Source organism: Trichechus manatus, unplaced genomic scaffold (assembly GCF_000243295.1).
Source record: "Trichechus manatus latirostris isolate Lorelei unplaced genomic scaffold, TriManLat1.0 scaffold00068, whole genome shotgun sequence".
NCBI lineage: Eukaryota > Metazoa > Chordata > Mammalia > Sirenia > Trichechidae > Trichechus > Trichechus manatus.
The window spans coordinates 13,704,093-13,764,719 of NW_004444004.1; the positions used below are offsets into that span (position 1 = coordinate 13,704,093).

The 60,627-nt window shown below is 42.2% G+C and overlaps 1 protein-coding gene across 1 annotated transcript; it reads right to left on the reverse strand.

Annotated features, from left to right (window-relative positions):
- Window positions 1–26,966: 26,966 nt before the first annotated feature.
- Window positions 26,967–54,306, reverse strand: STEEP1 (STING1 ER exit protein 1). Its single transcript, XM_004379814.3, has 7 exons — window positions 54,125–54,306; window positions 49,856–49,973; window positions 36,081–36,122; window positions 33,946–34,084; window positions 29,875–29,964; window positions 29,208–29,300; window positions 26,967–27,374 (listed from the first exon to the last, which is right to left on the reverse strand). The coding sequence occupies exons 1-7, from the start codon at window positions 54,246–54,248 to the stop codon at window positions 27,312–27,314; spliced, it is 669 nt and encodes a 222-aa protein (XP_004379871.1). The 5' UTR covers window positions 54,249–54,306; the 3' UTR covers window positions 26,967–27,311.
- Window positions 54,307–60,627: the final 6,321 nt, after the last annotated feature.

Genomic DNA, 60,627 nt, shown 5'->3' on the forward strand with positions numbered 1-60,627 from the left:
CTTAGAAGAGAGGATGGTGAAACTTCTTCTCATGTACTTTGGACATGTTATCAGGAGGCACCAGTCCTTGGAGAAAGGACATCATGCTTGGTAAAGTGGAGGGTCAGCGAAAAAGAGGAAGAGATGGATTGACACAGTGTCTGCAACAATGGGCTCAAACATAGCAACGACTGTGAGGATGGCACAGGACCGGGCAGTGTTTCGTTCTGTTGTACATAGGGTCTCTATGAGTCGGAATCAGCCCAATGACACATTGTGTTTGGAAGGAGCCCTGGTGGCACAGTGGTTAAACACTTGGCTGCTAACCAAAAGGTCGGTGGTTTGAACCCACCAGCAGCTATTAAGGAGAAAAGACCTGGGGATCTGCTCCAATAAAGATTATAGTGTAGAAAACCCTATGGGGCAGTTCTCCTCTGTCATATGGTGTTGCTATTAGTCAAAATCGGCTAGAAGGCACCCAACAACAACATTATGTTTGGGGACTACTTTGCAGTACAGACACAAAGATGAATAGAATAAGGCACGGTGGGTGGTCCCTGCCCAAGAAGTCTGGGGATGTGAATGTCCTGGAGGACAGGTGGGGTAGTGTCCTGGAGATGTCAGAGACATACTCCAGAGGGCTTGGACTTCAGCCTTGCCTTGCAGGACTGTGGAGTGTCTGGTGGGTGTTGTGGCTGTAGCCTGCTGTTTCTCCAGCTGGCCTAGAGGGTAGGGAGTGGGAAGAGTGACGTGTTTTCTTTTCTAAAGCCTTTACCGCAGAAGGGGACAAGCCTCCTTCAGACTCTGAGGAGGATCAGGACCCACCTACCCACCCAGAGGGGAAATATGGGGCTCATCCCTGGGTGGTGCAATGGTTAACACGCTTGACTGCTAAACCAAAAGGTTGGAGTTCGAGTCCACCCAGAGATGCCTCAGAAGAAAGGCCTAGCAATCTACTTCTGAAAAATCAGCCACTGAAAACTCTGTTGAGCACAGTGCTACTCTAACACACATAGGGTCACCATGAGCAGGAGTTAACTGTAAGGCAAGTGGTTTGGTTTGGTTTGGATCACCTCTTTGGGTCAGAGGTCTCGGGTGGGATAACGGGAACCATTTCTCCAGGCCCCCTCCCAAATTTCCTCTCCACAATTTCTACCTCCCTCCTGCAAGGAAGTCCTAGAGCGCATTCCATTATCTGAGAGATCTTAACACTCTCTGGGAAAATTCGATAGCTCTACCCCCAGAGAGACTCTGGAGGGAAGCCCAGTCACTACAGGAGCTAGCAGGCTGAGCCCTCTCCCTTCCTCAGGGTGATTCCTTCTTTAGGGTGGTGCTTCTTGGCCAGTTCATTCAGGACAGTTCATTCAGGACCCAGCCCACCCGTTTTCTGAAAGCATCTTCCCACAAATCTGTGAATCCTCTGGCTGGCCCTGCATACATGCACACTACCCTACTCTGGGCCTTCCCACGACTCCTCATTGGTGCCAAAGCGTCCTTTTCACTTCACATTTCTTCCTTTCTGCCAAGAAAATTCAATGTCAGTAGGGTAATCAGATAAGCTAGATTCTGCTCGAGAATGAGCGAGCTAATATGTTCCCAAAATGGACAGATATAAGGAAGGAGCCCAGGTGGCAGCGGTTAAAACGCTCGGCTGCTAACCGAAAGGTCGGCAGTTCGAACCCACCAGCTGCTCAGCAGGAGGAAGATGTGACAATCTGCTTCAGTAAAGATTTACAGCCTTGGAAACCCCATGGGGCAATTCTACTCTGTCCCATAGGGTCACTATGAGTCAGAATCGACTTGACGGCAATGGGTTTGGTTTGGGTGGTTTTAGGCACCTATAGGTTGGAGAGAAAGACATGTTTAGTCAGGCAGGCCTTCTTCCTGCTGCTGTGGGCACATCATTTGGGATTGGTTTATCATTTGGGGTTGAGAATGGATTGGGGATTGGGGTAGGGATGATGGGGGAGCTGGAGGCAAGAAAGCTCAATAGGTTATTGCAGCACTTCCAGAAGACAGTGGCGTGACCTAAAGTAGTGATAGTGGGCACAGGGCTAGGCTGATAAAGTGAAAATGTTAAGGATAGAACAGGCCTGACTGGGTGACCAGATGTGTGCAGGTGTGAGATGAGGGAGTGCCCGGGTTTCTGGCTTGGCCAAGTAGGTGAGTGGCAGTATCATTTATTGAGAAAGGAATCACGGGCAAGATAGACTGTGGGTCCGAGGGGGAAGGAAAGGATGAGTTTTGTTTGGGGATATTAAATTTGAGTTGCCTGTGGGACATCCGAGTAGGCTGTCCCGGAGGCACTTGGATGGGGGGCAGTTAGAGCACAGAAGCAAAGTGTGGCCTAGAAACAGAGAGTATTTATATTTTAAAACACACACGAAAACACCAGATCTTCCAATCTGGGCACACTCAGAAAGTCATTCAGCCCAGGACATGTTGACGGAGGAAGTGGATGTAATCCTTAGAGACACTCACCGAGATGCTCATGGAGTACACATCCTGTACAGTGGTTTTACAACGCTTCCTTCAGAACCATTATCCATAATCATAAGGACAATAGTAATAGCATTCCCAAAGACTTTTTACTACTGCAAATCCAGAGTCATGCCTCTCCCCAGTCCTCATAGTAGGCCCCCTCCCCCTCTTTTCAAACCCCTTATGAATGATGTAAGGAGCCCTGGTGGCGCAAAGGTTAAGGACTTGGCTGTTAACCAAAAGGTGGGCAGTTCAAACCCACCAGCCGCTCCATGGGAGAAAGATGTGACAGTCTGTTTCTGTAAAGATTACAGCCTTAGAAACCCTATGGGGCAGTTCTACTCTGTCCTATAGGGTCGCTATGAGTCAGAAACGACTCGATGGCAACGGGTTTGGTTTTGGTTTTTGTTTTTTTTGGGTTATAAATGGTGTTGTCAGAAAGCATTTGCTGGAAGATGTGTGTGAATGCTGGTGAGTGTATGTTGGGGGGGGACTTGGCAGGGAGTAGACACTTGTAATTCCGTTGAGGTTTGATCTCTTTACAGAGTGTGTCTGTGCCCTCACCCTTGGTCAATTCCCATCCCATGTGTTACAGGGAGGGCAGTCGCCCTCTCAGCTGCACAGGATGTTCTCAGGCTGAAGCCAAGAGCAATCACTCCCCGTCAGCACTTCTGCCAGCCTCGGTAGCGTGTGTGGGAGCAGGGGGAAGACATGACCTTTCCTCATAGGTTGGGAGAAAACACTTGGCGTCGGAGCTTCCTGATTACAGAACAGCTGGCCAGTAAGAACCTGTGTGTGTTGGAGAAGGAAGGTTGGTGAGGTACCCCTCCCGCCAAGTGTTAGCAATAATAAAGGACACTTTTTGTACACGATGGCAAGATGAGAGCTCCAGCACAGGACTTCACGCTGTGCTGTTTCACTAGGAAGAACTCTTGAATGTCAGCCAGGCTTCTACTCATTGATTCAGTCATTCACTGAGGGCTGGTCTTTGTACTAAATGCTGGGTGGGGTGGGGCCAGGGACTGTGAACATGGAGAGCTGCCAGCCTAGGTGCAAACAGAACATTCATTCATGCAGTGACATCAGAGCATATCCTTGAGTGCTACCTGCATCAGAGCAGGTGGACCTGATAAGTTACCCTTCATGTGGCCCAGAAGGAGACAGGGTTCCTATGTGGCCTGCACACAGTGGATGGCCCAGAATACTGGGCTGGCTTTCCACCAGGGATGGTCATATTCAGAGCCCAACAATCTCTCCCAAGACAGACAGTCAGCAAGAGTCCCAACCACAGAGCCAAATTCCCACTGCCACACTCTTCTTCAACACCAGCTGAAAAGGAAACAGGGTCCAAAATGTGTAGCATCTGGACCACCCTCAGGAGAAGTTTCCAAGGCTCTGGGTAACATCCTGGAGGCAAGAGAAAAGACTTTTGGCTCCTCTTCCCACCCTATAGTCTCCAGTGTCACCAGCCTTTCTGGAAAGCCTCCAACAATAAATTACAGAGAGCCAGAAGCCAGGCCAACTGGACAGAGGGCTGAGCCAGAGCACCCCTGCCCTCACTCTGCCATCCTTCCTCTTCCCCTCTGTCTTGAGTGGTTGCCAGCGTGCCTTCCAGAATCACTGGAAGTGTCCCTGGCTCTCCTCCACCCCTGCCCAGGCAGAAAGAGGCCACCCACCCATGGAAAGACCACTGTTGTCAATCTCACCCCTGGGCCCTTGTTCAAGGTGGCAGTAAGGCTTCCGTGCCAGCTAGGGTTAGCTCTAGAACCCACGGGTTCCCCATCATTGGGGATCCTGAATGAATGGCAATGGGGGAGGGAGGGGTGGGAGTAGGGATGAGGTCGCTCAGGACTTGGAAATATAGTTAGGCCCAAGAGTGTGCTGAAGCCGGCTCCTTCTGGCCCACAAGGGCTGTTGGTTATATTTTCAGAAATTTTGTGAGCCAGTTGTTAAACACAGCTATTATTTTTAAATATATAAACTTGCAATTAAATAAATTCGATTAAAAACTAAGGTAATAAATATCCAATACTCATAAATTCCTAATGATTTTTACTACATTTCACTACTATCTGTGCTCTTGAGGTTATTTATGTCTATCCTATCTGTATGGCGGAAATACTGTATAATGATGAGCTCCTATGCACTTCTTCTCGACATCACGTTGAAGTTGGCAGCTTGGAATCAACCATGGTGGGAGTATTTATAGCTTGGAAATCAGCACATGCTATAAAGTTGTTGATTATCTAACACACGCGAAGGAACATGATTATCTAACGTTGTGATGGAACACATGGTAACAGTGCAGATTAAACTTAAAAGTATGTCCATGTCTGTAGCTGTTACATTGTAAATAATACAAAAAAATGAGGAAATAGTCTTCCAGTATTTGAAAACCATCATCCTATTCAGCAAAGAAGTCACTCCCATCATTGACAAAGGAATGAAGCTCTGACGTATGGCTTTGTTGGCTCATACATGAACAAAAGCATCAACCAACATTCATGTCAGAACCACATTCATTCGTCAATTGCAACCACAAGCTGGCTACAGATAGAAGAGTTCAGCAAAAATCAATGAAAGCATTCTGTGAGAATCAGTTGGCTATCCAGAATTTACAAAAAATAATATTGTATAGTTTAGTACTATTTGTAATTTGTGTGCTATGCAACTTCATATCAATAAAAATTTATAATAAACTTATGTACATATATACATAGGTGGTGACAATGGTGGTTCATGGCGCAGGACTGGGCTGTGTTTCGTTCTGTTGTACACAGGGTCACTAGGAGTCAGAACTTACTTGACGGCATCTAACAACAACAATTGGTTCAATGGTAGAATTCTCACCTTCCATGAAAGAGACCTGGGTCCAATTCCCACAATGTACCTCATGTACAGCCACCACCCATCTGTCAGTGGAGGCTTGTGTGTTGCTATGATGCTGAATAAGTTTCAGTGGAGCTTCTAGACTAAGATGAGGAAGAAAGGCCTGGCAATCTACTTCTGAAAATCAGGCAATGAAAACCCTATGAATCACAACGTTCCAATCAGCAACCCATTATGGGGATGGCACAGGACCGGGCCAGAAGAGAATTAAAAGAAATGAGGGGCAGGGGTAAGGAGAGTGAAGGAGATAAGGAAAGTTCAGAAAAGCACAACCAAAATGGGAAGCCACTTGGCTTAAGGAAGAAAAGCATAGACCAGGCACCCTACCTAGAAACCTATGGAGCTTTCCAGTTCTACCTACCACTTAGTAGCTGTGTGTTTCATTCTGTTGTGCATGGGGTTGACTTAGCAGCTAGCAATAACAACGACAACACATATATAAATGCATACATGCCCCCCCCTCCGCAGAGAGCCGGTTGTTAAACATTTACCAACACACCACTGGTTAAGTCCAAGGTTTAGAACTACTTTGCCACCAGAAACATAAGATTCTAAGATGCGAAAAGTACTCCCACCTTGACTAAAACCTGGTAAGGGACAGAAATGTTACTAAAAAAAAAAATCTATATGCTAAAAAAAAAAAAAAAAAAAAAAAAACCCACAAAAGCCTTTGCTTGATCTCACTAGGCTGTAAATGCTATGAAGATAGGGACTTTGCCTCTCATTCATTGTGATATTCTTGGTACTCAGTCAGCGCCTGTCACGTAGGAGGTGCTCAATAAATACTTCTTGAAAAAGTGAATGGCTCTTCTATGCTGACTAACTTTAATCTAACTTTTTACTCACAATATCACCCAGAGATGGCTCTGACTGGAGACACAGGCCTGTACTCCATACCCTAGAAATTCCCCTCCACAGGTTCCTTGCTTCACCCTCAGCTCTGCTCTAGCATGTCTCGTTGGTGTCTGACAGGAAGGTCCACTGCTTTCCTTCCTGAACATTGGCATCCAATTCAAACCTGACTGGCTCTCCAGAAGTTGGCCTAGGTTAGCTTGGTGACTGTATCTCCTGCCCCTGGATCTGACAAACCACTTTGGTCTAGCTATCAACTGTGGTTGTGTGAACAGAATTAAAAGAAATGAGGGGCAGGGGTAAGGAGAGTGAAGGAGATAAGGAAAGTTCAGAAAAGCACACCGAAAATAGGAAGCCACTTGGCTTAAGGAAGAAAAGCATAGACCAGGCACCCTGACTAGAAATCTATGGAGCTTTCCAGTTCTACCTACCACTTGGTAGCTGTGAGACCTTGGACAAGTAAGTTTACCTCTCTGGTCTTCAGTTAGCTTATGTAGAAAATTAACCTAGAAGATCTTCCTTGGTTTCCTTCAGCTTCGCTGGTGTTGGGGGCTACTGCTGACACATATGCCTGCAATATGAGAGGAGGGACAGGGGATTGTGACACACCAGAAGAAGGATCACCTGAAGCTTGAAAGAGGTGTTTTAATAAAAGAATTTCTTTTTAGGAGGAAGCAAAAAATATGGGGAATAACGTCCAGTTGGAGTCCTGGTGGCACAGTGGCTGAGAGCTCAGCTGCTAACCAAAAGGTCAGCAGTTCAAATCCACCAGGCCCTCCTTGAAAACGCTACGGGGCAGTTACTCTGTCTTATAGGGTCGCTATGAGTTGGAATCAACTTGACGACAGTGGGTTTGGTTTTTGGAACGCGCAATTGGTGAGGCAAACTGAAAACAAATACTGCAGCTTCTGAAAGACTTAGAGAAATTCATGGCTGACAGTTTACTAAAGGAATCTAGGATGTTGTTTGGGTGTTCACAACCCATGGTGCCCTTGTCTGAGTCAAAGAATCAGGAGGCTCACCCACACCGTGGCATTTTTATGCTCTTGCGTTCTCATGTCCTTCAAACGTCCTGGCTCAAGTTCTCACTGCAAATGCATACCCACACTTTCCTCCCACATCCTGAAACCACTGCCCAAAGACAGGCAAGGTGATCCGCGAAATGAAAGCCCCTCAGCTTCCAGAAAGCAGACAGAAGGCTTCCCCTAAGCCCCTCTTCTCCCTTGCTACTTTGCAGGGGAGAGGCAGACTGTGGGGCCTGTGATTTTAGGAGCAGTCCCTATCCCCAAACGCAATGTGGGCATAACTCCTTGTTAGCCCTAGGCCTCTTGCTCTGCTTGTATTTTATGGTACACAGAACAACCCTGTGAAAATGGTAAGGCTGCATTTTTCCATCCTTGCCTCCATGCTGCAGATATGAGTGCAACCTTCCCTAATACAGTGTCTTCCTCCAGCTACTCCTCTTTCAGGAGGGGGCAGTGGTGGTCCAGTGGTAGAACTTCTTGCTTTCCATGTGGGAGACCCAGGTTCAATTCCCAGCCAATGCATCTCCTGCACAACTACCACCCATCTGTCAGGGCCAACTAGATGGCAGCTAACAACTCCTCTGTTCAGAATGCCTCCAATTGCCTACCATTTTGAGTCCAAAATCATGGCCTAATCTTCAAAGAGAAGCTATTGTTAACTAGGCACTTACTATGTGCCAGGCACTAAATTGAATTGTTACATCCCTTGCACCTAGTAGCAAGTCTAGAATAGGCACTCCGCTCTTTGTCAAATGAAGGAGTGAATAAGTTTCAAAACAACCCTGAAAAAGTAGGTACTACGATGCCTCATTCTACCAGTTAGGAGACTGAGGCTTAGGGAAGTTAACTAACTTGCCCGAGGTCACAGTCAGTAAGAAGAGGAAGAGTCAGGATTCAAACCAGGACTCTCCGATTCTAAATCCTGGGGATGCTGTACATACATCACTCTTCAAGCTTCCCCCCAACCTCCCTCATCCAGGATAGTTCTGGCCTAGCAGGGACAGTCAGGGTCAGCGTCACCTGAAGAAGAGCAGAGGATGAGGCAGGGAGCACTCAGGTATCTAGGATCAGCCCAGCCCTTCCAAGGACACTAACTCTACCTCCTGGCTTTTTCCATTTACCAAGAGTCAAAAGTCATTCCCTAGACATGAACCTGCTTCCAGAGTGGCCAGACTGCCTCCCTCAGAAAAGAATATGTAGCTTCTGGGGTCCATTCCCATGGGCAAGGGTATCCAGTTCAGAATTCCCTGACCTCCCCCACAGCCCACCCCCCAGCACGGGCACCCTAGTGACACTGGTACCTCATTGCTCTGCAACCGGTTCACTGTGGCCTCCTCCTCCCATTGCAGCTTTCCATCTGTGCAGGTGGAACAAAGAGCTCCAGCGCAACTCTGGGGCCCCTGCCCCCTGCCCCCTGCCCCCTGTCCCAGTCTCCTACCATTTCTCCTCCTACTGGAGCCACGGCCAGATTCAGAAGGCCCCTAAAAGAGCTGGCACACAAAGGGGCCCAGTGCACATTTACTCAACCAAATGGAAGAAGTAGGGTTTTAAACTGTCCCTATACTGTGGTCCCACACAAATCACGTAAGAGGCCACAGAGCAGCAAACTGAAACTGAGGCCAAGGGCAATGGCAGGGTCAGCCCAGAGCCAGAGAGAGTAAGTGGCAGAAGTAACTCTCACACTCTCCCACTCAACTCCAAACATCCATCCCCTGATAGTGCTGGGGAGAAGATCAAGGATAGGTAAGGCTCTTAGCTTGAAGGAAGCCAATGGGATCCTCAAGTCTCATGATCCAGAGCCTCTGAATCTGCTCTGACATGGTTCCAGGGTGCTAAATTTAGGTATAGCAGCTCTGGCCCTTGGTGGGCAGGGTGGAGGGAGGGCAAAGGCCTCAGGTGGGTGCAGGTGGAGGCCTCTGTCTTCCCCCTTCTCCGCCCCAGCTATTCCTGTGGAGATGGCTGCAGTCTTTCAGGCAGAGGGCACATATGCCAGCTGCCCAAGATTGCAGGCACTGCCCTCCACAAGTGGCTCATCATACCCTAAGGATTGGCAATATAATAAGATGGCTACTCCCAGGAGCATCCATAGCCTTCCCAGATAAGCTCACCATTGGCCAGCCACAACCTCTGGTACATCACTGGAGGAAGCACTTCCCGGAAGTTCTGGTGGTAGGAGGATTTCCTTTTAGGGAGTTGCTGTGTAGCTAGGAACCAGGGCTGCTCCTGCAGGGAACAGCTCCACCTTCCATTGGTGCCTCCTAGTCCCCCACTCTGCTGCAGTGGAACCTACTGACCTCTTGTGGGCAGACTGTAAATGCACTGTGGCTGGACGACCTTAGAGGGCTCGGGCTTCAGTCAGTTGCCCTTCCAAAAGCAGTGCTCCCACATCTTCCTGTTCACTGGAAGCCAGCTACCCCTACTGGGTTTGATTTGCCTCTGACAATGCTGTAGTGGGTAGGTCTCTTGACCCCTTTGCACTTCAGTTTCTTCACCCATAAAATGGGGGAATAGAAAGACACCTGCCATACTTTAAAAATAAGAAAAAGCTCCTAAACCTTAATCTAAAGTACCATAAAATAAATAAATAAATAAGAAAAAGCTTTAACTGGGGAAAATGTATAAGTAAATTCAAGATGTCAAGGCCGCAGGTGGGCACTCACAAAATACTTGGTACCTGACCAGAATTATTAGATATGATTTTTTATTGTTTTATTGTGATGAAAGTATATATAATAAAACATTTGCCAATTCAACATTTTTTACATGTACAATTCAGTGACATTAAGTATGTTTATCATGTCATGGAATCATCATCACTATCAGTTCTCAAATTTTTCCATCACCCTTAACAGAAGCTCAGTGCCCCCTAAGGAATGACTCCCCCTTTCCCCTCCCTCCCACCCCTGGTAACCACTAATAAACTTTGCCTAGTTCATATAAGTGGGATCATATAGTATTTGTCCTTTTGTGACTGGCTTATTTCACTCAGCAAAATGATTTCAAGGTTCATGCATGTCATAGCATGTATCAGGACTTCATTTCTCTGTTTTCTTTTAAAACATATATATCTTATTTTGTTGTTGTGGAGAATATACACAGCAGAACATACACCAATTCAACAAGTTTTGCATGTACAATTCAGCGACATTGATTACATTCTTCAAGTTGTGCAACCATTCTCACCCTCCTTTTCTGAACTGTTCCTCTCCCATTAACATAAACCCACTGCCCCCTAAGTTTCCTCTCTCATCTTTTGAGTAGGACTTCATTTCTCCTTAGAGTGGAGTGATATTCCATTGTATGGATATAGCACATTAGATATTATTTTACAGTGTAATCAACCTTTTTCATGTCACAGCACACACAGAAAATGTTATTTGTCCAGCACATTGAGATAGAAAGGAAGAAGCTTCTTGTGGCCAGAGTTACCCCCCAGGCTGAGGGCATCACCAGCTCAGCATTCCTGGTAGCCTTCTGCAGCACCTGGGGCGGGAAGCACCACTGTACATAAAAACCAAAACCAAACCTCTTGCCGTCGAGTTGATTCCGACTCATGCCCCACAGGGTTTCCAAGGAACAGCATGGTGGATTCAAACTGCTGATCATTTGGTTAGCAGCCGGAGCTGTTAACCACTGCGCCACCAGGGCTGTATATAAAAGTGCTGGCAAAAGCAGTGGTGAGCATTGTCGGGATGTTAACAACTTTCTTTTCTTTCTTTTCTTTCTTTTCATAGAAGTCAGCCAGCATAGGGTTTGGGTGGGCGGTCATGCCTGTTAAGAGACCCACAGTGCCCACAGACACAGGTGAGAATGGTCACTGAGCCCGGGGCAGGGGGTCTCATGTGCCCGGCCCTGGCCACAAGGCAGAGCTCCCCAGGCGCTGGTTCATTTGTGCTCCTTCCCTAATGCAGGAAGGTGAAGAGATGGCAGCCGCCCCACAGACATCTAGGCAAAAGCACAGTGCATTTCGGGATACTCTGGGCCTGTCAGAGACAGAGACAACGTGTTTAGCCAAAGCCAAATTGTGAGGTAGGGACATCTGTCTTCTGTCTGCTCTCACACTTTGTGTTCCTTGCCCCTCCTGGAAGCCACTCCCACCTCATTCCCTCATTCATCCAACAAGCACTTAATGAGTGGCAAACCCTGTGCCAGGTACTGGGATTACAGCATGGAACTGCTGGCTTCATGCAACTGTCTGGTAGAAAGAAAGGCACAGAAAGAGAGGCACTGGGTAGGGTGTGGTAAATCCAACGGATGTCTGTAAAGGAGGAGGGGAAGCATGAGGGCCTAAGTCAATCTCAGAGTGTCAGGACAGTTTGCAGACACTTGAAGAATAAATGAGGGGCGGGGGAGGGGAGAGTGACTGAGGAGGTAGCAAGGCAGCCTTCCAGAGAGAAGGAACAACATGTACAAAAGGAGGCACTGAGACACGGGAGAATGAGGCTTGTTCAAAGAACTTCAAGTAGTCCAGTTGCGCTAGAATAAAAAGTGCTAGATGGGGGTGGGGAGCCCTATTGGCGCAGTGATTAAGAGCTATGGTGTGCTAGGCTGCTAACAACCAAAAGGTCGGCAGTTTGAATCCACCAGTCGCTCCTTAGAAACCCTATGGGGCAGTTCTACTCTGTCCTATAGGGTCGCTATGAGTCGGAAGCAGCTCAACGGCAACAGGTTTCGGTTTGGGTTTTAGATGAGGCGGGGAGGTATGGGGAAATACTGGTGGCATAGTGGTTAAGAGTTCCGCTGCTAACCAAAAGGTCGGCAGTTCGAATCCACCAGGCACCCCTTGGAAGCTCTATGGGGCAGTTCTACTCTGTCCTATAGGGTCACTATGAGTCAGAATTGACTTGATGGCAATGGGTTTTATGGGGGAGGTATGGGAGGGTGATGAAGCCAGGCAGGCAGGAGCCAGATCAGAGAGGTGCCAATGAAAGGAGTTTTTACCTCATTCTAAAAACAATACAAGAAGCCCTGGTGGCTCAAACGGTTAAGTGCTCACGGCTGCTTACTGAAAGGTTGGTGGTTCGAACCTACCCAGCAGCTCCATGGGAGAAAGACTTGGTGATCTGCTCCCTTAAGGATTACAGCCAAGAAAACCCTATGCAGCAGTTCTATTCTGTAACACATGGGGTCACTATGAGTCAGAATCGACTCGACGGCAACGGGTTTGGTTTGGTGTTTAGTTGAGGCATTTTGAGCAGGAGGGCACCATGATCCAAATTACTTTTAAGCAGGGCTTCGAATCTGTCCGGTCCAGTTTGAACCCCTGCTGAGAATTTGCATTTCTCACAAGTTCCCTGCTGAGAGGCTACATTTCCACCCCAGGTATACTGAATCAAGATCTACGGTTTAACAAGATCCCCAGGTGATTCTTATGTATAACTTACTGGAAACTTGTTAGAAATGCAAATTCTCAGCAGGGGTTCGAACCAGAAGAACCCATTGGAAGCCTGCTTTTAAGAAGAGCTTGGCTGCTAACCAAAAGCTCAGCAATTCAAATCCACCATGCCGCTCCTTGGAAACCCTATGGGGCAATTCTACTCTGTCCTATAGGGTAGCTATGAGTCGAAATCGACTCAACGGCAACGGGTTTGGTTTTTGGGTTTTGTTCTAGCAGTAGAGAGAGGAGTAGGCTGTAGAGGCAGGGGGACTGCTGAGGAGGCTGTTGCAGTCAGTCAGGTTATATGGGTTCAAAGCCTAAACCAGGACATTGTCAACAAGGGTGTAAATGAGGGACTTGAGAACCCTTACATAAGCAAGGAGCCCTGGTGGTGCAGTGGTTAAGAGTTCGGCTGTTAACCAAAGGGTCGGCTGTTAACCAAAGGGTCGGCTGTTAACCAAAGGGTCGGCAGTTCGAATCCACCAGCTGTTCCCTGGAAACCCTATGGAGCAGTTCTACTCTGTCCTATAGGGTCGCTATGAGTTGGAATCAACAGCAACAGGTTTTTGGTTACATAAGCAAAATCAAGAGAACTTGGTGGTTGTTGGGAAGCAGGAGATAAGGGAGAGAAACAGTGCTAAGAGAAGCCCCAGTTTTCTGGTTTGACTAACTAGGTACATGGCAGTGCCATCCACTGAAACTGGGAACACAGGGAGGAGGAGGGCCAGGTTGGGGCAGGGGACAGAGACGAGAGCCACTGTGGATACGTTGGATTTGAGGGCTTATGGGACATGTAGGTGAGGATGGCTAATAGTCAGCTTGGATATAAAAGCATTTCAGTCCGCAGAGAGGTCTGGGCTAGAAATACGGATTTGGGCGTCTTCAGCATTTAGCGGGTAGCTGAAGGACTTGGTGCTCACAGCACACAGTCCCCAGTGAATGAGATGATGAATAAGAGAAGAGGGCTAAGGACAGAACCCTGGAGATCACAAGCATTCAAGGAATGTAAAGAAAGTGGGAGAACCACGCGTCCCAGAAATGAGGGAAAGAGGGAATGGCTTTCAGTGCAGATGCACCCGAACCAAGTTGATTCCAACTCACAGCAACCCTATCAGACAGTAGAACTGCCCCATAGCGTTTCCAAGGCTGTAATCTTTACGGGAGCAGACTGCCACATCTTTCTCCCGTGGAGCAGCTGGTGGGTTCGAACCTGACCTTTTGGTTAGAGTGCTTAACCAGCGCACCACCAGGGCTTTTTCTTGCAGATGCGCCAGACAAGTCAAAGTGCAATGGGCTGGTTCAAGATGCACAGGCTGTGAAGGGTAGGGAAAAACAGAAGCTAGAAGGGGGCTCTGTTTCAAGGGAGATTTTTGTTGAAGGTGTTTGTTCAGCTGTACATGCTGAGAGGAAGAGTGAATGGAGAGGAGAGGTTGGCGCTACAGGAAAGAGAGGAGGTAAGTGATGGAGCAGTCCAAGGGGAGATGAGAGGGACTAGACCTGAGCACAGGGGGAAGTGAGTGTTAGCCCTGGACAGGAGGAGGGAGTAGGAGGCAGGGGAGGAGGATGTTGCAGGTTGAGTTCCCTGGGAAGCAGACACTGAGACTGAGACGGAGATTAGCGTGCAGGAGGTTTATTAGGGAGTGTGCTTGGGATCACCACCTACGGAAGGGAAGGAATGGAAGCAGGATTGGGTGGAGGGAGACACTGGGCAGCAATGCAGTTTCAACAGAGGCCTCAGCCAGCCCCCTGGGAAGCTCTGAAGCTAGGAGTTGGGGTAAGGGGGCCGAGCCTTTATACCCCTGCATCAATCATTCATTGGATGCAGGCTGCTCTGGGAAGGGGGCATGCCCTTGGGCAAAATGGCTCGCTTCAACTGAGGCAATCCCAAAAAAGGTTTGCCAGCTCAGGGCTGTCTGCTTGTAAGCTAAACCCTTCAGTCCTGAAGGGGAATCAGGGAAGCACGCTGCAGTGTCCACTGCAGAAAGCAAGAGGGCGCTATTGCATTTGAGTTGAAGCTGTGGGACAACATGTGCAAGGCTGAGGGAGTTCACCTGTTAGCCTGAAGTTTGCTCTGTGAATGGAAACAGTCATCTGCTGAAAAGGGGACGAATGGTGGCTAGGGTGGTGACTGCTTCCGGACATTGAAAAGGAACTACCGGGGACATACGATAGGACTGACAAGTGGTGTTGGCAACTTAGCTGTAACTACAGAACAAGTCATTTTAGCAGGTCCAAACAGTGTTCCAATTTCAAGGCCCCATCATCCTTGGCCCCTTGGATCTGACCTCCATCCCTCGGATTTAGTTGGTTTGTACCAGGAAACGTCTATATTATTCAGAGAAAAACATTTTATGACACCATGTTTCTGAACTCCCAAACTTTGGTATGTATAATAGTTACTTTTCACCTAACTAGTTCCTGGACAAGACCTAAATTCAAAGATTTCACTATATAATTATTACCTTTGCTATGGCAATAGTGACTGTTGCAAATGGCAATGCTACTGCTAGTGGTGAATTAAGCTGTGTGGATATTAAACGTTATAAACTGACTAGAAAACTTACAGAGTTGGCAATAAAGAACATAAACACTTATCTACGAGCAGATGAGCAAGAATTAGAGGAGGCAGGGTTAAACCTAATTAGTAGGTTAGTATAGAATGTAGAACATTACAAAGAAAAACCAATTATGAAGCTACGAAGGAAAAAAATGCTGCAGTAACTATGGAATATAGAACAGGTGGTTCATCAGGTACTAGCATTACAATAGATAAGTACATCAACCAATTAAACAGGCTTTTTTTTTAAATCCATACAGAAATTATATGAACGTTTAAAAACAATGCCTCACTGTTCTGAGAAGAAAGGGTCCCCAGATGAGGGGGAGCAGTTATAATGAGAACTCACTGGGCTTAAAGCGTGGGCTAGGCAACCAACTGTGCCTTACTCACGAAACCAGCTTGTCATCCATGAGTAACCGAGTAGCAACAACTTTTGTACCTGGTAGTAGCAATATGATTCTTAGGGGAAAAAACGAATATCCAATTCAAGAACAAAGTCAACATTGGTGATGGGGCCTCATCCTGCCTCCCTGCACAGATTTGCCACCCATTTTAATGGAGCCCTGGTGGCACAGTGGTTAAGAGCTCAGCTGCTAACCAAAAGGTGGGCAGTTCAAATCCACCAGCCACTCTTTGGAAACCCTATGGGGTAGTTCTACTCTGTCCTGTAGGGTCTCAATGAGTTGGAATCGACTCAATGGCAACAGGTTTGGTTTTTGGTTATACATTTTAACAAAGGCCTTTGTTGCCCATGCTAATAGGGACTCTAACTGTAGATATTTTAGGACACAAAGAATGGCAGACCTATAGGGGAACTATTTAGGAGGAATTACCTCATTATACCCTAAAATCACTCTAAGTACAAGGGGAGTCAGTCCTATTTTCAGCCCTACCTCAGAGATGGAGATACCCACAGGCTCCAGGGCAGATCACTCCCGGCAAGTATAACCTTACAGTTCTTTTCTACCAGCCTGCCAGACCACAAGCACTAATTCCATAGGCTCCAACTACTGTTGCCCATATTGTACCCCTAATCTCATAAACACACACACTCAATTACACACACGTGCACACAGAAAAGCACAGGTGTTTCTTTTCCTTTAAAAAAAACTTCTATTGTGGTAAAATATGTAACACAAAATTTACCACTTTAACCATTTTTAAGAGTACAACTCAGTAACATTAATTACACTCACCATGCTGTGCAACCATCACCACTATTTCCAAAAGTTTTTCAACACCCCAAACAGAAACTCAGTACCCCTAAGCAACAACTCCCTGTTCCTCCGCCCCCTTCCCCACCTCTGGTAACTACTAGCAGTTTGTCTCTATGCATTTGCCTATTCAAGACATTTCATACAAGTGAGATCATACAATATTTGTCTTTTTGTGCCTGACTTATTTCACGTAGCATAATGTTTTCAAGATTCATCCATGTCATAAGCATGTGTCAGAACTTCATTTCTCTTTATTGCTGAATACTATTCCATTTTATGTATGTACCACTTTTTGTTTATCTATTCATCTATTGATGGACATTTAGGTTGTTTCTACCTTTTAACTACTGTGAAAGGTGCTGCAATGAACACTGGTGTACAGGTTTCTGTTTGTGTTCCTGCCTTCAGTTCTTCTGGGTGTATACCTAGGATCGGAATGCCTGGGTCATATGGTAATTCTATGTTCAACTTTTTGAGGAATCTCCAAACTGTTTTCCGCAGTGGATGCACCATTTTACATTCCTACCAGCAATGGATGAGGGTTCCAGTTTCTCCACAACCTCACCAATACTTGTTGTTTTCCATTTTTTTGATCATTGCCATTCTAATGGGGTGAGGTGATAACTCATTGTGGTTTTGATTTGTATCTCCCTAATGGCCCTGGTGGCTCAGTGGTTAAGAGCTACAGCTGCTAACCATGAAGGTCGGCAGTTCAAATCCCCCAGGTGCTCCTTGGAAACCCTATGCGGCAGTTCTACTCTGTCCTATAGGGTCGCTATGAGTCAGAATCGACTCAGTGGCAACGGGTTTGGTTTTTTGGTAATGGCTAATGCAGTGATTAAGCACTCAGTTGCTAACCAAAAGGTCGGTGGTTCAAACCCACCACCACTATGTGGAATAAAGATGTGGCAGTCTGCTTCCATAAAGATCACAGCCTTGGAAACCATATGAGGCAGTTCTACTCTGTCCTATAGGGTCACCATGAGTCAGAATTGACCAGAAGGCAACTGGTATGTATATATGCATATATACAAAAATATATGTATGTATATATGTGTGTATACACGAATATATATAATACACCAAATGAGATCACGCTACATACTGTTCTGTAACCTGTTTTTAGCCAACAATCTCCACATTTACATTTTAATAAATTTTCATCTCATCTAATATTCCATATTTATATTTTCCCAATTGATCCCAAAATGACACCTACAGCTGGTTTGTCCAAACCCTTACTCAATTCAGAACAAGGCATTGATGGCATCTGGTTGTTTTGAAAAGGAAAAATTTTCTAGTAATTATATCTGTCTTAAAATGGAAATGGCTGCTGTCTTAGGCTGGGTTCTCTAGAGAAGCAAAACCACTGAAGTGTGTGTGTGTGTGTGTGTGTGTGTGTGTGTGTGTGTATACAGAGAGAGAGAGAGAGAGTGAGAGAGATATTTATATCAAGGAAATAGCTCATGTGGTTGTAGAGGCTGTAAAGTCCCAAGTCCGTGAGTCATGAGTCAGGCTAGAGGTTTCTCCTATCTCAAGTAGCTGGAGGGGCTGATGTACCCAAGATTGGCAAGTAAGATAGCAGGCTGCTGGCTCATGTCCCAAGAACTAGGGGCCAGATGCTGAAGAGCCGGATGCAGGATCCAGAGAGAGCAAAAGCCAGTGAGCTTTGCCAGAAAGTCCATATGTAATGGATGCAGATCACACCCCCAAGGAAACTCTCTTTCAACGATTGGCTGCTCATAGCACATCTCATCATGGAGGTGATTACATTAGGTCAGATCTTATCATAGAAGTGATTACATTATGTCAGATCTCATCATGGAGGTAACTGCATCATTACATAAATGCCAAACTACATCATAACTGCCAAACCACCGAGAATCAAAGCCCAGCCAAGGTGACACACAAACTTAACCATCACAGCTGCTTTGGGAGTATAAGTTTACCATAACTGGAGACTTTCAAGCAAAGGCTGGACCAGTATGTGCCTGGGAGGCTACACAGGGAATTCCTGCATATGGGAGAAGGTTAGAGTGCATTATCTTTAAGGTCTTTTCCAAGCTTAAGTGATGATGATTCTGTGACCCTGAGTTTCTATAAATTCTATTCCTGTACCACTTCTGCATGAGATCCCATCCCCTCCAGTGGTTCTCCTCTCTCCCCCGCATTATCAACTTTTACTTCTCTCTTGGCTTTTTTCTCATCAGCATTCAAATATGCTGTTATTTCTCCCATCCTGAAAATACCTAGTGTCAATCTCACTACCCCCTCCACATGCCACCCCATTTCCCTCCTTCCCTTTTACAGCAAAACTCTCAAAGATGTCTATATTTGCTGCCTCCAATTCCTCTTCTCCCATTCTCTCCTCAACTCACTCCTGTCAGGCTTTTCTTCACACCACTCTGTTGAAACTGTTCTTGTCAAAGTCCCCAGTAACATCCATCTTCCTTTAAACATATGTTGGGCATTTGCCTATTTGCTCTCAGATCTTCTTCCCCTGGTCTGCTAAATAGAGCAGTCAACTACTTTTCCCAGACTCCCTTCCTCTCTGACTTCCTGATAGGTTTGGCCAATGGGAATCATTGGCAGACGACTGGAGAGCAGGAGGAGGGGAGAAGCCAGGGTATTTCTCTCCCTTTCTGTTTTGGGTGTCATCTCCTCTGTGGCTCCCACTGGATAGCCCCTCCCTCCATGGACCAAGCTCCTGCTGGGCTGGCCTTCCTGCTTCTGCTGGGTAGCTCCGACCCTGGACTGCGGTAACACCACCTTCTGCTTTTGTCCCTCCAGCTCTAGCAGCTTCCAGCTATTGCTAAATCTCTGGGTTAATTCACCATCTGCTCTTTGGCTTCTCAGATCTTTCATCATATGAGTAACCATTTCCCATGTTAAATTCTTTCTATTTAAAATTCTAAGTGTGGTTTCTGTTTTCTTGACTAGACTCATACAAAATTCTTGCATCTCTTAACTTCCAGGACACCTCACTGTTTTCCTCTGACCTACTGGCCACTTCTCACTCTTCTTTGCTGATTTCTCATCTCTTGACTGCTAAATGATGGAGAGCCCAGGCCTCAATCCTTGGGCCTCTTCTCTTTTGCCTTGCTACCTCCTTGGCAATCTCCTGTCGTGTGACTTTAAATAGCATCTATAAACAGAGCCCTGGTGGTGCAGTGGTTAAAAGCTCAGCTGCTAACCAAAAGGTCAGCAGTTCGAATCCATCAGCCGCTCCTTGGAAACCCTATGGAGCAGTTCTACTCTGTCCTATAGGGTCGCTATGAGTCGGAATCAACTCAACGGTAGCAGATTTTTTTTAATATACATATATACTGAAAACTTCCAAATTTATATTTCTAACTGAGCCTTCCCAATTGAGCTCCAGACTGCATATCCAAACTGCCTATCTGACATCTCTGCTTAGATAACCAATAGGCATTTTAAACAACATGTCCATAACAGAGCTCTTGACTTTCCCCATAAAGCTGTTCCTCCCCATCTCAGTACATGACACTTCAATTCACCCAGTTACTTAGGCTAAAAATTCTGGAGTTATCTTGGATACTCTCTCTCCCCCTCACCTCACACATCCAATCCATCAGCTAGCCCTGATAACAAAACCTCTAAAACATATCTCCAATCCATTCACTTTTCTCCAACTCTACCTTTACTACCTTGGTCCAACCACTATCCTCTCTCACCTGGACCACTGTAATAGTCTCCTAATTGGTCTCCTGCTTCAATTCTTGCTTCTCAACAACAAGCCATTCTCTACATAGCATCTGGAATGATTTTAAAACAGAAATCATACCATCTTACTTCTCTGCTTAAAAGCCTCCAATAATTTCCCACTGTATTTTTAATATCCAAAATCCTTATGCTGGCCTGCAAGGCCCTACATGACCTGACTTCTGTTCACTCCTCTGACCTTACCACTTGCCACTTGCCCGCTCACTCTCACTCACTACAATCTAGTTCCATTGGCCTTCTTTCTGTTCCTCCAACGTGCCAAGCTTATTCCCTCCTTAGGGCCTTTGTACTTTCTATTGCTGTCATCTGGAATGCTCTTCTCCCTGATCCTTGTGTGGCTGGCTCATTCTCATCCTTCAGGTCATGTTTGGCTTAAATGACCTCTCCTCAGAGCCCATCCCTGACTACATGTCATTCTCTATCACGTCACACTATTTTATTTTATTGTGGTAAAATAAACATAAAAGTTGCCATTTTCACCATTTTAACCTCACACTGTTTTAACTGACATTTTTCTTGTTTACCTGTTTGTCACCCCTGCCCCAAGAAATGTGAGCTGCTCTGTTTTCCACGATGTTCCCAGTTCCTAGCACAATGCCTGGCACATACGACATACTCAATTTATATGAGCTGAATGAATAAAAGGTAGTGGATTAACTTTGAAAGGAAGAGGGTAGCCTCTTCCCGTAGGACTGGAAAGAGAAAGGGATGGGAGCAGATGTCTTGCTGTCATAGGAGAGGGAAAACATCTGCTGAGAGATGGCTTACAGGGAGAGGTTTGGGGAAAGTGATGAAGGCTCTAACTAGTTCCTGAGGGAAACCGGAGAGATGCTGACCAAAAACACTAAACACATAGCAGAAGGATCGACTAGCTGTGGTGAGAACTCATCTGACATTAGAACCATAAATTAATTCATAGTGTCAAACATCCACCCACTTACATTTTCCTCATAGATACTCAACTCTTTGGGTGAAAGATCAGAAAAAGCAGATTACAGGACTGATTCTAAATTGAGAGTTTGCAGGGCAGATGCTATGGTATTAAAAGGAGGTTAAGATTTACAGCATTACCAGAAAAAATGAAGTACATAGGTATAAATTTAAACAAAATACATGCAGGATTTACATGCAAAAAACCATAAAATACTGATGAAAGAAAAAAAAGATCTAAATAAATGGAGAGATATACCATGTTCGCGGGTTGGAAGACTCAGTATCATTAAGATGTCAATTCTCTCCAATTTGATCTTTAGATTTTACACAATCCCAATCAAATCCCAGCAAGAACTTTGGAGACACCAACAAACTGACTCTAAAATTTATATGGACAGGCAAAGGAACTACAATAGCCAAAACAATTCTAAAAAAGAACAATTTGGAGGACTCACATTACTTCATTTCAAAACTTACTATAAAACTACAATAATCAAGACAGTGTGGTATTGGCAAGAGGACAGACATATAGATCAGTGGACAGAATAGAAAAAGTCCAGAAATACAGTCAACTGATTTCTGAAAAGGCACAAAGGCAATTCAATGGAGAAAGAGTCTTTTCAACCATGGTACTAGAGCAACTGGACATTCATATGCAAGAAAAAAAAGAACCTTTACATATACCTCACTCAAACCAAAAACCAAACCCACTGACAGTGGGCTGATTCCAACTCATAGAGACCCTATAGGACAGAGTAGAACTGCCCCATAGGGTTTCCAAGTCTGAAATCTTTACAGAAGCATACTGCCATCTCTTTCTCCCAGAGCAGCTAGTGGGTTTGAACTGCTGATTTTTTGGTTAGCAGATGAGCACTTAACCACTGTGCTCCAGCGCTCCTTACATACCTCCAACCTTACACAAAAATTAACTCAAAATAGATCACGAACATAAATGTAAGATATAAAACTTCTAGAAGAAAATCCACATGATCTTGGGTCAGGAAAGACACTATACCATTAAGAGAATGAAAAGACAAGACACAGACTGGGAAATGTTTCAAATCACCTATCTGATAAAGGACTTGTATCTCAACTATACAAAGAGCTCTTAAAACTCAGTAAGAAAACAAACAACCCAATTTTTAAAATGGGCAAAAGATCTGATTTTTGAAAAGGCACAAAGGCAATTCAATGGAGAAAGAGTCTTTTCAACCATGGTACTAGAGCAACTGGACATTCATATGCAAGAAAAAAAAGAAGTACACAGATGGAAAATTAGCATAGAAAAATGTATTTGCCATCAGATGGAAAATCAGCATATAAAAGTATATTCAACATCATTTGTCATGAAGGAAATGTAAATCAAAACCAGGAGATAACCACTGAGAAACTGCCACAGATTGAAGGAGACTAAGAAGACAATGTGGGATCCTGGAACAGAAAGAGGACATTAATGGAAAGACTGGTGAAATCCAAATAAAGTCTATAGTTTAATATTATTGTACCAATGTTAAATTCTTAGTTTTGACAAAATTTCCACTGTTATATAAGATGTTAACATTAGGGGAAGCTGAGTGAAGGGCATATGGGAACTCTCTTTGAAAATTCTATAAATCTAAAATTATTTGAAAATAAAAAGTTAAAAAAAAAGGAGGTAAGAAAGTTGAAGGTGCTAGTGAGAGTAATTCAGATACTGTATTTTCACAAATAACATGCCCATGTAAATAACGTGACCACATATATAACACGCAGAAATGATGCAATTAAGTAAAAACAGTTCTGGCATAGCACACCCATGCATATACTGCACATGTCTCACAACATTTCCAGAAGTGAATTTCCACTTCATTCACCCGTCCTCCCATATTACAGGTAAATCATATCGCTCTGTTCATTTTCATCTCCTGCTTATGTGTATAAAAATAGTCCAAAAATGTTACTTTTGATCGTAATTGTATAACAAAGGTATAAGCCACGGTCAAGAAGTCATGGATCGACTTTGGTAGTCCCCCAGTAACTGGAAAATAAACAACTGAAACTATGCATTTGTTTCTTATTTAAGTTGGTAATATAATGCATTAACAGTTGAATGTGAAAACCTTACCAAATTGCCTGAAGTGAAACCACTAGGTTATGTTAGGTCTGCTTATTTCATAGTTTAATTACGTCTTCTTAGCGTCTTAAACGATAATTGGTGACATCGGGAAGTGTAATTTTATTACAGTGGGAATATTTTACGTTTTAGTATTTTATCACAGTTGATAATCTGTACAAACAAAAAAATAAAAGAATAAGACTCTCCAAAATTTCAACATGACTCTTTATACTAACAATAAAACACTATATTTGCCATTAAAATACTACAAGTAAATTAAGAGAATAGAGAAACTGTCATGTTATTTTAATAACTATTTCAATATGAATAGAATAAAACAGAATGAAGAGCACATATACTTGTCTGGTGCTAATGACATAACATTTTGCAGTTTTGCAGATGAAGCAAAATGCATAATTTGAGCCAGAAATTGAAATAGTTTAGGATTAGTATCTAAGGACAAACATTTCAGAAAATATGTGCAAAGGTAAGCATGCATTCGCTACCGGGAGTCCTCTATGCAAGTGTCTTTACATCACATTTTACTTGGTTTCTCAAATCGAAACTGTGATCTGTTCTCAATAATACATAATTTTAAAATCCCACAAAAGAGGCAGTTCAGTAGAGTGGTTACGAGCTCAGGTTCTATAGTCAGATTTTTGGCTTTATCATTTACTGGCTATGGGATCTTAGGAAGCTTAAACTCTCTAGGCCTTAGAGTCCACATTTGTAAAGTGACAATGATAATAGTTAAATCTACTTCATAGGACTATCACATTGTTTAGATTAAGATAATCCCTGTAAAGTGCTTTCCACAGCACTTGACACACAGTAAATTCTCATTAAAAAGTAGTCAGTATTATTACTGATGTTATTACTACTACTATTTTTCATTACTACCAGTGAAATAGTCACTCTTGAAAATAAAAAACAAAACAAAAAAGGTCTAGTAGAAGTGACAGTACAAGAGAAGCAAAGATAGAAGATTGTGCTCAGAGAACAGAATATTGGATTTCAGAGGTAGTGTAGACAAAATCCAGGCTGTGGTTATGGGAGTTTTTGGCTAAAGCGGAGTGATGGGAAAGGTCATTGTTTGGAGCTGACGTTAAGAAATTGTGAGGAGGTTATGGTTGGTCATAAGGTTTTCACTGGCCAATTTTTTTTTGGAAGTAGATTGCTAGATCCTTCTTCCTAGTCTGTCTGTCAGTCTGAAAGCTCTGCTGAAACCTGTCCACCATGCGTGACCCTGCTGGTATTTGATATACCAGTGGCATAGCTTTCAGCATCACAGCAACACACAAGCCACCACAATATGACAAATTGACAGACACGTGGATTGACACAGTGGCTGCAACAATGGGCTTATACACAGCCGGGACTGAGAGGATGGTGCAGGACCGGGCAGTGTTTTGTTCTGTTGTACATAGGGTCACCTTGAGTTGGAACCAATTCGAAGGCACCTGTCTTAGTTATCTAGTGCTGCTATTAACAGAAATACCACAAGTGCATGGCTTTAACAAACAGAAATTTATTCTCTCACAGTCTAGGAGACTAGAAGTCCAAATTCAGGGCACCAGCTCCAAGAGAAGGCTTTCTCTCTCTGTCAGCTCTAGGGCAAGGTCCTTGTCATCAATCTTCCCCTAGTCTAGGAGCTTCTCAGCACAGGGACCCCGGGTCCAAAGGACACACTCCACTCCCAGCACTTTCTTGGTGGCACGAGGACCCTCTCCTCTCTGCTTGCTTCTCTCTTTTATATCTTGAAAGAGACTGACTCAAGATACAACCTAATCCTGCAGACTGTGTCCTGCCTCATTAACATAATAGACAGCTCACTCCCAAATCGGATCACAATCACAGGCATAGTGGCTAGGATTTACAACACACAGGATAATTATATCAGATCACAAAATGGAGGACAACCACATAATACAGGAATAATGGCCTAGCCAAGTTGACACACATTTTGGGGGGACACAATTCAATCCATAACAGCACCTAACAACAACAACAATGGTTGGTCATCCACATAATGGTCAATTATCTCTCAGAATGACAGGAAATGAGGTAAAGAGGAACCTTCAGGTACAAAGACCTCACTGCAGGAAGATAAGTGAGAAGATGGTGACATAGTCCCATCATGGGCCTTTCCAGGGCCCCCACCCTCCTTTTTCCCAGTTCTTGCTACCTTACACCTACTCCACTCTAACCACATTTCCTTTCAAATAAGGAAATCATAAAAATGCTGTACTGTTTCCCAGCAGCACCTCACAAACACGCACTGGGCACCTACTGTGTGCAAACCACTGTACATAATCCAAGGAGGTTGAATCACGCTTCCTGTCCCAACACCCTGTAATACAGGTGGACAGATAAAAACATGAATATAAACTACATCCTCATATCACTGACACAGAGTGACATAAAATAGTATTTATATATACAACACTCCTCCACAAATAGCAAACATGAAATAAAAGACTCCCAACAGATACTTCTGCTTATCCCAGTCTTATTTCTTAATCTATAATGCCTCCCTCCCATGTATCCACACATGGAAGCAGTACTCTTAGTTGCCAGACAGGAAGGTAGCTCCCTTGGGTTGCTTATTGAGACCCTATTTTCATCCAGAGTTGAGCTATCGTACCCTCACCCCCCTCCAATCTGGTTTTCCTAAGGTATGACAGGGGGTGGTTTACCTATAGCTTTAAAGTTCAAAATAAAGAAAGCTTTATGCAGATTCTGGATTTTTATGGATCTCCTCTGATAGCGGAAATATTCAATAAACCATAGCCAGTACTTGTCATACTAAGAACAAACATATATAGAGTCACTTAAAAGGATGACTTGCTGTAACTTTAAATATAATACATGCTGCTTTTCTCTGACACACCAGAATGTTCTTTTCAAAAATCTTTATTAACTTTAAAGAAGGAATAAAAACAGCCACTTTACTTTGGTGAAGGGTAAGACAGTACACAATACTGGGGAAGCCAGCACAACTTGTACAAGGAAAGGTCATGGAAGCTCCATAGACACATCCAAACTCTCTGAGGGACTGAATTGCTGGGCAGAGGGCTGTGGGGACCATGGTCTGGGGGAACATCTAGCTCAATTGGCATAACACAGTTTATAAAGGCAATGCTGTACATTCTACCTTGGTGAGTAGCATCTGGGGTCTTAAAAGCCTGTGAGCAGCCATCTAAGATACTCCACTGGTCTCACCCCTTCAGGAACAAGGGAGAATGAAGAGAACAAGATACAAGGAAAAGATTAGTCCAAAGGACTAATGGACCACAACTACCAAGGCCTCCACCAGACTGAGTCGAGTACCACTAGATGGTGCCCGGCTACCACCACTGACTGCTCTGACCAGGATCACAACAGAGGGTTCCAGACAGAGCTGGAAAAAAATGTAGAACAAAAGTCTAACTCAAAAAAAAAGACCAGACTTACTGGCCTGACAGAGACTGGAGAAACCCCGAGAGTATGGCCCCCGGATACCCTTTTAGCTCAGTAATGAAGTCACTCCTGAGGTTCACCCTTCAGCCAAAGATTAGACAGGCCCATAAAACAAAATGAGATTAATGGGCACAGCCCAGGGACAAGGACTAGAAGGCAGGAGGGGGACGGGAAAGCTGGTAATAGGGAATCCAAGGTTGAGAAGGGAGAGTGTTGACATGTCGTGGAGTTGTTAACCATTCTCATAAAACAATATGTGTACTAAGTGTTTAACGAGAAATTATTTGTTCTGCAAACCTTCATCTACAGTACAATTAAAAAATTAAAAATTAACGAAAAAACCAACCACTTTAGAAACTAGAAACACTCAAACAGTGATTTATTCATATAGTTTCTACATGGCTGAAGAAGTTTCAATCAAATGCCCAGCAGACAAACAACAGTACAGAAAACCTATATACAGAAAGATTTAGAAAAAGCCATCTGCTAGAATAGTACTCTTACCCACCCTCTCTAGCTGGAAGCAGGTTAAATGGACTCAGCTGAAGACCTCACGGAATGGAGAAGAATCAACAGGAAGCACTGTGAAGCCTTCGGCTGGGGCGTGAAGGTAGGAACCAGTCCATGTCGTCAAGAAAAAGCCCTTTTTCCTCCTGCCTGAAGTGCTTGCCTTCAGTATGAGCTTGGTGAAAGACCCTGGTCACTTGAACTGGTTGTCAATCAAGGTCCCCTTCATCTTAGCTTTCTTAGCTTCCAGTTCAGCCTGGAGAAGAAGAAAAGTTACAGGTTCAGATCCATAATACAAAATTCTTATTTTCCTTATTCTAATTGCCCCAAACACTATCCCTAATGTTCATTTAGCATATCAATGAGAATAGTGGTTCTAGAATCATTAGGAATCTCTAGCAACTGCTTTCTAACCTTTCTGATGTTACGGCATGCACAGAAAATGAAAATATTTGTATGCCAAAGTGGTGCTAAATATACAAGGCTGGGGCCAAAGGCAACTGGTGCAGGGATTCCAGCAGCCTCAAGGCCCCCCAAGGGCAAAGGAATCGATACTGTGGCATACACAGTATCCTACTCTTGGCAGAAGAGGAAGAAAAACACTGCCCTAGAACACTGTCACACAAAGTTGTCTGGTCTGCGAACTGCCACAAGTCTGTGAACTGTTTGTTGCTGGTCCATGCAAGACATGTACAAAATCTGGGTAAGCATTTACGAAAAAAAACAAAACAAACAGAATTTGACAGAGTAATAATAAAATAATCTAATAATAAAAATTGGGGCCAACTCATTTTTATTATATTTACAAATTATAAATCTGTTCATGACAGATAATTTAAAAAAAAAAGGCACTGGTCCCTCACCTCAGAAAGTTTCATAAGTATCGCTCTAGACCACAATGGCAAGGCAAAAAAGCTCCTGGGACCTACTACCTCTGTCACCAAAAAATCCTCTACAGTCATTAGAATAGATGGGTTGCCTTTTGATGAGGCATCAATGCAGGGATGTCTGGTTTTAATGAAATATCGTAATTATTATCCAAAACCAAAAATGTCAGCGACATCATATATAGATGTGAATCGTCTAAGATGAGCCCATGAACCAGTAATGAAGAAAACCACCGTCAGTGCTTTAGGCAGCACTGACCAGCCCCAATCCTGGTACTGCCAAAGTAGCACCATCGTATGCCATTATGTCCTGGGAGACAAGAGACAGAAAGGGCCACATAAACCAGAGACTGCATCAGCCTGAGACCAGAAGAACTAGATGGTGCCTGGCTACCATCACTGACCGCCCTGACAGGGAACACAACAGAGAGTCCCTGACAGAGCAGGAGAAAAGTGGGGTGTAGAACTCAAATTCTAGTAAAAAGACCTGACTTAATGGTCTGACTGAGACTGGAGGAACCCCGGAAAGCATGGCACCTGGATTCTCTATCAGCCCAGAACTAAAACAATTTCTGAGGCCAACTCTTCAGACAGGGATTGGGCTGGACTGTGGGACATAAAGTGATACTCGTGAGGAGTGTGCCTCTTAGCTCAAGTAGCTACAAGAGACTAAACGGGCAGCTTCTGTCCGGAGGTGAGATGGGAAGGCAGAGAGGGTTAGGAGCTGGTTGAATGGACATGGGGAATCATGGGTGGAATGCAGGAGTCTGCTGTCACAATATGCAGAGAGCAATTAGAGTCACATAACAATGTATGTATAAATTTTTGTATGACGGACTAACTTGAATTGTAAACTTTCACTTAAAGTACAATAATTTAAAAAAAATTATATCTCGGGAGAGCATGGATAAGTTTGACTGTTTACTCCTCTCCTTGGGTCACAAGTAGCAGATTAAAATATTATTCCAGTTATGGCTCTCTAACAAATATTCTAATTTACAGAGTAGACCTTATGGTTACTGCTACAGAGTGGGGTATACAGACTGTCACGTGGTCAAAGCCCAGAGAAAGAAATGTAGCAGCCAACTATACCAGTAACCCCCCATAGACTTTCTAGAGGATTTCCCTGCCTGTTGGAGGGGCTCTCAGACCAAGAAATCTAAATAATCAAACCCAGCCCCTTTCCACCCCATGCTACTCACCAGCTCTTGCAGCCGCCTCTTGCTCATGCCTTTGCGCTCCAGCTGCTTCTCAATCACTTTGGCATTCTGTGCATATGAGTCAGCAACTTCCCTCTGAGGGAAACAAGAAGCATCCTTCAATCAGCAGTCTCACCAATGAATAACAAAGAACATAAGAAGCAGTTTCTACTACTCAAATTATGAAATCACTATGGAAATGGCAGGACTCTGTTCTCTTCCAACTCTTTATCTTTTAAATAATCCAGAAGAGTTCAGGTTTCACCTGAAACCATTTTTAAAATAACAGAAAACACCTCTCCCTAAATATCATTATACTGAAGTACCATAAAGGTAGTTGCTACTGCTGCTAAGGATAGACTCACCCACCATCAGAGCTGGACCTAAAATCATTTAGTCCAATCGTTTTTAAACTGAAGAGGGAATGGGGCTATGTCCCCTAAAGTATGAAAATCACTGATCTAGTCCAACTCCTTCATTCTCAGTTTCCAGATATCCCTGAGATGAAGAGGAACAGAGACTAGCCCAGTGTTACACAGTTTCTTACTAGCACAGCAGGGTCTAAAAGCAAGGTCTCTAATTATACTGCTACTCAAATGCTCTACAGTCTCCTTTCCTTTCACCCCACCTCTCCTCCAATTCCAATTCCTATGAGGGCAGAAGCACTTACAGCCTCAATCTCCTCTTCCTCTTCATCAATGGTAGACACAGTGACAGAGCTGAACTTGCCCATGTCTTTAGTCCGTCTGGTCATCATCACCTGGAATATCAGGAAGAAGAATTAGTCAAGTTCACCACAAGAGGATCCATGAGCCGTGTGTGTGCGTGTGTGTGTGTGTATTTTGGAGGGGGTACAACTACTTTGGGACAAGCTAGCTGACTGAAAAGCTCCAATGTTTTTATTTACATAATATTTTTCGAACACTTGCCATCAAGAGTTTTTAAACTACATATAAAAATTAGCCTAGAAAATTGGCCTAATTCATTCCATTTTTAATTGTTCACATGGGACAAAAAAGACATTTGAAGGAAATAAATTTGAATTAAAAAACACAATTTCTGGAACAGGGGAGCCAAGATGGTGGCTTAGCCAGACTCACTATGCTGTCCCTTTATAGCAAAGGCCCTAGAAACCAAATGAAACAGATACAGTTGACAATCCTGGAACCCTGAGCATCAAATGAAAGGATAAAGAATTAGATCAAACACCAACTGGAAGAAGAAACTGAACAAAAACAGCAAACGAGGAGAGATACGGAGTGGAAGTGCCCTGCCAGCTGGTCTGGCACAGTGTGGCCATCTTGAGACAAAGCTAGCAGTGATCCCAGGTGAGGAGTACAGGAAAGCAACTTCCAGAATTCCCAACTAGAGACAGAGAAACTGTGCAGATATACACGGAGTGAAGCAAGGTGAGCAGGACATGAACCAGAACTAAAGAGGAAAAATACAGGAAGGTGGGCGAGAGCTCCAGGGACCCCAGCGTCCACAAAGCAGAGAGGGAGCCAGGATCCAGAGACAGGGCGACTTACCAGCAGTGGTCCCCGACCATTAGGGTGGGTGGCATGCACAGAGTAACAGATCCATAGAGTGTCAGCAGAAGGTCCCCTGCCCAACTGAACCCCAGGCAGCTCCCCCAACACGTGGTTGGGGCCAGGTCCCGATAGCTGGCTGCAGCCAACATGAAGTGCCCAGGCATCCTCATCTGGTGACCAGAGGAGCATGCTCCCCCTCCCCCACTCTATTCAAACTATTCCAGAAAACAGAAAAGGAAGCAATACTCCCTAACTCATTCTATGAAGCCAGCATAACCCTGATACCAAAGCTAGGCAAAGACACCACTAAAAAGGAAAATAACTGACTAATATCCCTCATGAATATAGCTGTAAAAATACTCAAAAAAATTCTAGCAAATAGAATTCAACAGCATATTAAAAAAAATACTTCACCATGACCAAGTGGGAATCATACCAGGGATGTAAGGATGGTTCAACATTAGAAAACCAATCAATGTAACTCACCACATAAATAAAACAAAGGAAAAAGATCACACAATCATCTCAGTCGATGCAGAAAAGGCATTTGATAAAATCCAACACCTTTCCTGATAAAAACTCTCAATAAAATAGGTATAGAAAGGAAATTCCTCAACATAATGAAGGGCATATATACAAAACCAACAGCTAACATTATTCTCAACAGAGAGAGATTGAAAGCAATCTCCTTGAGAACGGGAACTAGACAAGGATGCCCATAATATTTGTGCTGGAAGTCCTAGCCAGAGCAATAAGGCAAAAAAGAGAAATAAAGAGCATCCAAATTGTAAGGAAGAAGTAAAACTATCCCTATTCGCAGATGACATGATCCTATATATAGGAAATTCCAGAGACCCCACAAGAAAGTTACTGGAACTAATAGAAGGGTTCAGCAAAGTGGCAGGGTACAAGATCAACATACAAAATTAAGTTGGATTCCTCTACTCGAACAAGGAGAACTCTAAAAAAGAAATCAAGAAAACAATACCATTTACAATAGCCCCCCAAAGGATAAAATATCTAGGAATAAATCTAACCAGGGACATAAAAGACTTCATACAAAGAAAACTATAAAACACTACTGCAAAAAATCAAAAGAGACCTACATAAATGGAAAAACATACCATGCTCATGGACTGGAAGACTTAACCTTGTGAAAATGTCGGTACTACCCAATGCGATCCATAGATACAATGCAATCCTGATACAAATTCCAACAACACTCTTTAATGAAATGGAAAAACTAATCATTAACTTTATATGGAAAGGGAAGAAGCCCTGGATAAGTAAAGCACTATTGAAGAAGAAGAACAAAGTAGGAGGACTCGTACTACCTGACCTCAGAACCTACTGTACAGCTACTGTAGTCAAAACAGCCTGGTACTGGTACAATGACAGACATACAGACCAATGTAACAGAATTGAGAACCCAGAAGTAAAACCATCCTGCTATGGACAGCTGATCTTCAACAAATGGTCAAAGTCCATTCAATGGGGAAGAGACAGTCTCTTTGATAAATGGTGCTGACAAAACTGGATATCCATTTGTAGAAAAATGAAACAGGATCCATACCTCACACAATACACAAAAACTAACTCAAAATGGATCAAAGACCTAAACGTTAAACCTAAAACTATAAAGCTCCTGGAAGATAACATAGGAACAAAGCTAGGGGTCCTAGTTTATGGCATAGACTATCAAACATAACTAAAAATGCACAAACAACAGAAGATAAACTAGATAACTGGGACCTCCTAAAAATTAAATACTTAATTTTCATGAAAAGACTTCACCAAAAGAGTAAAAAGAGAACCTACAGACTGGGAAAAATATTTTGGTAATGACATATCAGACAAGGGTTTAATCTCTAAAATATATAGAAAACTTCAACACCTCAACAACAAAAAGATAAACAATCCATCAAACAATGGGCAAAGGACATGAACAAACACTTCACCAAAGAAGACATTCACGTGGCTAACAAACACATGAAGAGATGCTCGCAATCATTAGCCATTAACCAAAAAACCCATTGCCGTTGAGTCTATTCTGGCTCATAGAGACCCTATAGTTGTGGGTAATTGTATATACATATTTATATGTGCTGCCATGTATATTCATATATATAATAGAGCACGTAGGGGGCACAGTTACGGAAACTTCTTAGACATATCCAAACACCTCCTGGGACTGAGTTACTGGGCTTGAAGGCTAAGGACCATAGTCTCGGGGGATACCTAGCTCAACTGACATAACATAGTTCATAAAGATAACGTTCTACGTCCCAGTTTAGTGAGCAGCATCTGGGGTCTTAAAAGCTTGCCCACAGCCATCTAAGATACAACTACTGGTCTCTTCCCATCTGGAGCAAAGGGGAGTGAAGGAAACAAAAACTCAAGGAAGAAATTATTCCAAAAGACTAATGGCTTACACAAACCACGGCCGCCTCTAGCCTGAGACCAGAAGAACTAGATGGTGCCCGGCTACCACTACTGACAGCTCTGACCAGGGACACAATAGAGGGTCCTGGTTAGAATGGGAGAAAAATGTAGAACAAAACTCAAATTCATAAAAAAGACTAGACTTACTGGAATGAGAGAGACTGGAGGAACTCCCGAAACTATCGCTCTAAGACACCCTTTTAACCTGGAACTGGAGCCACTCTGGAGGTCACCTTTCAGCCAAATAATAGATTGGCCTATAAAATAAACAATAACACCCTCGAGGAATGTGCTCCTTAGAACAATCAACTAAATGAGACCAAATGGGCAACATTTGCCCAAAAGCAAAGATGAGAAGGCAAGGAGGGGCAGGGAAACTGGAGGGATGGAAACGGGGAAGGCAGGGTGGAAATGGGGAGAGTGCTGACATACTGCAGGGATAGCAACCAATGTCACAGAACAATTTGTATATGAATTGTTGAATGGAAAACAAATTTGCTGTGTCAACTTTCACCTAAAACACAATAAAATGTTAAAAACAACAACATACAATTTCTAACCTTACAGGGCAACTGTAGGAAAGAAAAGAGGACATGTAGTAGATGTTACGATTCTTTAACATCTGCTTATACACAAAAATAGCATTCTCTTAATAAAGAATGCATCCATAAAGGAGAGCTTCTCATGCACTATACAATCTTATTTTAAAATATAGGCCTAAATCTGTCGCTATATTAAACCAGCTGGTTTCCTTCGATGATAATTACCTTCTTGGGAGGCTCTTGTTTCTGAGTATATATATTCGTTTTCCCAAAACCCTGGCCAAACTTGACCACTGCTCCATCCACGATGAAGGTGACAGGAGCGTTCTTGGGCTGGGACTGGTAGAAGAGTGGTAATCCACACCTGCAAACGGCACAGTGAATCTCAGCATCCAAATCCGCAAAACAGTGACTCACAAAGTATTCTTGGACTCTGGGAATATTCTTGTTGATGATTAGCCCTTCCCAATGTTTCCCAAAACTACTTGATAAGAATCACTTACGGTGCTTGTTAAAGTTGCCCATCAGATGCCTAGGACCCTCCCCAGAAGATCCTGATTCAGCAAATCTGAGGGGTGAGGTCTGGGACTTGTCATTTTAATCAGCATCCCAGGTGATTCTTATCATTAGACAAGTTTGGGAAATACTGGCTCATGGTACTGATTGTTTTCCAGTCAAAACTGCTACCATTCTTCTCAGGCATCTGGGTAACTAGTTTGGGGGTTTTGTCTAGTTTTTTCTGTGTGTGTGTGTGTGCATATGTGTGCGTGTGTGTGCGTGCGCACGCGTTTTGTTTCTGCAGTGTCAAGAGGGAGTATAAAGGCTCCACTGCAGTGGTCTGCAAACTAATCCCTGTAGTAGTTTCCATACTACTTTCTTTGGCTGGCCCACATTATATTGTTTGAGCTAAATAAAGTAGACCTGCAAGATATGATGGAGTCTCTGAGTAGAGCAAACAGTTAACACTCTCGGCTGCTAACTGAAAAGTTAGAGGTTTGAGTCCACCCAGAGGTGCCTTGGAAGAAAGCCCTGGCAATCTACTTCAGAAAAATCAGCCACTGAATACCCTATGGAGCACAGCTCTACTCTGACATACATGAGGTTCCCATGAGTCAGAAATGACTCGACAGCAACTGTTGTTTTGAAAATAAGATATGATAAAATCAATTTAACCAACGCAGTATGGTTGTGAGCTAAATGGCTTCTCATCCATTTTCCTCTATTTAATTCTTCTAGTCCAAATCCTCTGATGTACCTGTGGAAAGACTGAACTACTATAGTTTAATATTCTCACCATTAATAGCATAAAGCTAGATATAATTTTTTTTGCTTTAAATATTATTCTCTAAATGAAGGTTCTTATATCTGTGATCCTATAACAGACTTTATTAATAGGTCTGGATTAATTACACTGTGTTACATTCACCGTATGACCCAGCAATCCCACTCCAAAAGAAAACATACATCCCCACCAATTTTTATACTTGAATGTTCATAGAAGCTTCACTCCTAATATCCCAAAATGGAAACAACCCAAATGTCCTTCAATGGGTGAGTGGTTAAACACACTGTGGTACAACCATACAATGGAATACTAATGAGCAGTAAAGAACACATTATTGACACATGCAACAACTTGGATAAATCCCAAACGCAATACACTAAGTGAAAGAACACAAGACTATGCATTGTACATCAAAAAACCCACTGCCATCACATCGACTCCAACTCATGGCTACCCTATAGGACAGAGTAGAACTGCCCCATAGGATTTCCAAGGCTTAGATCATTACAGAAGCTGACTGCCACAGCTTTCTCCCACTGAGTGGCTGGTGGGTTTGAACTGCCGACCTTTCAGTCAGTGGCTGTACACTTAACCACTGCACCACCAGGGTAGTAGAATACATATTGTAGAATTTACAGAAAATTTGATTTGAGAAAAGGCAAAACTATACAGATAGAAAGCAGAACAGTGGTTGTCAGAAGAGAGGGTGGGGGAGGGGAATGACTGCAAAGGGCACACGGGATGTTGGAAATGGTGGTATTACACGAGTGTATATTTTTGTCAAAACTCATACTGTACACTTAAAATTGGCAAATTTTACTATATGTAAATTACATCTCAATTTTTAAAAATTACACTACGTTAAAAATCCATTTTTGTGGCCAGCTGGTCAGGGATGAAACTCTGACTAGTCTCTTGGGGGAGCATATTGGCATTTGTATAGCTGAAATCTGAAGGCAGTTGAGATTATAAGGATGAAGACATTAACAGAATTGTATGCAAATAATTATTTTCCTAACATAGTATGCTTCTACTTGCTTATAAGCTTGGAGAAACCCACACTGTTAATACTTACTTTGCACACTTCTTCCTGTACTGTCGTTCAATGCCTTCAGGCCTGCATAGAAAATGGAAGTTTTTACAAAAAAAGATATAAACAAATCTCATTACCTACCAACCTCACCATCTCATTTCTTCAAATGTCAACAAGGCCTTTTGAAAGTTTTCATCCATCAGCTGGTTAGTTAAACATCTATTAATTTTAAAGTTCCAGCATTCCTTCCTTCCTTCCTTCAACAAACATTTACTAAGCCCCTAATATGGGCGAGGCATCTCCCTGACGGAGGAGGAGGAGGAGCAGTAATAGTAGTTGTTGTTGTTAGTTGCTGTGGAGTCGATTCCGACTCACTGTGACCCCGTGTGCAGAGTAGAACTGGTCCATAGGGTTTTCAAGGCTGTGACCTTTTGGAAGCAGAACACCAGGACTGACTTCCGAGGTACCTCTGGATGGTTTTGGACTGCCAACCTTTTGGCTAACAGTCAAAGTTGTAGTCATGATGGTTGTAATAGTAATGGTAGTATTTGTAGTAGTAATAATAGCAGCAGCCACTTACATGGCTTTTACTACGTGCCAGGAGCTATTCTAAAATGTACATGTATTAATTCATTTAATCCTCACAATAACCCTATGAGGTATAAAACCCATTGCCCTCGAGTTGATTCTGACTCTTAGTGACCATACAGGACAGAGTAGAACTGCCCCGTAGGGTTTCCAAGGAGTGGCTGGTCGATTTGAACTGCCGACCGTTTGGTTAGCAGCCAAGCTCTTAACCACTAAGCCACCAGGGCCCCATGAGGTATAAGTCCTATTATTATTCTCATTTTACAGATGACGGAGCCTAAGCACAAAGCAATTACATGACTTACCCAAGATCACAGAGTTAGGGAGTAGAGTAGGTAGAATTCAAGCCCAGGCAGTCAAGCTCAAGAGCCAACACAATACTGCCAACTCACAGATAAAAAGACTCAATTCCACCCACCCAGTTGCTTAACAGAAACCTGGGACTCATTCTTGATTCTTCTCTTTCCCTCATCTCCCACATCTACTTCATCAGTAATCTGGTGGGTTTTATTTCCAAAACAGATCTTGAACCTGTCTACTCTTCTCCACTTCCCCTGCCACCACCTTTGCCTAGGCCCTCAGCATCTCTTCCCTGGTCTCCTATAATAGCTCCCTAATTGCTCTCCTCACTTCCCCCTCTGATTTGTTCAATTTTTTAACAGGTAATACCTGCACATGGCATACATAAGAGTCTAAAATGAAAAGTAAATATCCTTCCATCCCCTGCCCCAGTTCTCTTTCCCAGTGGCAAATGCTGTTTCTGGTTTCTTCTTCTATTTCTCCCAGAGACAGTCTACATATAGAAGCAAAGAACCCTTATTGATACATAAAGAAAATTTTTTTTTTCCTTTTTTCTTAAATATAAACGTAGCACACCGTGTACTGTCCTCTATTTTTTTTTTACTTAAAAATATACTTTGGTTAAAATAAATGTGTGTGTATATATGTATCTATATATATACAGATAGATAGATAGATAGATAAAATATAATATAAATAAATAAATTCATCTGAGCGATCCTTCCCTATCAATAGATAAAGAGTTGCTTCATTCTTCAAAAGAGCTGCACTGTATTCCTTTATACAGGTGAACCAAAATGTTTTTTATCTGTTGGATAAATTCTGAGGCATGTATACATTTTATATTCTGGTAGATACTGCCAAATCACTCTCTACAGAAGTTGAATCAATTTACATTCCCACCATCAATGTATTGAGAGTGTCCGTTTCCCTACAGTCTCACCAACACAGTATATTATTAAACTGTATCACCGCCAATCTGAAGCGTGAAAAATGGGACCTATAACTTGCATTTTTTTTAAGAGTGAAGTTAATAAGCATCTTTTCATATATTTAATAACCATTTATATTTTCTTTTTGTGAATAGTTGGTTCTTATCATTTTTATTTTATATTAAGGAGACTTGCAAATATTAAGGTGCCTGGTGGCACAGTGATTAAGTGCTCAGCTGCTAACTGAAAGGTCAGCAATTCAAACCCACCAGCCGCTCCGTGGGAGAAAGCTGTGGCAGTCCGCTTCTGTAATGATCTGAGCCTTGGAAATCCTAGGGGGCAGTTCTACTCTGTCCTGCAGGGGCACTATAAGTTAGAATCAACTAGATGGCAATGGGTTGTTGTTGTTGTTGCTGTTGTTGTTTTTGGCAAATACTTTTCACCCCATGCATAAATTTTCTATTTTTGTGTAGTCAAATCCTTTTTTGTTTGTTTGCTTGCTTGTTTTTAATGGCTTCCAAGTTTATGTCACACTTAGCTAGGCCTTCCCTACTCCAAATTCATATTTTTTAAAAAATCTGATTACTTATTCTACAACCCACTTCTACTACCGTTCTATTCCAAATCATTCTCTAAATAGAGGTAAAAGTGACCTTAAAATACAAGCTGTATCATGTCACTCACATCTGCTTAAAACTGTTCAACAGCTTCCCAGAATAAAATCCAAGCTCCTTACCATGGCCTACCAGGCACCAGCTGAGTACATAACCAGGCCCCTGCCTCATCTCAGACGTTCTCTCCCTCCCTGACTACGCTCTGGCCACACCACGCTTCCTTCTGTTCTTTGAACAAACGAGCACTTTCCCACCTCTGAGCCTTCACACACGCTCTTTTCTCTGTTGGGATGTTCTTCTCACCACTTTGCCATGGCTAGCCCCTTCTCATCTTTTTTTGGTCTCTGTTCAAATATCACCTAGTCAGAGAGGCCTTCCCCGATCATACTTTCTAAGAGGTTTTCACATGATTCTCTATATCAGCTCTTTGTTTCATTCACATCACTTTCTACAATTGCAATTATTTTATTTTTCTCTTTACTAATTTTCTGTCACCCCACTAGACTGTAAACTCCATGAGATCAGAGATCAGCAGAGACCATGTCTGTGTTTCACCACTCTATCCCCAGAGCTGAGCAAAGTCTTAAAAACAAAGTAGACATGTAATAAATATGGTTGAATGAAATCTTCCAAGAATTCAGTTTAGTGAGGAAAATTATATAATCAAGGAGGTAAGTTCTAAAATGGAGGAATGTACAGTGAAACCTGTGAGAGCTGGAACTCGACGGGACTGCCTTGTTTTTCTGGGTCTTGCAAGTTTTCCACCTTTGACAGGGTACAGCCTTACCACTTTTCTATCATTCCCTTTAGTGGAAAATATTTGGGTTTCCCTTCTCTGACAGGTTTCTGCCTTACACAGTTTCCGGCTTTCACAAGTTTTACTGTATAAGGTGTAATGGGAACACCGAGGTGGGAGCACCAAAGTCTGTCTGAGGCAGTCAGGGAAGGCGTCATGAGAAGGTGATGTTTGAGCCAACAGTCCTGATAAAAATGATATTTAAGGCTGAGGGAATACTATGTGCAAAGTCAAAACAGCACAGGATACTCAGGGAATTTCAAATAGTTTAATGTTATTAGAAGCTAAACATTAACAGAGTTGTGAAGAGGATGGAGTGGGGCATTAGTGCCTGAGGGGTACTAAGTTTCTGTTTGGGGTGATGAAAAAATTTAGAAATGGACAGTGGGGATGGCTATACCACATGGTGAATATAATTAACATCACTGAACTGTAAACTTAAAATGGTTAAAACAGTCGATTTTGTATTATATACTTTTTATCACAATAATTTAAAAAAAAATCAACACACTACTATCAAACTTACAGAAATAAAAACGATTATGTGAGAATACCATGAACAACTGTATGGCAACAAATTAGATAACCTAGATGAAATGGACAAATTCCCAGAAAGACAAAGACTACCAAAACTAACTCAAGAAGAAGCAGAAAGTCTGAATAGACCAATAACAACAAAAGAGATTAAATTAGTAATCAAATGGCCCCATAGTCTCTGTTAACCTAGAACTAAAACCATTCCCGAAGTCAACTCTTCCAACAAAGATTAGACTGGAATATGAGACATAAAATGATACTCGTGAAGAGTGTGCTTCTTACTTCAAGTAGACACACGAGACTAAATGGGCAGCTCCTGTCCAGAGGTGCGTGAGAAGGCAGAAAGGGACAGGAGCTTGTTGAATGGACACAGGAAATCCGGGGTGGAAAGGAGGAGTGTGCTGTCACATTACAGGGATAGCAATTAGGGTCACATAACAATGTGTGTATAAATTTTTGTGAAAAACTAACTTGAGCTGTAAACTTTCACTTAAAGCACAATAAAAAAAAAAAAGTAATCAGAAAACTCCCCACAAAGAAAGCCCAGGATCAGAGGGCTTCTTTGCTGGATTCTACCCAATATTTAAAGAAAGATTATCACTAATCCTTCAAACTCTTCCAAAAAAGAGGAGAGATCACCTCTCAACTCCTACTAGGAGGCCAGCATAACCCTGATACCAAGCCAGACAAAGACACCACAAGAAAAGACAGATCAATATCCCTTATGAATATAGATGTGAAAATCCTCAACAAAATACTAACCAAAAACAAAAAAAAAAAAAAAAAAAAAAAAACCCGTTGCCGTTGAGTCAATTCCGACTCATAGTGACCCTATAGACAGAGTAGAACTGCCTTATAGGTTTTCAAGGAATGGCTGATAGATTTGAACTGCTGACCTTTTGGTTAGCAGTTGGGTTCTTAACCACTGGACCACCAGGGCTCCAACAATTTACTAGCAAAGTGAATCCAGCAGCATATTAAAAGGATTATACACCATGACCATTTGGAATTTATTCTAGGTTGGGTTCCAAGGTTGGTTCAACATACAAAAATTAATCAATGTTACATACCATATTAATAAAATAAAGGGGAAAAAAACTACATGATCATCTCAATAGACACAGAAAAAGCATCTGACAAAATCCAACACCCTTTCATGATTTAAAAAAAAACCCACTCAACAAACTAGGATAAAGGATATCTACAAAAATCTTACAGCTAATGGTGCGAAAGACTGAAAGCTTTCCCCCTAAAATCAGGAACAAGACGATGATGTTCCCCTCTCACCATTTCCCTTCAACATTGTACTGGAGGTTCTAGCCAGGACAGGAAAAAAGGCATCCAGATTGGAAAAGAAGAATAAAACTATATCCATTTGCAGATGACATGATCTTATATGTAGAAAATCCTAAAGAATCCATACAAAGTGTTAGACCTAATAAATGAGTTCAGCAAGTTTGCAAGATGCAAGAGTAATACACAAAAATCAACTGTATTTCTATATAGTAGGAATGAGGAAACTCAAAGTGATATTTTAAAACATTCCACTGTCAACAGCATCAAAAACGATAAAATACTTAGGAACGAAGTTAACAAAACAGGTGCAAAACTTATACTCAGAAAACTATAAAACATTGTTGAGAGACTGAAATAAAAGGGGAAGAAATTTTAAAAGACCAAAATAAAATGGAAAGATATTCCACGTTCAAGAATCAGAAGACTTAATATTGTTAAGATGGCAACAGTCACCGAATTGATCTACAAATTCAACACAATCTCTATTAAAATCCCAGCTGCCTTTTTTGCAGCAATTGACAAGGTAATTCTAAAATTCATTTGGAAATGCAAGGGACCCAGAGTAGCCAAAACAATCTGAAAGAGAAGAATGTTGGAGGACTCACATTTCCCAATTTCAAAACTTACTACAAAGCTACAGCACTCAAGACTGTGTGGTATTGACATATGGATATATAGAGAGATCAACGGAACAGAATTGAGAGTCCAAAAATAAACCTATACACTTATGATGAATTGATTTGAACAAGGGTGCCAAAACCAGTCAGTGAGGAAAGAACAGTCTTTTCAACAAATGGTGCCGGAACAACTGGATATCCACGTGCAAAATAATGATTTTGGACCTCCACATCACACCATGTGATGGTTAAGGTTATAAATCTTTTGTTGTTGTTGCCGTCGAGTCAATTCCAACTCACAGTGACCCTACAGGATGGAGTAGAACTGCCCCACAGGGTTTCCAAGGAGCAGCTGGTGGGCTTGAATTGCCGACCTTTTGGTTTGCAGCCATAGATCTTAATTACTGTGCCACTAGGGCTCGCCTGCGCTCATACTTTCTTACTCGGTGTGTGTGTGTCTGTGTGTGTGTACGATTCACCGGTTTTGCTTCTCTAGGGAACCCAGCCTAAGACACACCATACACAAAATTAACTCAAAATAGATCAAAGACCTAAATGTAAGAACTAGAATTATAAAGTTCTTTGAAGGAAACATAAGTGTAAATCTTCTTGACCTTGGATTAGGTAATGGTTTCTTAGAAATGACATCTAAAGTACAAGCACCCAAAGAAAAAAACAGATAAATTGGGCTTGATGAAACTTTAAAAACTTGTGCTTCAAAGGATACGATCAATAAAGTGAAAAGACAACTCACAGAATGGGAGAAAAATCTGCAAATCAAAATATCTGATAAGGTACTAAAAACCAAAAAAATCCATTGCCATAGAGTCAATTCTACTCATAATGACCCTATAGGATACAAAAGAACTGCCCCATAGGGTTTCCAAGGCTGTAATTTTTACAGAAGCATACTGTCACATCTTTCCCCTGTGGAGCGGCTGGTGGGTTCGAACCACAAACCTTTCGGTTAGCAGCCAAGCACTTAACCACTGTGTCACCAGAGCTCCTTGATAAAGTACTAGTATCTAGAATATATAAAGAACTCTTACAGCTCAATAATAAAAACACAAATAACCCAATTTAAAATGGGCAAAGGATTTGAATAGACATTTCTCCAAAGATATACAAATGGCCAATAAGCATATGAAAACATGTTCAACATCATTAGTCATCATTAGCCATTTTTCCTGTTGCAAATCAAAATCACAATGAGATATCACTTCACACCCACCAGGATGACTACAATCAAAACAACAGAAAATAACAAGTGTTGGCAAGGATGTGGGGAAATCAGAACCCTCATACACCGCTGGTAGAAATGTAAAATGGTACAGCCACTTTGGAAAACGATCTGGCGGTTCCCCAAAAGGTTAAACGTAAGGGTTACCATATGACCCAGCAATTCCATTCTTAGGTATATATGCAAAAGAACTGAAAACACATGTCCTCACAAAAACTTGTACATGAATATTCATGGCAGCATTATTCATAATAGCCAAAAAGTAGAAACAACCAAAATTTCCATCAACTGATGAATGGATAAACAAAATGTGGTATAGCCATACAATGGAATACTACTCAGCCATAAAAAGGAATGAAGTACTGAAAACATTATGCTAAATGAAAGAAGCCAGTCGCCAACGACCACGTAGTATATGATTCCATTTATATGAAATGTCCAGAATAGGCAAATCAAGAGAGACAGAAAGTAGATTAGAGGTTGCTGGTGCTGGGGAAAGAGGCGAGTGGGGAGCAACTGCTAATAGGTATAGGGTTTCTTTTTGGAGTGATGAAAATGTTCTGAAATTAAATAGTGATGATGGTTATACAACCTTATGAATATACTAAAAATCATTGAATTGTATACTTTAAAATGGTGAATTTTATGGTGTGTGGATCATATCCCATTTAAAAGAACTAAATATGTGAGGGTGAAGCTGAAGCATCAGAATGAAAAAAAAAAATTCCTCCAGGTGGTTCTAACACAGCCAAGGCTGAGAACCACTTCTCTAGGGTGCACACCAAGATAGAATTGCTGAGGTGTATGCTATGTGCATCTTCAGTGCTAGTGAATGTTGCCAAAGTGCTTTCCAACATGATTATAACTATTTATGGTCCTTCAGGTACTGTAGGAGAGTTCCAGTTGCTCTTTAACAACACATGAGTATTATTATCCCAGTTAAAGGATAAGGAAACTGGAGCTCAGAGAGGTTAGGTGACCCGCCCAGAGTCACAAAGTGGTGCTGCTGGGCTGCTCCAAAGCCTGTGCTCTCCACTACCTTTGACCTTCTGCCTCTCCCTTTACAAGTATCACTTTTGTCAAATGTGCTTCGATTCACTAACATTACTGGACTAGGGCACCAGAAATATTTTCAGTTTTGTATACTCCATATATAAGAGCCCTGGTGGCGCAGTAGTTAAAGCAATTGACTGCTAATCGAAAGGTCAGCAGTTCGAAACCACCAGCAGGTCTGCAGAGAAAGATGTGGCAGTCTGCCCCCACAGAGATTTACAGCCTTGGAAACCCTATGGGGTGCCTATGAGTCGGAACTGACTCAACAGCAGTGGGTCTGGTTTGGTTTAGATTCCATATAAGGAGCCCTAGTGGTGCAATGGAGCCCTGGTGGCACAGTGGTTAAGAGCTCTGGCTGCTAACCAAAACGTTGGCAGTTTGAATTCACCAGCCGCTCCTTGGAAAACCCTATGGGGCAGTTCTGCTCTGTCCTATAGGATCGCTATGGGTCGGAATCGACTCGACAGCACACAACAACAGTGGTGTAATGGTTTAGCAGTTGGCTGCTAACTAACAGGTCAGTGGTTTGAACCCACCCAGCAGCTCTGCAAGAGAAAGACCTGGCAATCTACTGTAAAGATTACAGCCTAGAAAACTCTATGGGGCAGTTCTACTCTGTCACATGGGGTCGTTATGAGTTGGAATCGACTCAATGGCACCTAACAACAACAACATACCCCATCTGGTTTCTATTGGGAATCTACATTCAACTTCACACAAAGGGAGAGAATCACCATACAACTGATTTCTCCTAGAATCCTCGAGTTAGTTAATCCCATAAACCTGGGCTTTCAAAATACACAGAAAACATCAAATTAAGGGGGTCTGAATATTTACCAATGAGTTAATCTTCAAATGCCAATTGACAACTGGGAATTTATCAAGTTTACAAAAACGTATCTATTCTTAACTATGGACCAAGAAACAGGCAAGATGTCCTAACGGTCTCAGAAGTATAACAGAGTTCCTGCTCTAAAAAGTTCACCTTACTGCGATATTGAGACTCTAATGCAAACAAAAGGAGCCCTGGTGGCGCAATGGTTAAGCACTCGGCTGCTCACTAAAAGGTCGGCAGTTCAAGCCCACAAGCCGCTCCATGGGAGAAAAGACCTGGCAATCTGCTTCTGTAAAGGTTACAGCTTAGAAAACCCTATGGGGCAATTCTGCCACAATGAGTAACTATGACACACAACAACAACAGTGTAAATGAGACAAGGTTTATAAGTGGTATGATTATAAAGAGGTGACTAATATGAGCCGGATGACTGGTCTGATTGACCTTGACATTTCTTTCCTATCCCAAATCTCTAGGAACAAAGCAAAACAGTCTTCCTGGTTGTGATAACCAGCCTCTAATGCATCTCAATGATCCTTGCCCCCTGCTATTCACACCCTTGTGTAGTCCCCTCCCACAATGAGTAAGGCTGAACTGTGACACCAATAGGACATTGCAGAAATGGTGTGCAACTCCTGAGGCTAGGTCACAAAAGACATTGCAGCTCCCACTTTGCTCTCTCTTGGATTGCTCTGTGGAAGCAGCCCTATGGAAGATCATTGTGGCAAGGAACTGAGGTTTCTTGCCAACAGTTAGCACTAAGTTGCCAGCTAAGTGACTGGGCCCCCTTGGAAGTGGATCCTTCAGCCCTAATCACACCTTCAGATGACTGAACTCATGCCAACATTTTGACCACAGCCCCATAAGAGACTCAGGACCAGAACCATCCAGCTAAAGCTGCTCTTGAATTCCTGACTCACAGAAACTATGTGAAATAGTTTGTTAAAAAAAAAAATCAGTACCAGATGAGGATGAACAGGTAAGCCAAGGCCAGATCAGAGAGGGCCTCCAGGCTTGGATTTTAAATTGTGTACCAGTGACCCCTAAGTGAAACAGGATGGGGTGGGGAGTCCTTTATGGAGTGGGCATGACTCCTGCTAATCAGAGCAGCTTCCTGCTTATCAGTTGTATTTGTTTGTACTTCTAGATAAGATATCATTTGAAGAAAGGATATGTTCTCTACAAATGTTTGAAAGCTGTAGGTGATAAAGAGCCACAGAAAGGTTTTAAGTGGGGGGGATTGACACAATGTGCACTTCAGATAATTAAGATAATTCAGTCTGTAGCAGATAGAGTGAAGGCAGAGTCAACAGTACAAGGGGAGTGACTGGATGTGTACAGGGAATGGTGGGGGAATGGGTGAGACAAAGAGAGGAGTGACTCCCAGATTTCTGGCTTGGGCCACCATATCACATGAATGGCGGTATCATTCATCATGCTGTTGTTGGTGGTGTTGTGTGCCATCGAGTCGACTCCAACTCATAGCAACCCTACAGGACAGAGGAGAACTGCCCCATAGGGTTTCCTAGGCTGTAATCTTTATGGGAGCAGAGTGCCAGGTCTTTTCTCTCACAGAATGGCTGGTGGGTTTGAACTGCTAACCTTTCGGTTAGCAGCCGAGTGCCTTAACCACTGTGCCACCAGGGTTCCCTTCATTCATCATAGGAGGAGGAAAAGCAAGGAATTGTGTTTAGCTGACCATAAGAGACCTAACTGCAGTAGCTTAAACACAAGAGCTCATTCTCTTACGTAAAAGAAGTCCAGAGGAAGGCAGTTCCAGGCAATGATTCAGACTCAAGGAAAGGAGGCAAAAGCTCTGCAAATCTTGTAGCTTTTCCTTCCTGCTTCTAGGATGGCTGCTGGTATTCCAATTATGTATACTTTCCAAAAGGCAGGAAGGACAGAAGAGCAAAAAGGGCTTTCCTTGGAAACCCTGTCCAACAACTTCGACATACAACCATTTTGCTTGGCAAAAGCTAAGTCACATGCATAACCTTAGCTGTTGGGGGTGGGGAGGGCTGGAATATGTACTCTAACCTTACAGACGCTAGTGTACCGGAATGTATAACTGAAGAGTGTTGGAGTGGTATTGAGTGAATCCATCTGCAGTATTCTCCACAGTAGAGAAACAATGAGTTTGGCCTTGGTCATGCTGGGTCTAAGGTAGGACATCCAATCCAAGTAAAGAGGTAGAACAGGCAGTTAGATACACAGTTCTGGAGAGCAATAGAGAAACGTAGGCAGATCTACATTTTGAGACTCATCAGTATATAAGTGTAACTGATGCCATGTACAGTAATAAGAATGCCCAAGGAGAGTATAAAAAGAGGGAACAAAACTAAGGTAAGAACCCTGGAGAATACTAACATTTAAAGGACAGACAGAATAATAAGAAGACCGAGAAGTCCAAAGAAGTAGAAGAGGAATCACAAAAACAGCTTCACAAAAATCAAAGCAGGAAAGTGCATCAAGGCAGGAAAGTGCATGGTTAAGAAAGATTTGGAAAGATTTGGACAGAAAAGTACCCATTGGATTCACAATTGGGGGAGTGGTGGATGAAGGGAAAGAGAGTACTAGGAAATGATAGTGTCAAAGGAGGGTCACTTTAGCACGGAGAGGCCTGGAGGTGGAAAGTGATAGGCTCCAGGGTATGTACTGGGCAGTAACCAGTGCTCCCCATACTCAGCTGGAAGAAGAAGAAAGGTAAGAACACACCAAAATTCCACCTTGGCCAACAGGAAGCACACTAGAGTGGACCCCTGGAAGGACTATTCATGATCAGAACAGGAACTACGTCAACCAATTGGGAAGTTTACCATGAAATTCTAAAAACTCTATGGCCCAAGAGTCATTTAGCCAGCGGCCACCAACCTGGGCAATACCTGGCATCGAAGCTCGGACTGAAGCTGGCTCACCTCCAGGATCAAGCTGATTGGAGTCTGGGGTTTCTACTTCAGCCTAGGGCCACCCAGCAGTTTTCTGGCTTAGAGGTGAGGGCATCTGCCTTAAAGCGCCATAGGAGCTTGTGTCCTAGTTGTGTTATTAGGTACTTTCTATATTAACTGAAGACCCTAATAAATATTATTTTAATGATCCTAAAGATAGTCAGTTGATAATTCTCAAAATCAGAAATCTAAATAAAGGTTAATGGGAGGAGACTAAACACAAGAGAACGGATTAGCCTTAGATAAGGCATGTTATTTATAAACCTTCCTATATACCATAATGGAGTATTTTCCTGATATTTTCTGGTGGGCATTCTTTTGTGAATTTTGTAACTTTTATAATCTGCACCCCTAGTTGTATCCCACAGATAACCCATTTTCTCTTCAGCTGCACAATTCTAGATGCCCAGTTGTTACAATGGTGCTTGATACCTGACTTACTGCTGAATGTTACCTAGAACTGATTTCTAACTCTTTTCATTAGTGTGGGCTGACAACAGCTGTTTCTTAAATAAACAGCTATCTATCAGCCTGTAGCTTTTTCTGGTTCAACTACAGAATATAAGCTCCATAAGGACAAGGCTTTTTGCTCGTATTCCCAGGCTTCTAGGACAGTACCAGGCACATAGTAGCAACTCAGTAAATATTTGCTGAATGAATGGATGAACTTTTTAATTCCTCAGGATTGATCTCTTTGTGGCATCTGGCACCTGTTGAGGAACCACCCCCCCCCATGTCTTGAAATGCTCTTCTCTCATTTTCCACACCACCAGGTTCTCCTAGTTCTGTTCCAATTATTTTGTCTGCTTTTTACATGCCAGCATTTCCCAAGATTGCATTTTCAGCCCTCCCTTCTTGCTCCACACTCTCTAATGTAACTTTATCCCTTCCCAGGTTTCCATTTCTCATATACACCAAGGACCCCCAAATCTAAAACAGATCTAACCATGTCATTCTCTTGCTTAAAAAAGTGATGCCTCTCCATTGCCTACAGATAAAAGCCCAAGCTTGTCTACTTCAGCATTTTACTTTCTCCCATCCCAGTACACATGAACCCCTTCCTATAAAGTAACCTTTGCTCCAACCCCAAAGGACTATTCAATTTTCCCAAGCACACCATGCTTGATGTTTTTAATGCTTCCATATCTCCTCTACCTGTAATATTTCTCACCCTCCTCAGCTACTTGGTGAAATTCTAGTTCAAGGCCCAAAACAAATGCCACCTCCTTTTGAAGCCTTTTCTGACCTTCATTCAGACAGAATGACCCACTCTCACCTGTTTTCCCATACCTTTTGTTCATATCCCCAGTAGTCTATCATATCACAATAAACCCACTGCCATCGTGTTGATTCAGACTCATAGTGACTCTGTAGGACAGAGCAGAACTGCCCCATAGGGTTTCCAAGACTGTAAATCTTTACAGAAGCAGACTGTCACATCCTTCTCTCTCGGAGCAGCTGGTAGGTTTGAACTGCCGACCTTTAGGTTAGCAGCCGAATGCTTTAACCACTGCACCACCTGGGCTCCCCTCATGTCACAACAGGCAGCCTATTCCTTCAGTGGGCTGTGAGCTCTTTAATGGTAGGAACCATAGCTTATTCATCTTCACAGATCCAGCCCCTAGCTCAGTGCCTGGCACGTGGTATGCTCCAAAGGATTACAGGTTGATTGAACTGATTCTACATACAAAAAAGCCAAATTACAGCTATCAAATGCTAATAGAATCACATCTTAGCACCATTTCAACAAAGCACAATAAAGGTATTGCTGCATTAAGAAGTTAGAGAAGTGTCGAGAAGGGAGAGGGTTGACATGTCGGGGGGTTGTTAACCAATGTCATAAAACAATATGTGTACTACTGTTTCATGAGAAACTATTTGTTCTGTAAACCTTCACCTGAAGTACAATAAAAAAAAAAAAAAAGAAGTTAGAGAACTACCAGAAACATCAAAGGATTGGGCCCAACTGGATGACGCGTTCAATACTACATGAGGATTTATATTCCTCAGAACTAGAACCCAACACAATAGGGAAATACTAGACTGAGAGTATGAACCTCTTACCTCCGGAGATACACAGTTTCCTCATCTTCTGTATTACAAAACTTATGGGCGTGTTTGGCAGCATCAATCACACGAGACCGATCCCGGGGCCTCATGGGTAACTTCTCTAACTGACAGTCTGAAGGAGTAGAGAAAGATTTGGTCACTAGAGCCACTGAAAAATACCCAGAGGCAATCAGAAGCTTTCTGTGGGGGCCTTGGCACTCTAATTTTTTTTTTTTTTTTTACCATAATTGCTATGCTTATTGAAGCCTAGTATTGAATTTGCCAACTAAAAATGACCTGGTATCAGGAGACCTGGATTTTTAAAAATATATATTTTATTGTGTTTTTGGTGAAAGTTTACACAGGAAATTAGGTTGTCATTTAATAATTTCTATACATATTGTTTAGTGACATCGATTATACTCGTCACAATATATCACCATTCTTGTTAATTCCATTTTGGTTGTTTGTTTCCATTAATCTAGCTTCCCTGTCCCCTCTAGCCTTCTCATCTTTGGTCTAGGGTAAATGATAACTATTTGGTTTCATCCAGATGATTATTTTGAGAAGCACAGTACTCATGGGTGATAATATTTATTTTATGGGCCAATCTATCATTTGGCTGAAAAGTGACCTCTCGGAGTGGTTTGAGTTCCACGTTTAAAGAGTATCTCAGGGCAATAGTCTCAGGAGTTCATCTACTCTCTACTGGTCCAGTTAAGTCTGGCTTTTTTTTTTAGGCATCTGAGTTTTGTTCTACATTTTTCTCCCATTCTATCCGGGACCATCTATGGGGTCCCTGGTCAGAACTGGAGACTTGGATTTTGGTTCCAGCTCTGTTACTACCCTTGTGATCTTTGGCAAATCATTTCCTCTTTCTCGGTTTTCCCCTCATTTGAAAGTCTGTTATTGTTAGTTGTTGTCGAGTTGATTCTGACTCATGGTGACCCCATGTGTTCAGAGAACTGCTCCATAGGGTTTTCAAGGCTGTGACCTTTCAGAAGCATATCACCAGGCTAGTCTTCCGAGGCACCTCTGGGTGGGTTCAAATTGCCAGTCTTTTGGCTTGTAATCGAGTGCTTAACCTTTTGTGCTACCCAGGGACTCCTATTTGAAACATAAGTGGATTATATTACCTTAAAAGTCCTTCCCAGCACTGCAATTCAAGCTTTCTATGAATATTTCTGTGATCACAGTACACTTCGTTTGTGTCATAATGCATTAGAATCATAGAGACAATCAAGCACTTGGCAATGTGTATGAGGACAGCGCTGGAAAAGGCGGATAAGTGCTAAGGAGAGAGAGGGTAGGTAGGATACAGTATACATAGTATGCAAATGATCCACCTCAGTTGGAGTTTTAATATGAAAACCTACAGGAAACAAATTAGATACCAGTATAAAGCAGATGGAAAATTGATACAGTGCAAATTAAGTACCTGAAGGGTCACAAAGTCAAGTAATCAGAATGATTCGGGTTAATGGAGGAGGTAGAGGGTACTGAGAGAACACTGGACAGTTTACACATTAGCTCATTTACTCTTCATGGCAACCCACTGAAGTCCACGTTATTATTCTTATTTTAAAGACGAGGGAACTGATGATTACAAAGGGTAAGAGATTTGCCAGGCATCTAGTAAGAAGCAGGACACGAATTCAGATCCAGCTGTAGATAATCCAAAGGCCATGCTCTTCCCACCACACCTCCTTGCCATTCATTCATTTATTCAATAAATATGTGAGGGCCCTCTATGTGCCACACTCTATTCTAACATTGTACTGGTGATTCAGCAAACAACAAAGCAGATAAAGTCCCTGCCCTGATGAAGGTTTCATTCTAGCAGAGGCAAAAAACCTACAAAAGAAATAAATATATGATTTCAGATAGTGATAAATGCTAACAAAAATTTAAACAGGGTTAGAGGATAAATAACAATCTCAGACAGTGATAAATGCTACCAAGAAAAATTAGGCAGGTTAAGTGGGCAAAGAGCAACAGGGATGCTATTTTAGATAAAGTAGTCAGGGAAGCGTTCTCTGAGGAAGTGACATTTAAGCAGAGGCCTGAATGAATCGAGGGACATTGAGGGAAGAGTGTTTGAGGCAGAAGAAATACAAAGTTCCTGGGGTAGGAACATTTTTTGACATTATGAAGAGAAAGCAAGAAGGCCTGTGTGGCTGAAATGCAGTAAGCAAGGAGAAGAATATTAGGAGATGAAGTCTGAGGGGTGGCTAGGGGCCTGATCACAGTGTCTTGGTACAGACTTTGGTTTTATTCTAGATGTTACAGGATCCTGAGACCAGAAGAACTAGAGGGTGCCCAGCTACCACTACCAACCATTCTGATCAGGGATACAACAGATGGACCCTGATAGAAGGGGAGAAAAAAAAGGCAACAGAATTCAAATTCTTAAAAAGTCCAGATTTACTGGACCAGTTGAGACCAGAGGACTCCCTGAGATACTCTTTAAAACTTGAACCAAAAATATCCCAAGATCACCTTTCAGCAAAATAGCAGAGTGGCACACAAAATAAAGGATATTACCTGTAAGTACAGTGCTCTACTAAAAAAAACTATGAGACCAAAAGGTCAACATTTACTCTAAAGAAAAGATGAGAAGATAAGGAGGCAGGGAAACTAGAGTACTGGAAACGAAACAACCAGAATGCAATCAAAGAGAATGTTGACACATTGTGAAAAATGTGACTAATGTCACGGAACAATTTGTATAGAAATTACTAAATGGGAACCTAATTTACTGTGTAAACTTTCACTAAAAACACAATAAAATATTATTTAAAAAATATTTTGTTCCACTCAAAAAAAGATGTTATAGGAAACCACTGGTTTTGAGCAGGAAAGTAACTATGACTGCTGTGTGGAAAATAGGCTAGTGGGAACAAGAATGGAGGCAGGGAGAGCAAGAGACTTTTGCGCCAATCCGGGTGAGAGATGATGGTGGCTTGGACTATAGTGGTAGAAATGGAAGTGGTAAGAAGTGGTCAGATTCTGGATAGATTTTCAGGGAAGCACCTGCAGGATTTGTTGATGGACTAGATGGATATAAGGTATGAGAGGGAGAGGAGTCAAAGATGACTGCAGGTTTCTGATTTGAGCTACTGGATGAACAACGATCATGAGGATGGTGCAGGACCAGGCAGTGTTTCTTTCTGTTGTACAGAGGGTCGCTATGAGTCGGAACTGACTCCATAGCACTTAACAACAACAACCGGATGAACAGCGGTACCATTCACTGCAACAGGGAAGACTATGAGAGGAGCAGTTAGACGGCAGGGAGTAGGAGATCATGAATTCAATTTTGAACATGATATATTTGAAAGACCTATTAGACATCCAAGCGGAGATGTTAAATAGGCAACTGGAGTTTGAGGAAAGGTCTAGGTTAATAATGAACATTTGGGAGTCATCAGCACACAGATGGTATGTAAAGTTTGGAATTCGTTGAGACGACCTGGAGAATGAGTACAGATTGTGAATAGATCAGAGGACTGAGGCTCAGGGCCTTGCAATGCCTAAAATCTGAAAGAGTAAAAGGAGCCAGACACTGAGAAGGGGCAAAATCTGAGGTAGGAGCTAAAATAAGGACAGTGTAGAGTCTTGGAAGCAAATGAAGAAGGCGTTTCAAGATGAAGGGCGTGATCAACACTGAGAGAGGGGGATTAATATGAGCATTGATTGATAATTGACCATCGGAACTGGCAACGTGGAGTTCAGTTTGTAACCTTGACAAGTATGGTTTAGATGGTGAGGTGGGAAGGAAGCCCTGTCTGAAGTGGGCTCAAGAGGGAATGGGAAGTGAGGATGCAGAGACAATCAATATAGGCAACTCTTTTGAGGAGTTTTGCGATAAAAGCAAAGAAATGGGGTTATAGTTGGAGGGAAATGTAGGACCAGAGAAGGGTTTTATTTTATTTTGATCTAAAATAGGAACTATTACAACATCTTTGTATCCAGCAGAAAGGTTAAGTGTCCAGAGGAGGTAGTTTTTGAAAAGCTTGGGCGGAGAGGAGATTATGGGATATTTTTTTCTAAAAGAGGGAGTTTAGTTTTGAGGGAGGAGAGGTCTGGATACAGAATCACAAGGTTAAACAGGAACGATGCCCTGGAGTGGGGCGAGGATGTGTACGGAGGATTCTTGTGGAAAGGAAAAGACCACCAATCTTCAATAAGACTTGGCTCACCAGATAGCAACCAGAGGAATTTCGCCCTCAAGAACCCGAAGTTTCGCTCCTTGCAGACGCTCCCCAGTTCCCGACTACTCACCCAGCACCAAAACCATCTGGCCGCACAAACAGTAGTAAACGTGGAGAGGCTTCTCGCCATCGTCGTATTCCTCCCTGTCCCGGGTGTCGGAGCAGACTACCGACCTGGAGACTACTTTCGGCATAGTTCAAACAAGCCCGGAAACTCAAACGCCCCAGAGTGAGGGACGCACAAAAGTGACGTCACAAGCGCGCTTTGCGCCTTTTCCCTTCGGTTATTCTTGTCACATGTCAGTAGTAGCCCTGTGCGCTTCCGGGAGGTCCCATTAGGCTAAAAGGCACGGGGGTCGCCCTGAGCCGCCCAGAATCTCCTTTGCCTTGGCTTGAGTTAACAGGGACTGCTTTACTTGGGGCACCCTTAATATTATTTTATATATATATGTGTGTGTGTATGTATATGTGAATGTATATATGTATATATGGAGCCCTGGTGGTGCAGTGGTTAAGCGCATCAGCTGCTAACCAAAAACAAAGCAGTTCACATCCACTAGCCACTCTTTGGAAACCCTATGGGGCAGTTCTGCTCTATCCTGTGGGGTCGCTATGAGTCGGAATTGACTCCATGGCAACGGGTTTGGTTTTTTGGTTTATATGTATGTTCAGGTATAACAAAGGGCCGTTATTAACACATTATATACATATTCAGACCTCAGGTGTGCCTCTAAATATGGTTTTTATTTTAATGGCTGTCTTCAGGATGAGTACCTAATGAAGTAGAGGCATCTTTTTTTAATTGAGATATAATTAACATAAAATTCACCTTTTTAAAGTGTATAATTCACTGGGTTTTAGTATATTCACATAGTTGTGCAACCATTACCACTATCTAATTCCAGAACATTTCATCACCCCAAAAAGAAATTCCATACCCATTAACAGTAACACCCCATCTCCACTCTCCCCAACTGCTGGCAACTGCTAATCTACTTCTGTCTCTATGGGTTTGCTTACTCTGGACATTTCATATAAATGGAATCATACAATATGCGGTCTTTTGTGAATGGCTTCTTTCACTTAGCATAATGTTTTCAAGATTCTTCCATATAGCACGTATCAGTACTTCATTCCTTTTTATGTCTGAATAATATTCCATTGAATGGATGTACCACATTTGTTTATCCATTCATCAACTGGTGAACATTTGGATTGTTTCTACTTTTTGGATATTATAAAAATGCTGCTATGAACATTCCTGTACAAGTTTTTGTAAGAACAGTTGTTTTCAGTTCTTTTGCGTATAAACCTAGGAATGGAATTTCTGGGTTATATGGTAACTCTATGTTTAACCTTTTGAGGAACCGCCAGACTGTTTTCGAAGCAGCTACGTCATTTTACAGTTCCACCAGCAATCTCTCCTTGCCAACACTTGTTATTTATTTTTATTCTAGACATTGTAGTGGGTGTGAAATGGTATTTCATTTTGATTTTGATTTACATCAGGGAAGATGACTAATGATGACAAATAATGTTGAGCATCTTTTCATGTACTTATTGGCCATTTGTATATCTTCCTTGGGGAAATGTCTTTTCAAATTCTTTGCCTGTTTTAAACTGGGTTACTTGGCCTTTTATTGTTGAGTTGTAAGGGTTATTTATATACTTGGAATACTGGACACATGTCAGTTAAATGATTTGCAAGTAGAAGCATTGTGATGATTTTGTCTGCCACAGGTATAAGGGAGTATCTTCCACCTTTCCTTCCCCAACCCAGGATCTGTCCCAGAATGCTCTTTGTGGATGACAGGAGCCTGGGGCAATCTAGAACAAGTGAGACAGTTTATATCGGATAACTTCAATAATCCAAGCGATGGTGCCAAAAGAGTAGATTTCTAACAGAGACCCTACTGAAGACAGCAGGCCTTATGACTAAGAAATGGACAGGCTGGCTGGAAGAAGTGTAATGTTCAAGATACACATGTTGTAAACCAATGGGAAATTAAGGCAATCCGTCAGCTCTTGAATGAACATAAATTAAGTAAAATATAAAATATCAATTTAAGTCTTAGAAAACCACAGTGTTTGTTCCTTAGGTCTTAGTCCAATGCCATCCCTATAATTCCATGTTATCCAATATTTATTGATCTAATACTGTGTGTCAGGCACTATGGTATATACTGGTTGTATAGTAATAAACTAAACATGGTCTCACCCTTCATGTGGTTTAGTCTAGTGCAGGGATGGGCAAAATTTTCTGTAAAGGTTCAGAGAGTAAATATTTAGGCTTTGTGAGCCAAGAAGCAAAATCAAGGATATTATGTAGGTACTTATGTAACAAGAGAGAAAACAAATTTCCACAAATGTTTTATTGATAAAATTTGAAATACAATATTAATAACTGAGTACAATTTTTTGTACTACAGGTCTACTAATGAGAGGGATGGCATTCTTTTTTTTGGGAGGGGATAATATTTCACTTAATTCAGGTTCAAAGTGAATGTCCCCATCATCAAAATTTGTTGCAAATATTCATCTGTTAATGTTGATCTGTAATGACATTTTATGTATTTCGTCTTTGAAGATGTTTTTTCACACGGATAAGTACTGATATCATTCCACAAGCATATGATTTAAGTTGAGCACATTCATCTCTTAGAAGGCATTTACAGAATGTTTTTAGATTCTTCTCTTGATATTTGTCTTTTAACATGTCATTACATTGCAGATTAAGCATTTCCAATTGAACTTTAGATGGAAGCTCCTCAATTACACAGTTGAATTGATTTTGAAATCTAGAACTTTCCTTTGCACTTTCATCAAGGTCCGAAAAATGCTGTTTGAACTGTACGTAGTTTGAGTTCAGAAAATATATCCATTGCAAATTTGCGTGGGAATGGTAATCGTGGTTTTTGTTTGAACTTTCGTCAGCCCTGGAAGTGATTAAAGCAGGGTGACATCACTTGTGATTCAAACGTTAGTTGTCGTCAAAGTGACTTTATCCCAGTATAAGTTTCACATATAAGTGCTGTTTGTCTTGCAATTTTAGGTTGACTTCATTAGGAAACATTATCAAGTCTGCAGCAAAAGATAATTTCAAAAAGCCATTCAGTGTTCAATAATAGTGATTGAGAGTGGTTCTTCTCATTCAGAAAAATTTCAAAATCAGCCCTGAGTTTTAAAAAATCTCAATAGAACTTTACCACTGCTAAGCCATTGAACTACTATTAGTAGGGCAGTTCAGAATATTCAGCTTCTATTTCTAACAAAAATGCATGGAGCTGATAAGATTAAACCCATGAGAACAAATGAAGTTCACTATTGACACTACTGGTTCAATAGCCCATGATAGATTCAAATATTTTCCTGCAAAATACTTCCTGATTACTATTACAGTATATGATAGGATTTAAACAATTTACATTTCCACAGGCTTTGTACATTTGTCCAACTCAGCCTTTTTCTACTCCATAAATATCTGTAACACATCTTAGCAGATTCTACTTCAGGTTGTACTGAATTAGTATTTTCCCAACTTCTTTGAAAATATTCTCATCTGTAGTTGTTCCACACAGACCATACAAAATTATACAAAGAGGTCAGTTCTTCAGTCACCTTAAACTCGCATTGACTCCTTGAGTAAACAATGACAACTGAGTAGTATTTGTAACATCTGTCAACTCATCAAGAGCCAAGGAAAACCACTTGAAATCATTTGCCTTGCTTTTAAACTATTGATATTGCTCCCAATGTCCTCAACTCTCTGAGCTATCGTTCTCAGCAGAAAGGTTAATAGTCTCAAACCAGTTTATTTTCCCTGGGCATATTTCTTTGTTGACTGCAATCATATACTGTTTAATTAACTTGCCGTCAGTAAACTGCTTTCCTTGCTGGGCTAAAAAATGAGCCAGTCAGAAACTTACTTTGGTTGTAGCTTCATTTTCCTTTTTGATGTTTGTGAAGCATTCTGCTGTGATAAGATATTCTGTTTCAATTTTATTTTTTGACCATTGCTTTTCTGTGAGTTGGGAATATTATGAGGAGTGCTTAGTCTGGTAATGTGATATGTATTGTATTCTTTTAGCAGAGATAGAGAACCATTGGTAATAAACACAATGCTTTGCTATCTAATTACAAAATAATCCACACTGTACTGTTCCTTAAAATCATGACATTCGAAGTCCACTTTTCTTTGACCGTTTTGACATGATGAGTATGCCCTGGTAATAAAAAACAAAATGCCTTGGCAAGAATGTGGAAAAAATGGAACACTCATACATTGCTAGTGGAAATGTAAAATGGGGCAACAATGGGAGAAAATAGTTTGGAGGTTCCTAAAAAAAGTTAAATATAGAATTACCATCTTACCCAGCAATTCTACTCCTAGGTATATATCCAAAAGAATTGAAAGCAGGAATGCAAACAGACACATGCACACCAATGTGCATTGCAGCAGTATTCACAATAGCCAAAAGGTGGAAACAACCTAAATGTCCATCAAAAGATGAATGAACACAAGGTAGTATATACATACAATGGAATATTATACAGCTGTAAAGAGAAATGAAGTTCTGATGCATGCCATAATATGGATGAACCTTGAAAACATTATGTTAAGTGAAATAAGCCAGACACAAAAGAACAAATATTCATTTATAAATATCTAGAATAGGCAAATGCATAGAAAGAGAAAAGTATATTAGTGGTTACCAGGGACTGAGGGGAGAGAACGGGGAATAAAAAATATAAATACATACAGATTCATGCTGGAAAAAACAAACAAACAAAAACTCACAATACAGTAATTCAAAATGCTGCCGAGTTATAACTGCATCGCTGCAATTTCTGGTGCACAGAGCAATGATGTGATGAGAGTGCTGTATACTCTACTCTGCCACAGCTGCTCATCTCTGCCATTGTAGCACAAGAGCAGAGATAATATGTAAATGAAACAGTGTAGCTGTGTTCCAATAAAACTTTATTTATGGACATTAAAATTTGAATTTCATATAATTTTCATATGTCATGAAATACCATTAAGTATCATTCTTCTTTTGATTTTTTTCAACCATCTAAAAATATTTTTAACAAATTCTCAGCTTGAAGGCTATACCAAAAAAAAGATGCCAGGCTAGACTTGGCTGTAGTTTGCTTATCCCTGGTCTAATGGATGTGGCTGGTTTGACTGAATTCCCGTGTACAACACTGTAGTCATGTGTATTAGTTTCCTATTGCTACTGTAACAAATAAACACAAATTTATTATCACCCACTCCGGACATCAGAAGTCCTAAAATCAGTTTTTCTGGTGTCATGGATTGAATTGTGTCCCCCCAAAATACGTGTAAATTTGGCTAGGCCATGATTCCCAGTATTGTGTGGTTGTACACCATTTTGTGATCTAATATGATTTTCCTATGTGTTGTAAATCCTCTCTATGATGTACATGAGGCAGGATTAGAAGCAGCTATGTTAATGAGGCAAGACTCAATCCATAAGATTAGGTCGTGTGTTAAGTCTATCTCTTTTGAGATATAAAAGAGAGAAGTCAGCAGAGAGACAGGGGGACCTCATACCACCAAGAAAGCAGTGCCGGGAGCAGAGCGCACCCTTTGGACCTAAGGTTCCTGCGCTGAGATGCTCCCAGACCAAGGGAAGACTGATGCATCACAAGGACCTTCCTCCAGAGCCGACAGAGAGAGAAAGCCTTCCCCTGGAGCTGATGCCCTGAATTTGGACTTGTAGCCTACTAGACTGTGAGAGAATAAACTTCTATTTGTTGAAATCATCCACTAGATAACTAAGACATCTGGTCTAAAGTCAAGGTGTTGATAGATTTGGCTCCTTCTGGAGGCTTCAAGGAAGAATCCTTCCCTTGCTTCTTCCAGCTTCTAGAGGCTGCCGGCGTACCTTGGCTCGATTGATGGCCACATCACTCTAATCTCTGCTTCCATCATCATATGGCCTTCTCTGTGAACTCTGACTCCCGCTTCATCCCTCTTAGAAGCACCTTTGTGATTACATCAGGCCCCCTCAGATAATCCAGGATAATCTCCCCATCTCAAAATTCTTCATTTAAGCACATCTGAAAAGTCTCTTTTGTCATATAGAGTAACATATTCACAGGTCCCGGAGATTAGGACTTGGAGATCTTTGGGGGTGGGAGGGGACAGTGTTCTGCCTACCACACCTTACCTTTGTGTCCCTCAATTCAACAATTCAGCAAGTCAGTGAAATCCTATGTTCAAGGCCCTAACTGCCCCCATTTCTCTAAGTTCTCTCTCTCTCCCTCCCCACCTCCCTTCTATCTTTCTCCCCTTCTATCCTAGGGGCTGTAGATGGACAGCATACTACTACTTTTGTTGCCAAAAGTACATATGTGACAACTGTTGTATCCTATAAGTGATTCGCTTGACTTGTCTTCTGAGATTATTGGAGTCAATAAAGACCTTCCAGTTTTATTTTCTGTTGTTTCTTGGTTGCTGTCTTAGGCTGAGTTCTCTAGAGAAGCAAAACCAGTGAAGTATATATATATATATATGTATATATGTATACACACACACACACACAC

What these genes read in the sequence shown, in the direction of transcription:
- STEEP1 (XM_004379814.3), bottom strand. Translation starts at nt 54,248, where the DNA reads ATGCCGAAAGTAGTCTCCAGGTCGGTAGTCTGCTCCGACACCCGGGAC. An exon ending in CCAGATGGTTTTGGTGCTGG is followed by an intron (nt 49,974 to 54,124) that starts GTGAGTAGTCGG and finishes CTACTCCTTCAG; the next exon opens with ACTGTCAGTTAGAGAAGTTA. An exon ending in AGAGGCGGCTGCAAGAGCTG is followed by an intron (nt 27,375 to 29,207) that starts GTGAGTAGCATG and finishes CTTCTTCTCCAG; the next exon opens with GCTGAACTGGAAGCTAAGAA.